Source organism: Ipomoea nil, unplaced genomic scaffold (assembly GCF_001879475.1).
Source record: "Ipomoea nil cultivar Tokyo-kokei standard unplaced genomic scaffold, Asagao_1.1 scaffold0519, whole genome shotgun sequence".
Taxonomy (NCBI): Eukaryota; Viridiplantae; Streptophyta; class Magnoliopsida; order Solanales; family Convolvulaceae; genus Ipomoea; species Ipomoea nil.
In genome coordinates, this window is record NW_017616947.1 from 1,491,428 (window position 1) to 1,563,516 (window position 72,089).

Below are 72,089 nucleotides of genomic sequence, written 5' to 3' on the forward strand. Positions count from 1 at the left end.
GTGACGGGTGGGGAGGGTGCTCGGGGGTTCACGGGTAGGGAAGAAAGAAGAAAGAGAGATTTGGGAATTTAGGAATTTTGGGGGAAAAATTGGGGAAAAGATGATTTAATTTGGGGATTTGGGGAAAGTGAAATTTTATGGTTTAAATGAGATTAAAAGTGAGTAAGTTCCAAGAAGGATAATTGGCTCAAGTGGTTTAGAGGTTGGGTTGGCAAAGAATAGGCCCGGGTTTGAGATTCAAGAGTTGTAATTAAACATTTTGCTTGGATTTTAGGCTACACAAGATAGGATTTTTGTATGGGTTTTCTATTCTCACATTCAAAGAATACTTGGAAAATTTAGAGGGTTCACAAAGGAAAGGTTGCGAGAATTTCCAAGTACAAGGATTGTAGAATCATTACAAGCATGGTTCATGTAGAAGATAAGTAACTAATTTCACCACGGAGCTTACCCACAAAACTAGGGAGATAATCTATCAAGAAAGCTTACTCTTAACTCCAAAGAATCATTATCAACAAAATGTGACAAGGATAGCCAAGTAACTCAAGTAGACAACGAGGAACACAAGACGACACTCAAGATAACAAGGAACAAGATGCTCACAAAAGATAAGGGTAGACTAGGAAGGAATTACCTGCTAGCTCCTCCTCTACCAAACCCTTGGACTCGGCTTGCGAACGCCCCATCAAAAAGACTCTCCATGATGGCCTGGCCCCCGCTTCTCCGCCGCTCGAGCTACCTCCTGCTGCCCCTCCGGCTCCAGGGGGTGACGGCAGCACTCTTTGATTGGCCTAATGAGGGCACTCAGCAACCTTGTGGCCCCTATCTCCGCATCGGAATCTTGGAGACAACTCTTGAAGTCTTGGTAAAGCTTCAACTTGGCTTGGAAGAAAAGCTACACACCTTTTTAGAGAGAAGGTGGAGCTAGAATTTGGAAAGTGTAAGGAAAGAAATGAGGGTGTTCTTACTAGGTTAGGTTACAATACTAACACAAGGTGAAATGTCAAGAATACCCTTACTAACATGAAGGGGTGTAAGGAAACAAGGGAACTCCTTACAAAGCTCAAGGTACAACTTTGACTTTGGGGTTGACTAGTCAATTACTAGTCCCCAACTATAGAATTTCAGGAATTTAAGGAATTAAATTACAAATTGGAATAGGATTAATTACTTAATTAATCCCTTAATCGAATTTGGATTTCGAGGTGTCACAGTTAATGCCAACCTACTTATCACCAATTGGTTTTAAGTACAATATGACAACTAGATAGCTAAAGAACTATGTGGTTAAGCGTGCTTAACTTACAGCAGTCACAGGATGGGTAACCCCCTAGGAAGTTTTGTTTAACCGAATTGTGACTATTCAAGGTACTATTTGGACTATACAAATGTTCAGAAGAAATAAACCTAAGCTTAAAATACAAAAGGAATTAGGACTAAAATTCATATCATTTGGTATCACCAAAATCTAAAAACAAAATATTGCTAACAATCCCAATCATAATTCTTCATTTTCCTCATCTTCATTTTTCATCATTTTCCTCTTCTTTGATCTATGTGTTCGTTTGCCTTATTTATCGTGATTTCATTCACTTTTTTGGGTGGTCCAATGGTAAAGTGGAAATTGAAGATAAATTTATTTTGGGATTTGATAGATTTGGAGTTTTCAATTTTTTTTTTTTTTTTTTGTGGGGGTTAAGGATTTCAGTGGTTAATGAATTGTTTGTGTTTTGCGGTGAGTTGGATGTATTTTTTATGTGGGAGGTCGCAGTTGAAAATGGGTGCAAGTGCAAGGATAACTGCACATGCAACCCTTGCAATTGCGAGTGATGCTAAATCCAGTGGTAAGAAAGCATAAAGCAGAGACGAGTCTAGGATTAATTTGCATTGAAAAAAAATCTTAAAATTATTCCAAAGACTTTGTTATATATGTAGTTCGTGCGGTGAAATATTAAGGATTAATTATGTGGTTTGGTCAGTTTCCATGATCTACGTTGTAATAAGACAAGTGGATCGTAGTATGTATGTAGTGGTGTCGTCTTTGCTTTGTAACAACTTAATGGGGAATCTCCTTTGTTATCTTATTTTGTAAAGTTTTCTCTTATTTTTGGAGATGGTTCTCAGCATAACAAACTGAATATTCGTTTCAATCCAAACAGTTTTCATAATATTAGATCAAATGCAAATTCTTCTCCAGGTAAAAAATGCGCACAGTTGCTGACCATAGATATAGTCTAAATCAACAGCCCAGATGGAAGATTATTTAAAAAATACACGGTGGCATTATTGTAATTTTGAGTAAGTAAGTCATAATGTCTTTGTATCCAAGTGTACATTTTTCTTCTTCGAGTGCACATATTTCCTTCTTCAAGTGCATATTTCTCTTCTTCGAGTGCACATGTTTCCTTCTTCAAGTGCATATTTCTCTTCTTCGAGTGCCTCTGTTTTGTTTCAGTACATAGTTTCTCCTTTGAGTGCAAAAATTTGGCCTTTTAAGTGCACGTTTTGTAACCTTCAAGTGCATGTTTTCCTTTCTAAGAGTGCACAATTAATTTTATTCGAATTTTTTCTTTAAGTGTTTTTTTTCCTTACCTTCTAGTGATCCTCTTTATGCCTTCAAGTGCTCAATTCCATGCCTACAAGTGCATGTGTGTCTTATTGTTGTGTAAAAAAAAAAAAAAAGTAGTTAGCATTGATCCATTGAACCTTTTTTTTTTCTTCTACTGCATATTTTTAGCTTCAAGTGCACGTTTTGTAGCCTTCAGATGCATGTTTTCCTTTCTAAGAGTGCACAATTAATTTCCTTTGAATTTTCCCTTTTAGTGTCTTTTTTTTTTCTCCCTTTCCTTCTAGTGATCCTCTTTATGCCTTGAAGTGCTCAATTTCATGCGTACAAGTGTACGTGTGTCTTACTATGGTGTAAAAAAAAAAAAAAAAATACTTAGCATTCCACTGAACCTTTTTTTATTTTTTCCTTCTAGTGCATGTTTTTAGTCTTCAAGTGCACACTTTGTAGCCTTCAAGTGCATGTTTGCCTTCGAGTGCAGATTTTTTGAATTCAAGTCCACATTTTTATGCCTTCAAGTTTTTTTTTTTTTTTTTGCCTTCAAGTGCATAATTATGGGCCAATATTTGTTATATCTTTTGCATTCTTTTGAATAACATATAACTAAATTTCTAATGAAATTTGTGAGATTTACAAATGATTTGTATGGGTAATTGCTTTAATAACAATTAAGCTAAATAACTTTCTTTTTTGGTACCATCAATTGCATCAATTGCACTTCTATTTGCCTTTGAGTGCAGAATTTTTGCCTTCAAGTGCATATTTTTATACCTTCAAGTGCATAATTTTGAGCTTTCAAGTGCACATTTCGTATAGAATTTCTTTTAAAAGAGTAATTGATTATGGTTATCCGCATTTTCGCACCGGAAGTTGCCTTCGCACTTGATCCTAAACATACATACATACATACATACATACATACATACATATATATATATATATATATATATATATATATATATATATATATATATATATATATATATATATATAGACACACACACACAAAGTTATAATATTATTACTCTTTATTATTATTCTTTGGTATTATTACTCTTTATTACTATTCTTCACGAGATAAAGGCCTGTAGACAAACCTGCAATTCAACACGTTATCAGCACGCTCAATACACCCTAGTGAAGGGTAATTTTATAAGCTTTATTTATGCCTAAATCACATATGTTTATGATGTTTTTTGAATATGTGAATTTTGATAATATGAGTATATGCTTCCTGGTAGTATACATATTTGCAACAATAGCATATATTTCTGTTTTTCTTTTCTTTGGTATGCCGTATGCATATATGTATATGTTTTCTAATTAAATTTTTTGAAATACACAGAAATGATTTTTATTAAAAAAAAAACTAGTATTTCGAAACAATGGACCAAAAATATTGATTCGTGAATAGATCTGGGTATTTCAAAATTTTAACCAAAATTTAAAAAAAAAAATTCTATGCATATGTATATCTTGACGGCCTATTTGGAAACAATGAATTACTATATTCCAATGGCTGAAACTAAAAATATGACTCCATATTAATTTTGCTTCTAATCCCAATTATTAGAAGTATAATTTACTTGTTTATTTGCATACATATAATTTACATACGTATAATTTATTTTCTGGTGGAAGAATGACCAAAGCTTTGCACCTGAAGTGGGACAATAATGTACATGATATGGTTATTGCATGATTGATACATAGATTACTGATAACATGATTCATAAATCTGCGTACATAAGATTCCTTTGCCCCTGATAATTCTACAGCAATGCCTCCTAATAATTCTAATAAGGTTGTCTTTGGCTAATAATTCGTTTGTTGTTGGTATCCTGAGGGTTTACCTGATACCTTACATGGTGGTAGCACGGCTAATTTGCACGGTAAATTGCAAACACAACATATCGAAGGCACATTGCTAGGTACCCATTTTATTATTATGTTTTTGAACATACACTATTTGTTGAACTTACACTTGATGGCGTCAAACTGTTAGTTCTTTGATAAATGTCATGAATATTGAGAGGTATCTCACGCCTTATACATGAAACTATATATAGGCTGATTTTCAAATGTAGCTTTGCCCGGAAGGCGAACCTTTAGCACTAATTATTTGATAATCGCACTACAACAACTTATATGGTCCTAGTTCAAAAGTCTATTTATTGTGACTTTAAGGTGTCTAAAAGAATGAGCTTCACACATAGTAATCATTGCCTGAAAAATTCTGATCGGCGCAGTTTGAAAGCAAAATTCATGAAAAATACTTGTTGAACTCCTTTTGGCATGAATTTTTTTCTGGAGAACCTAGACTTGTGGTATTTGATGTATGTAAAAAAAATTTGTTAAAAATATGCTTTGGTTGTTCCAGAAAAATTTTAAAGTTTTGGCAGTGTGCTGCCAGTTATTTTTCTGTCTGGCGCAGTGTTGGGGAAAAATTTTGAGAAAAATACTTCTAGACCTTGGATTGGCCTAAGAATTTTTGTTCACAATCTAGACTCGATGTAATTCTTATCTAGTAAATTTTGTGTAAAAATGAGTTACCGTCTTCCCCAGACCATGCAATCCAGGTTAAAAATCTAAAAAATTTCTGCCGGTTTCAGCTTGTATATCTTGCTATTTTGTGTTGTTTTGATGCTTTTATGAAATTATGAGATAAAATGAGAGCTTGCTTGGAAAAATGTTGTTTTTTACTTCCCGAAATAGGAATGAATGAGCCCGGCAGCAAACATGTGCTCGTTATCCTTCGGCACAGGGTACTTCTCTCATTTTATATTCTAATTTATGAATTAATAGAATGTCTCTTGTCATGTCATGCCTTGTGTGTACAAAACATGCTACTCTTTGTTTAAAATGGATGTGCATGACTCAATTGAGTTTTTGGTGTCCAAGACATAAGGGACAATAATATCACATATTGAATATGCTTCTCCTTTTTTGACAAAATTTAACATATAATCTCTTGATTGGGCTCATATAAGAGAATTTGTTGTCTCTCTTGTTCGCAATTAATTATTTGCTATAGGCCACTGAAAACATGATTTTGTTAGGTTGCACCTGTTGTTGCTAAACCTTAACTTGTTCTTATTATAACAATTACATGATATGAGCCTGAATGTTGTGATACAACTCACACCCTACGTTTAAAAAAAAAATTATAGCTTCAATTTTTAGACATAGCATTGCCCAGAAGGCGACAAGTCATAGCACTAATTAGAATATAACAGCACTAGGACAATCTCCTAATGAAAATTGACTTGGTATTTTTTTTTATTTTTTTCTTGAAAACCAACTTCAAAACCATTATATTAAACCAAATCCGTAAGAAAATGAGGGGGAACATCCTCCCAACTCATTGGACCAGCCTGAGAGCCAATCGCTTTAGCTAGGGCATGGGCGGCCTGGTTTGCTGATCTAGGAATATACTGAAAAACGCAACACGCTGAATCACTAGCAATTAATTTACAGTCATATATAATAGATCATGTATAGGTTCTATCCTCGTTCCTACTGTTTAAAGCTTGAATTAGATTAAGACAATCTGATTGTACCCGTAACTCCAACACACCTCTTCCTTTCGTCCAACTGACTTGGTATTTTTTTAGAAGTCAATTGATTATTTGTCCAAGTTCAAGCTTATTTATGGTGCTAGTCTTTATTTTAGAAATCTTTTTACATGAGTCCCGGACATTCAAATAACTCTCAAATCTGAGTATCCAAACAAAATAATAGTGCATATTTTCAATATAAATTTTCCCAAAAGATAAACACTAAGAGCACTAATTTTTATTTGTCACCTTTTTGGTCTAAACCCTCGGTTATGAATATTCGATCGGAAAAGATTCATAGAGCCTAAGTTAATCTCTAGAGGATAGCCTATGATCAATAATAAATTATTGCAATCTATTAATGCATAGAAGGGGCATGATCTGAGCAGTTAATTCTCGTGTGTCATCCAGAATTATTTGACAATTCAGAATTTACTTCTTGAAGTTTACTTCTCTGTTTTTACTTTTCCGGATGGGTTTTACTTCCTGGATGTTACCTTTTGGATGGTATATGAATCCATTGTACTCCAGTAGAAGTACATAACTAAAATTATTTTAAATACTGTGGGCCTCATTGTCATCTATGATAGTCACATTATACTCCAGTAGTAGTACATGGCAAAATTATGCTAAGTGTTTTGAATGTTACGTTGTTTTTTCTTTAAAAGACATCAAAAACTTAATTTTTGTGGGAATATACTCTTTGAGTTTTAAATCTTTCCTACTTGACAATTGTTTGGTCATTGGGCTATTTTTTTTAATGAGGTATGAAAGACTATGAATATGGATTGATCTTTGAGTGACTAATGACTCATGACTCGTAAATGAAGTCTGCAACTTCTATTTTTAATGTTATGCTACTATGCAAAAATGCTATGTGCTTAACTGCCAAAAGTGAGTCACATCATGTTTGTTTGCCTGAAGCAAACAAATTGTTAATATTTGATAATATTTCACCATCTATATTTTTTTTTGGCGTTTAATCTTCATAAAATTGTCGAATGTTCCACTCATTTTTGTTCAATGTGTATGCTTGCACGATCTGATTTTATATGTCACTTGTGGTAAATTTCGTATACATTTGAGTACTTTTTATGTTGGGATAATCTTTACATTTTAGAGACCCATTTTTTAATTATGGCATGGGCAAGTGGTTCACTTAGCGCAAACATAATGAGTCAGATATTGAAATTTCTTACCCATGAGTAAATTATAAAGCATGTGTGAAGGAGAAATTACCAAATTATCTATTTTTTTTTTGGGATATTTGTATTAATCCAAATCTGACTCACTGCATATCGTAATTATTCCCCCATACACATAGTACGTGGTAGAATTAAACATTTCCAGATCTGCGTTTCTAGTCTTAGTATGTAGTCCATTTTATTGTACCACCACCTCACGTGTATCTCTATGGGCTATAAATCTCCGTCTGTTGTTTAAATACCTAGAGCCTATTATAGGGGATCAATAGATACACTGACTACATACATGCATCATGAAGATCATTTCACGACATTAGGGGAGATGAGCCCAAATTTAATGAAATGCCGAGAAGTTCCATGCAATGGAAAAATTTTCATTAGTTAAGAAATCCATGTACTAGTTAGATGGAACTGGAAGTTCAGAAAATAATCTATTTGCGATATTAGCAAATAATCTGCCAAATACATCTATTGATCATACTTATCATGAAAGTGACTAGGTCCCATGTACATTCCTCAACTTGGACCAAATAAATCTACCGATACTCTTTGACGTCAAAAGTATAGGAGATCCATTGGTGTAAGAGATAAGAATCATTATACTAGATCTAGTAAATAAACATTGTCACTCTTGGAAAAGCTTGAATAATTTTGTCCTAGAGATGTTCATCTAGATGACGAGAAACCGTAATCAATTCATAGGTGCACCAAACAAACATAATACTATGGATGCGGGACAACCAGATGTGATCGGAATAGTTTTGGGAAATGTCTAGAATCTGGTTGGCTTAAATATTGCCATGAATAATTATAAATATGGGAGAGATTTATGAAAGTATTATAGTTGTCGACAGCATAATTGCCTTTACAAATTGCTCCGCTATATGATAATATGGATCCAGAGTTAGGCATCGGAATTGAAGTGCCATGACTATTTAACGTATAGAGGAGCAATTAAGGCAAAGCTCGACTCGCTAAAATGAATAATTCTCTTTATAACAATACACCGTAGAGTGTTAACCCCGAAGGTTACAAATAGGTGTGTGCATGGTAGAGAAATAAGAATAACGAAGTGATATGATATGAAGCGAGTTTGTAGCCTTATGGGTTCACATAGATACCCTTGATTGATTCTAATCAAATAAACTCTCTCACGATAAATGACATTAAGTTCCGCTACATAACATTATTGGCAGAATAATAAACTAATGGGGTGTATTCAATCATGACTTTTGTAGAGTTACTCTTAAAATGATAGATTTTAATAAACTTTGATTGACTTTCATAGAGTCGTTCAAAACTTTTTAAAACTTTATAAGACTCTATAAAAGTCTATATAAAAAACATTCATAGACTTTTATAACTTTTTATTTAAAAAGTCTACAAAAGTCATTGAAATTCTAAATTGAATACATCCTTACAAACTTTCAATGATTTTGATTCTTATCATTTACAATTTTCTTACAAAACATTTATAATATATCATAAAATTCTTCATATTATATAGTTCTTCACCCACATTAACATTCTCAACAATATTATTTTTATCCATAGTATGTTGAGACTTATATGCTAATTACTTTTATATATACATATATATATATATATATATATATATATATATATATATATATATATATATATATATATATATATATATACATCAAAAAAATTATTTCATTAGAATTTCATAACAATATTGAACAATAAAATTTATATTTATATACAATAAAAGACTTTATCAAATAAAATATTTAAAAATATAATTACAAGTTGCATAAAATAAAAAAAATTAATATTAATAATATATATAAAATTATACTTGATATATTGCTAGGCATCACGCAAAGAACTATTATTTGCAATAGCAATTTGAGATTGCAAACAACAACAAGGTGCAACTGTTTGCAACCCCAAATTGTTGTTGTGAACAGTAATTCGCTATTCGTAGTAACCTATTGTTAAAAAAAAGGAAAAATATATATTACGAATATAAACATAAAAAGAATAAAAATCAAAATATATAAGTATTTATATGAATATTATGAAACATATACTAAAATTTGATGATGAAAAATTTGATGTGTTCATGTATTTAGGGAGAATTAGAGAAAGTTAGGGATAAAAAATTCATAGAAAAAAATAAAAATCAATATAAACAAGCAATAATTAAGTAAAAATAATATTATTTCGAATTTTTAGGAGATAGAAAAATTGGTAAAGTTTAGGTATGAGGAAAATATAGGATAATGAAGAAAAAAATAGGTTTATTGAATTTAGATAGGTTTATAGAGTTTAAATATGGAGAAAAAATAGAGTTTAAATAGAGAGAAAAGACATTTAAAGTTGTTAGAAAGAAAATTTAAAATCTGGGGGTTGATGGTTGGATTTCAACTATTTATATTTGAGAAGGAAAAATCTACAAAAGTCTTAAAATTAGAAAGGCTGCAAAAGTTCATAACTTTTTGAATACCACATGACTTTTAAAGACTCTTTAAAAGTCTTAATCGAATACCACACGACTTTTAAAGACTCTTTAAAAATCTTGATTGAATACCACTTGACTTCTAAAGACTCTCTAAAAGTTTGAATTGAATACATCCAAACTTTTAAAGTTCATAAAAAGTCTTTAAAACTCTATGAAAGTCATGATTGAATGCACCCCCTTAAGATATGCAAAAGTCCCCGAAGGATTTTAAGTTCTCAAGTGAAAATCGCATCATTAAAATATTAAGGTCTTTATATGACCTGAAATAGTTAATAATTGGCTGAGTATTTTCCTCTCGAAGAAGAAATATGTATTTATGTGTCATTATGTACTCTTTAAAGAGTTGCGAATGGAGTTATTATACTCATGAAGAAGGAATAATATGTATCATTATGTGCTCAATAAAGAGTTGATAATGAACTTATTTATTTATTATCTCAGTCAATATTGATAGTGTAAACATCAATGAAATCTATAAAGAGCTTGATGATATCAGTTCATGTCTAAAGACGGAGATTTTTTTTAATAAAAGCTTGGGAAAGCTAAGTATTATCTCGACTTGAAGATCGAGTTTTTTCTTGAAGAATTTTTATACACCAGTTAGCCAATATATGATTTTGATTGGATACTTAGACAAGCCAATATATAATGGGCTACTTGGGTACTGGCTATTATTTTTGTATCCCCATAATACCAAGTTCCAAAACTGGTTGTGCTATATTTACCCCTATTGTCCAACAAAGGGACAATAAAGATTGTGTTGCACAAATGATAAAAGGAGATATAATGAAATCCTTTTTGACTAGATATTATGATGTCAATATTATACCCACGTGAGCTCCAAAAGAGTCATGAGATTATTATAGAGTATATTTATTCCATTGACAGTTGTACATGTGTATTTACAAAATTCCCCTATACATTTTGGAAATTTAATGTATGGAACTTAAAGGTTGTTATCTTGAGGGGGAGCATCATTTTGCATGAATCAATCCTGAAGATTGGGTCTTGAAGACTAATAGTTGTACTCTTTTCCTTAGTTAAGTTTTTCCCAACAGGGTTTTTCCTTAAATCTAAGGTTTTTAATGAAGCAACTAATCTAAAACAAGAATACACATACATCATGCACTCTTTTCCTCAACTAGTTTTTTCCCACTGAACTTTCTAGTGAGGTTTTTAACGAGGCACATTGCAGCTGCCCGCCTAGAAGAGCCACTCGCTTTCTAGTGTTGAAACACAAGATAACCACGCCGCCCGCCTGCTGGCTGGACGAATCGAAGTTATCTTCCGGTCAACTGTCCACCTAGTCAAGTGCAAAAAACACAGTAGAATCACGCAACGCACGCCGCTGGTGTGCTTCGAAGTCTAACTAGAAAAAGATCTGTCTATTACTTTGAGAAAAGAATCGTTGGTTTTACCGACGAACTACGTGGGAAATGGACCTTCTTTCTTTGATTTTTAGCAAGATTTTTGGAAAGTAAAAATGAAGTATGAAGTGGCAACGGGGAAAAGTTGCAAAATAATTGCTTAAGTAGACAAACCCCAAAATCCTGAAGATTATGTCGATTATGCCTTAAAGGCTTATGGTTGTACTCTTTTGCCGTTAACTAAGTTTTTCCCACTGGATTTTCTTAGTGTAAGGTTTTTAATGAGACAACTAATGTAACACATGGTTATCCATATATCATATACTCTTTTCTTGACTAGGTTTTTCCCATAGGGATTTTCTAGCGAGTTTTTAACGAGGCATGATTAGGACAAAATAATGTCCAAGGGGAGTGTTGTAAAACCTTATGTGGACATCATTCTGTCTTTATATTGATGATATGATTCTTAATACTGTAGGATTTCTAATAATGTAAGAGTCCTAAAGGCTATTATGATAGAGATTATATATACCATTGTAATACTGTACCGAGATTGATGATGATAATAAGAATGACTTTTCTCTGTTCTTTATTCTTCTTCTTCCTGCTATTATTACTCTTTATTACTGTTCTTCACGAGCTAACGGCCTGCAGACAAACCTGCAATTCAACACTAATATAATTGTCTTACTTACATTTTCCTTTTGAAAAATCATACAAATTTACACTAATTCAAATTGGTTGAAAATATTGATTTGTGACAGTGAAAGTAACAAAACAACTTCAACAACAAACGTTGTATACAATGAAGTTTTTTCAAATTTTGTAAAAATTTGACCTTATTTTATTATCATATTTTAATATTATAATTGTTATTAAATTTCTTGTCTTTTTTACTTTCTAACACAAATTTATAAAAGTAATAATGAAATTTCTCATGTTTTGATTCCAAGTATTTTTTGAAAGAGAAGTTTAATTCATTAAATCGGAATCAAGAATGTTAACAAGGAAGGCAGGTGGTTCATCCAACCACTCACCGCAACGTGACACAGAAAAGGCCTCCCTAGCAACAGTGTGGGCAGCACAATTCGCAGATCGCTTAACATGACAGAACCTCACATCTTCAATCTCATATGCCAAGTTCTTTACATCATCCACTAAATAACCAAAAACTGAAATAAATGAAACTGAAGTAATAGCATTAAAAACAATCAGACAATCTGTTACCACATCCACAGCACCCAAACCAGTGCCCTTTGGCCAACTCAACGCCTCCTGAATAGAAAGCACCTCTGCTTTCCTAACCGTACACAACCCGGGCACTTTGACATTCTTTGCAGCTAGGAAATTACCACCATCATCCCGCAAGACCCAGCCGAACCCCATAGCATTATCCTCCTCCCTTAACGCAGCATCAGTATTAAGCTTAAGCCTCCCATGCGCTGGCCTTGTCCAAGCAGCCACGGCGTGTGTCCATGTGACCAGCACCAACTTGCAGCTTTTCGTTAGCATCTCCCCAACATTCCAAAAATGCCAAAGCCCTATGCAACATAGTAGATAAGTCATAATCAATGCCCTTCCACACTCTCTCATTCCTACTGCACCACACACCCCAACAAGCCATAACAAACTTAGACTTTGCAATTAAATCTAATGTGCCCAAAGCCCAAAAGAACCAGTCACCCAGATGATTACCATCATAGTTACTCACATGCGGCATCCCCAACATGTTCCAAAGCCGAACTGCCTTCCCACACTGAACAAAAAGATGCATGGCCAACTCCTGCACCTGCCTGCACATATGGCAATCCACCAAGCATGCAACATTCTTAGTCATCAAAATATCACGTGTAGGAAGATAGAGGGACGCTAACTGCCAACAAAAATTCTTCACCTTAGGAGGGACATGCAGGCTCCAAATACTTGCCCATGGGCGGTCACTCGCAGCCACCTTTGTAAGCTGCTTATAGCATGACTTGACCAAATACGCACCCTTCTGCTCCCATTGCCAAAACCACTTATCACGAGGCTTCCGAATACTGACAGGAATATTCAAAATTAATTTAGCATCGCGAGCATTAAAAATATCCTTTACACAATCCACATCCCAACTTGTACCATGCAAATCCATCAGGGAAGCCACCGGTGCCTCATAAACTGTCTGGTGCAACTCCGTTTCCACAAACGGATTATCATCCACTGGTAGCCAAGGATCCCTGCTAATAATAGTCCCATTGCCATCGCCTATGACCCTTCTACAGCCCTCCTTCAAGCAGCCTTTAACCTCTAGCATACCCCGCCAAATGTAGGATGGGTTGCTCCCTTCCCTGGCATCAAAAAAGTCACAATCCGGGTAATAGCGAGCCTTAAACACACGAGCCACTAGGCTTGTGGGATTGGAAATTGGCCTCCATGCCTGCTTCCCTAGAAGAGCTTTGTTCATCTCATGTAGACAACGAAAGCCCATTCCACCACATGCTTTAGGCCTTGACAGACCCTCCCATGATCGCCACCTTATTCCACGGCCATTTCCCACACCACCAGTCCACCAGTATTGGTTCATAATTATCTATATTTCCCGACATAGGCCCAAGGGAAGCAAAAACACCATCATAGCATATGCTGGCATTGCCTGCAAAACATTTTTCAAAAGAACCTCCCTCCCAGCTCTTGACAAGAACTTTGCATTCCAAGAACGAACCTTGGTGAGTATACGATCCTTCAGAAACCCCAGAATAGCCTTTTTCCTCCTCCCCACTAGGGATGGCAAACCCAAATACTTCCCACTCGTTTCACCCTCCTCCACTCCCAGAATATCAACTACCTCATTCCTTCTATTATGTGGCACATTTGCACTAAAACATGCAGCAGATTTATCATAATTAATATGCTGGCCAGAAGCCCTGGCATAAGTGTCCAGCACATACCTCATTTGGACGCTTTCCTCCTCATTTGCCCGTAGAAACAGGAGGGAGTCATCTGCAAAGAGAATATGAGAGACAGAAGGTGCACCCCTAGCTACCGAAACCCCATGCAATCGGCCCGCAGACATGCTCCTTTCAATCATAGCACTCAACCCCTCGGCCACAAAGAGGAACAAATACGGGGAAAGCGAGTCCCCCTGACGAAGTCCCCTTCCTGGAATAATCGGTCTCAGATGCCGCTGATCATGTAAGATATGGTACTGAACTAAGGTTACCGTTTCAAGCAAAATATCAACCCAACGAATACCAAACCCCATCTTGAGCAACACTGCCCGAAGAAACTCCCACTCCACCCGATCATAGACTTTGGACATGTCAAGCTTCAACGCAACGACCCCCTCATGTCCCTGGGTCTTACGTTTCAAAAAGTGGTGGACCTCGTAGGCAAGCATGATATTGTAAGTTATTAAGCGCCCCGGGACAAAGGCACTTTGAGCACACGAAATCAACTTCTGCAGCAAGGGTTTTATACGATTTGCACATACCTTTGCCGCTATCTTATAAATAACGTTACACAAAGCTATCGGGCGTAGATCCTTCATAGTTTCCGGCCTAGTCTTCTTTGGAATCAAAACAACGAGAGTATCATTAGCCCTTTGCGGGAGCTTGGCCGTTTCCAGGAAACCCCTGCAAAAAGCCGTTACCTCCCCCCCTCCCCCCCCTCCCCCCCGCAATGTCCCAGAAATATTGGAAAAACCCCGGTCCGAAACCATCTGGACCCGAGGACTTGTCAAGATGCATCTGAAACACCGCAGCACGAACCTCCTCCATACTCAGCGGGCGCAGCAGCATAGCATTATCATGCTCAATTACCTTCTCAGTTATTGCATCAACTACCTCCTGCATCTCTCCATAATCCGGGGTAAACAGTCCAGTATAATAATTTAGCATAACATTGTCTAACCCCTCCGCATCCTCCACCCAGTTCCCATTTTCATCCTGGAGTCGTCTAATAGTATTTCGTCGGCGTCTAGCTTTCACAGAATTGTGAAAAAACTTGCTATTGACATCCCCACCTTGGTACCAAAACTCCTTAGCCCGCTGTTTCCAGAAATAATGTTGTTGCTCCAACAAAAAGAGCAATTCCCTCTCCACTGCATCATACTCTCGCATCCCATGCTCATCACGACGCCCTCTCAACCAAACCAAGCGTTGCTTATTATGCTCTATCTTCCGCTGAAAATCTCTATTATAATTCCGCCCTCATCTCTTTATGTCAAGAGCACAAGCCTCCACCCTTGCTAACGTATCCAGACCCACCGTTCTGTCCCAACTCTGGGTAACAATTTCCCTATACGTTTCTTCCCGCAGCCACATATTATCAAAACAAAACCTGGCCCGCTTCCGAACTCGTGGGAGAGTAACCGGCGTAAGAAACAGGGGTAGATGATCACTGTATGGTGGTACCAGAGAAAGTGCCTGAGCACCCTGAAACAGATTTAACCAATCCTCACTTGCCAATATACGGTCCAACTTCTCCTCAATCATTCCACCCGTACCCCGCGACTTGACCCAAGTGAACTGGGGTTCCTCAAACGGAACATCCTGCAAATCACAGTCAGCAATAGCCTCTCTAAAACCATTTATCAACCAAGGTGGATGGGGGGCCCGACCAACCTTCTCAGACTGATCTAAGAGATCATTAAAATCCCCCATCACCAACCACGGTAGAGAAGACCGAGATGACAAGGTACGCAACAGCTACCACGCCTCCCGCCTACGGTGTATCTCCGGGTACCCATAAAATCCAGTAAAACGCCAGGAGGGACTACCAACATCCAACCGTATCTCACTATCAATATGATTTGCAGAATAACCCGTAACTCTCAAATCCACATTATTCATCCATAACAACGCTAAACCCCCCCCCCCCCCCTCCGACCATCCGCCTCCACTGTAAAGACACAATCAAACCCCAGTTGCACTCTAACATCCTCCATACGCTGCTTATCAACAAAGGTCTCAATCAAGTAAACCACACTCGGCCTCTTAGTGCGAACAAGGTCCGCTAAAACACGAACTGCCGTCAGGTTGCCAAGCCCCCGGCAATTATAGGAAATCAGACTCATAATTCTCAGCGTGCTTGCTCCGCAAGTCCCGCCCCAAATCCGTTTTTTGACATAGCCACTTCGCAGTCCATTTCCCCTCGACCCTCACTCACCTCGGCTCGAACCTCCTCCACCCTCCGTCTCTTCTGCTCCCCTACAACAACCCCCGGCACAACACATGCAACCCCAGCAACACAATTCGGCCTCCCACTGCCCAGTCCCAAATCACCCCCACTGCCCATCACCTTCCCGTCTGTACTACTGGAAACCGCATCAACCCCCATAACAGGTGATCTCCACAACCTTCGCTCTGCTGCAGTCTCTGGGGGAATCCAACTTCTATTCGTCGTTGGCGGACCCCGGCGAGAAGAAGCTCGTAACCAGGCCCCGTATGGCTTCTCGGCCTTCGGATCAGTGCGATCCAACGCAAGCCTGCAATGTCTATCCCCATGCCCAACCAACCCACATAAGAAACAAAAGGTCGGCAAACGTTCATACTGAAAATCAATGACAGCCCAATTCCCGGCATCCCGCTTAAGCTTCATCTGCTTCTTGAGAGGCTTGGAAATGTCCAGCGACACCCGAACACGATAATACGTCCTCATGGACCCATCAAAATTTCTCTCATCAGATTGCACCACAATCCCCAGGAACGAGCCGATAGCCTTGACTACTGACTCCGAACGAAATCCAACCGACAATGCATGTATCTGAACCCAGAATTCCGCATGATCCAACTGAACAGCCTCCGGATCCTCCCTTGGTCCCAGCCTTTTTAGAACTAACAAACTTTGCTCATACGCCCAAGGGCCTTCGCTTAGAATGCGCTGGAGATCGACTTCATGATAGAAACGAAAAAGAAACCTCCGTGGTTGAAGCTCTCGCATGTTTACACCCATAGCCGCCTGCCACACACCTGCCATGGTGTCTTGAAAGTAGGCAAACCGGACAGCCCGGTTCGTGAGCAACCTGCCAACCGCATAGTACCCCTCCTCCTCCGCTTCGTGTTCACCAGGTTCAAACGGGACTTGTACAGCAAGCTCTTCATCATCCACATCCACCAAAGTCAGACTAGCACGCTGATCAATAACCTCCTGAGCAGCCATACGTTACGATCGTATTCAAGCGCAGGGATATCGTAAGTCGTCGACACCGAGCCACGGCGGAAAGATGTTGAAACCCTAAAAAACTCGCGAAAACGGCGAGAGAATCCTATTCCAAGTATTTTTAATTCCAGACTATTGCCTAACTTTTTTCCTTTGTATACAATGAAGTTTTTTCAAATTTTGTAAAAATTTGACCTTATTATATTATCATGTTTCAATATTACAAGTGTTATTAAATTTATTATCTTTTTTACTTTCTAACACAAATTTACCAAAATAGTAATGAAATTTCTCATGTTTTGTTTCCATATTATTGCCTAATGTTCTCCCTTTTTTTTATATCTGACTGGAGGGGGAAACCCAAAAACGCCTACTACAAGTTATCAACATTATTATGCACATTCCTCCACCTGGGAATGCAAGACAGATCGTCTTCCAAGGCACCTCTAGCCAGAACCGGGGGCTCGGAGTATATGTGAATTCCCACCGGGAGATTGTTAGAGAGTTTAGCTAAACAATCTGCTGTGCGGTTTTGCTCCCGAAGTACTGCTACCACCTACCAGATTTCAATCCTGGTAAGTTCTTTTTTGCAGGCCTCTAGGATGTTGTGTGCCGTGATGCGTGGCGACCTGCCTCCAAGCATATACTCTACCACTTCGTGCGAATCAGTCTCAAAAATAGCCTTGGAAAAACCTCTGTCTATGGTCAATTGGATCCCTTTAAGGAGGGCCCAAGCCTCCGCTTCTAGTGGTGAGCAGCTCCCAATAGAGTAAGAAAATCCTGTGCACCATTGTCCCTCATGATTCCTGATCACTCCCCCGCTACTAGCTCTGTTTGCCTGTGAAACCGAACCGTCGACATTGACCTTGACATAATCTTCAGGTGGTTTTTCCCAACAGAGGAGTTTCCATGAAGAGGCATCGTGAGCATTACTGGTTTTACTGTCTTTGGAGAAAGCTAGATTGACTTCTTCGACTTGAGCCTGTATCCACTTTGCTTTGAATTGGAGTGACTTGGTTGTACCTTCAAAAACATATTCGTTCCTCCACTTCCATAGCCACCAACATGTAACGGCAAAGAGGGTGGCGGGATTGTGGGGGGTTCGGCCTCTTCCTTCATTCGAGATGCCTTTTTCTAGCCAGACTTGAAACGATAGGGAGGCATTTCTATCATACTCGGTTCCTAGAACATTATTCCATAACATATTCGCTACGGGACATTTTCGAAGAACATGCTCCGTGTCTTCGATCGAGACCCTGCACAGCGGGCACTTATCGTCTTCTGAGAAACCACGCTTGAATCTATTGCTATTGGTCATGATTTTCTCGTGGACCGCAAGCCACAAGAAAGTACGAATGCGGTTCGGCACCTTGAGTCTCCATATGCTATTCCATTTCGCCACCTCGACTGTTCCAGCTGCATTTGTAGACAGATCATAAGCAGAGGCCACAGAAAAACTCCCGGACACTTCATTATTCCAACCAATTAGATCGCTTAACTCCGGGCTGTCTAGAATAATACACGCCGCCAACTTATCGCATATCTCTTGAGGTAACACTGGTTCGAGTCAGTTCCAATCCCAACTTGCCTCCCCATCCCAATACTGGGCCACCGATTTATTCAGATCATCTACCGCTACCTGATTCGTTACGCACTCGGCGAGTGGTCTGTCCAACAACCAGTGGTCACGCCAAAATGAAGTACTTCGGCCATTTCTCACATGCTTCTTGGTGCCTTTCTGCAAAATAGGGACCGCCTTGAGTATGCCTCTCCATGCGTTGGACATGTTTCCCTTCGGTTTCCAAGATGAGAAATCAGTTGAAGAGATATTATATTTTGCTTTAAAAATCTGCGACCAAAGGCTTTCTTCCTCCTGTATGAGTCTCCATCCAAGCTTAGCAAGGAATGCATGGTTCATATGTTCTAATATCTTGATGCCTAGGCCTCCTCGTGATTTGCTTTGTGTGAGTATGTCCCAGTTCACAAGATGACATTTGCGTTCCCCTGCTTTGCTGCCCCAGATGAAGTCTCTGATCAACCTCTCTATACTATTGACAACTCCGGTTGGTAGCAAAACAGATTGCATTGTATAGTACGTGATGGAAGATAGAACAGACTGGGCTAGCGTGTGCCTTCCAGCCAGTGAAAGCGTTTTGGATTTCCATCCAGCCAACCGGTCTTGAATTCTCTCTATGATCCCAGAAAAGGATTCAGCTTTTATTCTACCGTGTAATGAAGGGACGCCTAAGTATTTCCCCATGTCAGAAACACTGGTCACACCTGCTGTTTCCTCTATCCTTTGCTGAGTTGCTGCATCCACGTTCTTTGAGAAGAATATTGAAGACTTGTTGAGGCTGATTCTTTGACCGGAGCATGCACAAAATCGATCCAAACATCTTCTCATTTCCACGGCTTGTTCTACTGTTGCTTCCCCAAATAGTATTAGATCGTCTGCAAAAAACAAATGGGAAACATTAGGAGCATTTCTTGAGGCTTTTATACCTTTCCAGCGGCCTTCTAGGACCGATTCCTGGATTATATGACTTAAATCTTTCCATACACAAAGGACAAATAGTAGTGGAGATATTGAGTCTCCTTGTCTTATCCCTCTCCCTGGCCTGAACCATTCTGTTCTTTGGCCATTCCAAATTAAGGATAAGCGGGAGGATGACACGCAGCTCATGATATTCCTTTTCCAATCTTGGTTAAGCCCGATTGCTTGAAGCGTATCTTCAATAAAACCCCAATCAAGTCTATCGTAGGCCTTTTCTAGGTCTACTTTCATAACGAACCACCCAGAGCTGCCTCTCTTGTTCTTCAAAGAGTTGAGTATTTCTTGATAAATCAGGACATTGTCCACAATTTGCCTTCCTGGCACAAAGCTCGACTGGTGAGGACCGACGAGCTTCTTTGATATATTCTTTAGTCTAAGGGTCATCATTTTGGTTAGGAGCTTATATGACACATTACATAGGCCAATCGGTCTCAGTTGTTTCACGTTCTCCGGGTTTGACACCTTGGGGATCAATGAAATCAGCGTGTCGTTGCAGCCCGAGGGTAAGGTGCCATCTGCAAAGAATTTTGAGACAAAGTCAGTTAGTGTGTCTCCTAAAACTGTCCAGGCCTTCTGGTAAAATCCGGCAGTGTATCCATCTGGTCCGGGCGCCTTGGCTGGTGACATCATGAACAATGCAAGTTTTACATCTTCTTTGGTAATCGACGCATATACTTGAGCCCAATCCAGACTATTTACATGGGGAAAGTTGATAGTGGGGTTATGATAGTTCTCAGTCAAGTGTTCCGCTGCAAACAGATTGACAAAGTATGTGCGAACATGTTGGGTAATCAAGTCTTCCGAAGCAAGCAAGTTACCCAACTCATCTTTGAGTGTCGTGATCCTTGTAATCTTCTTTTTCACCGAGGTCGCAGCGTGATAAAATCTTGTATTCCGATCCCCGGATGTGATCCAGTCCTCTTTAGACCGTTGAAACCAAAGGAGTTCCTCCTGGTGTAAAGTTTCTTCTAGCTCCATTCTTAACTTCTTGTCTAATTTCGCAAGCGCCGGATTGAAACTTACAGATAGTCTTCTTTGGATTCCCTCCAGCCTTGCCATAATGCGCTTCTTCCTATAAAAAATTTTACTAAACGTCGATTTATTCCATTCGGACAGAGCTTTTGACAAGGTCTGTTTATTCGTCTCCAGGTCCATATTGCTATTCCATACCGATTTCACCAGATTTCCAAAGCTAGCATGCGTTGCCCATGCTAGGTTGAATCAAAAATAGCTAGGATTGTTGACAGAGATGGCCGGGCTCCTTGATATAAGTAAAGGAGCGTGGTCCGAATTGATGATTGGTAGATGCTAGCTTGACTGTTATGTCAGGGAAGTTTATCTTCCATGCTATGTTGCCCATTGCTCGATCCAGCCTAGCTCCCCTAAAAGCTTCCGAATCGAGGCCCCTTCTCCAAGTAAATTTAGCTCCTTCAAAGCCTAAGTCCACCAAGCCTTCCCTGGCGATCCAGTGATTGAACGCTGCACATCTACTGGAGGAGAATCCTTCTTTGTTGCTAACTTCATCTTGGAAGGTGACTGAGTTGAAGTCCCCAGCCACAAGCCATGGCCAGTTGTGATCCGGGAAATTGTCTGTTAGATCCGTGAACAGGAAGCTCCTAAGATGATAAGAGGGGCTGCCATACACAACGGAGAAGTTCCAGGCTGTACCCGCTGCATCCTCAACCTGCAAGGAAACAAACTGTGGGTGAGTCTAGTAAACAGCTATATTCATACAAAGTTTCCACATGATCCAAATGCCTCCAGAGAACCCCACGGCCTCCACTCTTACCCACTCATCAAACCCAAAATTAGAACAAATTTTATTTGCTTGATTTCCCGAGACTTTCGGTTCAAGCAGACACACAATATCCGGTTTATGTAACCGTAGAAAAGTGTTCAAGGTGCGCCTAAAAGAATTGGAGGCCGCACCTTGGCAATTCCAGACTAAAATAGACATAAATATGACACAAAGTAAAGGAATGCGCTTAGGAGCGCAGATGGCCAGGGGCCGCAGGACCACAAAGGTCATCATTGACTAAATTCTCCATCATCGCAGTATCTAGGGGTTCAACTGGCACGGGGGGAAATTGAGGGGGTCCGGGGGGTTTTCTTTGAAGGTATTCTCAAAGACTGCCGTTAGTGGTGAGGCCTGCTGGTGATCCGAATGGCACACCACCGTTGACACAATATCTTTCCCTTTGTTTGATCCCCTGACTACGGTGTGCTCGGATTCGGCTGCTGCCCGGTTGGGTGTGCCACTTCTGGGCTCCCGAGTTCCAGTTGCATTTTGCCTATTAGCCTGGGATCGTCTGGGAGTGATGGTAACTCTTCTCTGCTGACTAGCCACCACCATTCTTCGTTGTGGATTCTGGGTTCTCTGTTGCCTGAGATTGGTCCTAATATTTTGGAGTGGCGTATTATGGACTAGTGGTGTTCCACCCTCCGGTTGGGACGGTAGCTCTTGGCCTCTGCTCTGCTGTGATGGTTGCCCATTATTCCGAACAGGGTGATTCTGGGATGTACTGGCACTAAACACCATCCGCGGGGGTGCGGACTCTCGATGATGTCCTTCCATCTGCTCCTGGTGAGAATCTTTGTCAAGAATTGGTTCCTCTTCATCTAACCCATCCAACGGTCCGAACCTTGAATGTGTTGCAGTGCCAGGGGGCGTAATTTGGTTGGTGCTCACCGGGACTTGCTGCCTATCTCTGGGCTGGCTACCTGTATAGCGATTATTGTTCCTACCATTATTGCGTCTGTCTCTCCGCGTCACCAACATCCACGACCCATATTTCTCTGGTGGTTTAGGAATAGGGATCACAGTCTGCTCTGCCGTGGTTGCGTGTCCCCCATCTTCCATAGCTTGACCTTCCTCCATCTCCTTGCCACATGAGTCTTGCCGATGCCCATAAATGCCACATTTAAAACACACGAGATGTATACCTTCGTACTCTATAGGCCAATCCACCCCGTGCAATACGAACTTTGAGACCAGCGGCTTCATAATATCCACCTCTACACACACTCTGGCGAATTTGCCTTTTGAAGCTGCGCTTGTGGTGGTGTCAATTTTGACCGGCCGGCCAATTGACTTCCCCATTTTCTTCAGAAAGTCATCATTGAAGTACTCCATCGGTATAGCTGGGAACCGAATCCACGCAAAAACCTTGCTTGTCTTCCTATTTCTTGTGTCAAACTTCGGCTCCCACTCCTGGACCGTGATATAGTGGTCAAGGACCATCCAAGGTCCACCAAGCTTCACATTTTCATAATCCTTTGCAGAATAAAACTTCGCGATGTAGTAATCATTACTGAGGGCGATTAATTCAAAACCAGACTCCGTTTTCCACATTCTTGATAATCTTTGAAATAGGTAAGAATAGCTTACTGTTCTGCCCAATAGGTGGAGGATAAGCGATCGACACCATGGGCGACGTAGACGTTGTTTTTCCTCCTTCGTCACTCTGATTACCGGAAATCCTTCGGCGCTGAACTCATTCTCCCCGCCTTCGTCATCCGAGGCTTCTTCTTTCGGGATATCCGAATAGCTTGCCTGACTGGGTCTAGATCGGCCCCATGCAACATGCGGTGTGGTACCAGGGGTTCCCCACTGGTTGGAGCCCGATGACCTTGCTACCTCCGCCATCGGAGTACCTCGGGGTTCTGCTTCCAGTGTGGGCGAGGCCAGCGCGTCCACTTCTACCCGTCCCCTCTTAGCTCTCCTAGTGCTTCTTTCAAGTAGATCCTGGTCCTCCGATGACCGGTGAGTCACCGACGGGCAAGGTTCATCAGTCGTATTCATCGGAGAGTTCTCCATTACCGTTCTTGACTTTCTTGGAGCATACGCTCAGCCGTTCATATTAAAATGTAATTTTTAATGTTCTCCCTTTGAAACATATTTATTTTACATTAATTACCTAAATCATATATGGGAACAAAAAAATTATAAATCAGGTGATTTAATTCTAATTTTTTTCACAGTTTAATGCCTTTTAAAAAAAAAAAATCCCTTTTCCCATATTTATTTTAGTACCAATATAATTTCTTAAATCATGTAATTCTTAAAAGATAATTGCAGACAACCGAGTCATATATTATTCAATTAATTGGTGATACTTTTACACTAATCTTATAATCAAATAAATATACACTTTCATGTATTAGAATTGTTTATAATTTTCTTTAATTTTATTATATAAATATATAATAAAAAAATTTATCCGCGCATCACACAGGTAATTTACTAATATGTATTGTACAAAGAATACATGGGAGAGAATAAAGTAATAGACCTAGTCCATAGGAACATAAAAATAGACCTAGTCTAAATCAACACAAATATAATACTACTTAAGAGACTAGTTAAATTCCACTAATGTATAGTGCGCAAATCATATAAGACAGGTAAACTATACTAAGATGTGACGGGCTCGATTGAAAAGATATTGGCAAGAATTAAATTTGTGATTTTAAGTACGAGAATCACGATTCACCCACTTGTTTCCACATATAATATAATCCCATTATATTAGTTATATGAATGAATGTTTGTCTGGTTGCACCGGCGGGAATAGACAATTTACGTGCACTATTTATGGTGCGGCCGATTGGAGTATACAAGTATATAACAAAGACAACCTGCAAACGTCTCTCAACTCTCATTGTTTTAATCGAAATCAGCCTAGAGACAAATCACATTGTATTATGGAAAATTCTACTACAAGCATTTCACAAAAACTATGTCTTGATACACACAGTAGTGACAAACACCATAGAAATTCCCTATCTCAAAGATATAGACAACTTATTTATGTATAGTATGTTATCATAATATGCATGTATTTTTAGTACAAGGTTTCAACTATACAAACTTAAACACTTAAATATGTAATCTTTAACAACTAAATATGAAAATCTAATAAATTTTATAAAATCAACGAAAAAGTTAAATTTTAAATCTAAACCGTAAATGTTAGACTTTACGGTTTAGTTGAATTGTTTATTTTATTTGATTTAGTAATTCACTTTTTACTATATAGGGTCTAACATTTACAGTTTAGATTTAAAAATTAACTTTTTCATTGATTTTTAAAAAAAAAAATCTAACCAGATCCATCAAATATTTACAAATTTAAGGCTAAGATTGAATTCTTATTTCTCCCCTATAATACTGTTTTCCCAAGATCCTTAGCATATATATATTAGTGTATCTATTAGTCTATTAATATAATTACTATTACAATATATATTACCATGTATTAATTACGTAGTTCCTTATTAAGTAAATATATATGTATAATAACTATAGATATTAATTACTATATATATTATTATGTATAAATTAATTACTATATACACAGATACGGAGTAGATATTAATTAATTAAAATATGTAATTATATATAAATTAGTATGGTGAATTACTCAGGATTGTCATCACAGTGAAGTGAGATAGAAGAATACACAGTGATGAATTACTACCATTGCATGACTGTTGTGCTCTGTCTCTCAATAATACGCAGCTGCGATGCTGGAGACGGCAGTTTTGCAGAATGCATGTCTGTTAAGAATTCATCATCGCGTCTTCACTCCCCTACCGCTTCTTCATATTCATCACTACTTCAATCTGCTCAACAGAATCCCAGATGGTTAAACTCCACTTCTGCACCCAGGCCTCGGTTCATAGTTACACCAACCACTTTGGCCGAGATTCAAGCGGCTGTTGTTTGCAGCAGAAAGCATGGGATGCAAGTCAGGATGAAAAGTGGGGGTCATGACTATGAAGGCCTGTCATATCTCTGCTACCATTCCCCATTTGTAGTCATTGATCTTGATGATTTCCGGTCAGTTAGCGTGGATTTGGAAGGTGAGACTGCGTGGGTTCAGAGTGGCGCCACAGTCGGGGAGCTCTACTATACCATTGCTAAGGAAAGCGGTGGCAGTCTTGGGTTTTCAGCAGGGTTGTACCCCAGTGTGGGTGTTGGTGGGCACTTTAGTGGAGGTGGGATTGGCACTATGATGAGGAAACATGGGCTTGCAGCTGACAATGTGGTTGATGCTGAGTTGGTGGATGTGAATGGCAGGATTCTTGACAGAAAAACAATGGGAGAGGATCTTTTCTGGGCTATTAGAGGTGGTGGAGGGGCTAGCTTTGGGGTGATTGCGGCCTGGAAAGTTAGGCTGGTTAGGGTTCCGCCCCTCGTGACTGTTTTTTCCATTACCTTGAGTCCAGAACAAGGAATAAAACTCGTCCACAGATGGCAATTCATTGCAGCTAAGCTGCCCAAAGATCTGTTCATAAGAATCCTCATTCAGAAACTAGATGGTGAGAGCCCAGTACAAGTGGTATTTGAGTCACTCTTCCTAGGAAGAAAAAAGGAGCTCATCCCATTGATGAACCAGAGATTTCCCGAGTTAAAGCTCGGAGCAGAAGATTGTACTGAACTGAGTTGGATCGAATCTGTGATGTTCTTTACAGGGTATAGAAAAGGAGAACCATTGGAAGTACTGTTGGATAGAATAACACAATATAAGATGAGTTTCAAGGGAAAATCAGATTTTGTTGAGAAGCCTATGCCAGAGATAGCATTTAAGGGGATTTTGGACAAGTTTTTGGACCGTAAGTTGGTTTTCGTGATAATGGATCCTTTTGGAGGGAAAATGGAAGAAATTTCTGAGGATGAAATTGCTTTTCCCCATAGAAAAGGAAACCTATACAACATACAATACCTGGTGAAATGGGGAGAAGACAGAGAAGGAGAAGCTTCCATACGGTGGATCCGAACGCTCCACGACTTCATGAGGCCCTATGTATCATCTTCTCCAAGGGCTGCCTATGTCAATTACAGGGACCTTGACCTGGGAATCAACCAACACCAAAACACAAGCTATTCACATGCTGCAATTTGGGGTATAAAATACTTCAAAGGTAACTTCAAAAGATTAGCAAAGGTTAAGGGTCAGGTTGATCCAGGTAACTATTTCAGAAATGAACAAAGCATCCCTCCCATGGATTTTAAATCCACATCTCAAATGTATGTGTAAGAGAAGTTTCATTTACTAACATAATAGTACCTACATTTGTAGCATCATATGCAGACTAGAATTTCATTTACAGCTATCTTTTAAAAGGTTAACGGTACCAATATCAAATGCAGCCTAACGTACCAAAAAGGCTGGTTCAAGCATATAATTCCAAAATTGGGATTACTTAACAATAGAAATGAGGGAGGGATATTCATAGATTACAATTTCTATATTTCAGGGAAAAAAAAAAGGTACCTTTGAATATCCCATCATAGTTCAAGAATGAAAGCACAGGCAGGACTAACCAAAGCAGGTTGATAAAAAAAATTCCTACTTTGACAACTTGTGCATGGAAACTTGATGTCCGTCTAAATACAAAACACAAGGAAAGAAACCAATACATCCCTCTCCCATACATTCTACTGATCATTGCACAATAGGGATGTGTCCAGTTTGGTGACTTTTACTTGAAGAAACCAAATTCCTGAAAGACGATTGGTGTTCATTGCTCAACAGTGAAAACCACTTCCTTAAGCAATTGGCAGAATCATATTGACTTCCAAATTCAGAAATTTCAGTATTGCTTTCCACAACCTCCTCGAAGTTGAGAGAAATGAGGCCAAGTAAAGCAGTTCCAATGGAAAACTGGACGTCAAGACCAACTGTTTTAGAATCACACTGGCAGAGTAATGCCAAGAACCATGTTCTCAAGCTCTGAACCCCAATGTCTTCATATCCATTAGCAGAAACCCCAAACCTGTAAAGCAAATAATAGTCACAACAAATGTTTAACAGCATGTAGTTTACAAAAATAATAATAATAATTGCATAAGACCAAACAAATGTTTGCAGAAATATCATCTTTCTCATGGATTACCAAAAGGAGATCAGACGAACATGCATGCTGTTATGAGTTATCCACCACCTTGATATGTTTTAACTAAGGCCCTGTTTGGTAAATGGCTGTTAGCTGATTGGGTTAATTAGAGGGTATAATTAGTTGATAACATTAACTGATTGTAGAAAGGTGTTTGGTAAATTAGCTGTTAGCTGATAGCTGTTTGGTATAATTTCTTTCCTCAAAAAGCTAATTGAAAAAATTGCTTTGAGTAGCTTTTTGAATTTTAGCATTTTGGAGTACAAAAAGCTAATTAACCAAACACTTATATTGATTTTTAAACCAAGTCAAACAACTAATAGTGGTCAAATAAGCTAAAATTGGACTATAGGCTAACTATTTTACCAAACAGGGCTTAAGTCCTTCATATTTCAAAAATAAAAAATTTAAAATGAAGAACACAGGGAAGGTTGTTATCCTTTTCTGGTATGTATGAAATACTTGGTCGTTCAGGTCTTGACCATCTGTCTGTACAGATGAATGGTCAATAATAGAATACCAATATACCATGTTTTAAAATTTAAATGTTAAAGCCCCAACTAAATGTTGCATCCATTGCCAAGTCAAGAACGAAAAAGAGATTAAACCAATGAATAGAAAATATCCTCCAATTCTGAAATACTCCATACCTTCCAAGTTGTGCGAGAAGAATAACAATGGCAGCAGGAACATGCTCCAGTAAACATGATTCCAACATTTTGAACACTGGGCAAACAATGCTCTCAACAGTCCAATCCCAGCTCTGCAAGAAATATGCAATGCAAGTAGCTCCATTAAATGAACTACAAGGAAAACAAGTATAGCAACTTCCTATGAGATTTTCTATATACAACTGTGTTATGTCCTTTATCATATCCCTTGATCATTTTAAATTACTATAGAGTATTAGAAACAGAAAATATAAATGAAAAAAAAATTTTTTAAAAATATGGAAGGAAAGAGCTTGGCCTCTGACATGTACTAAAAAGTTCATAATTTTATAATTTTGTTACAGTATATTCAGATAATTTACATTCACTCATGTTGTACCCTAAATCTTCAACTATATCCTTAAGGATCATAAACCCCAAATGATCAACCTCCATATAGTCAAAGTACTATGTGTTCCCTCCTATATATGAAACTACATTTTGCTCTCTTATTCTTCCCCCATGTCTAACCTTGAGGGAAGAATAGAGATGCAGAGATTTGGAGAGAAGACTAGAAAGGTATCCTCAGTACTTTGCAGACCCACCCTAGGACACAGATAGCAGATTATTAGGGAGTTGAGTCAGGTGATAAGTGAGTGGTGTTTTTAAAACCTGTCCTGACCTGAACCTGTGACAAGTGGAATTTTTTAAACCCACCCGAAAACTGTCACCAAGAAAAATCCCTAGCCCCTTTGGTCCATGTTCCTGCAGGTTGGGTCAAATTGCCACCTACCCTCCAGACAGATTGTTTGGAAAATGTATGCATAACCTTCTAGATTTTTCCAAACAACATACCTTGTAGAGTAAAAAGATCTATTTAACTCTTCATTGAAACAGCAATTGAAATAATTAAGAGTGATGAATTTCAGAAGCATACCATGAAACAGGCTACAAGCTCAATTAGTGCAAGGACATCAACTAAGCAGCACACATTGCCATCAGTAACAGTGTGCGATATGACCACCTCTCTGTGAGCAGAAATGTCCATAGTTTTCTCTGTATCATACTGCTCTCCAGCTGTTGATGGATGGATTGTGTCAACCAAATCCTTTTCCCTTACACTAGACCAGGCACAGTTCTGAAGATTGTCTAGGAGCATTGTTGCGATGACATCCATCGAAAATGTATCTTCAGAAAATGGGCACTTGCCGTCTGACCATATATTGGACAGACCCTCAGGCAAAGATGGGAAACATGAATTCGGTTCGAGAGGATTAAGCTTCTCAAGAACCATAACAAGGGATCTCACCACAGCCATTACAAAGCTATACTCCTTGATGCTAAAGCACTCAGGCCCACACAAATAGGCAAAGATATGAAGAATTGTTAGTGCAAATGAAGTGTCAGATCTAGACATCCTCAGAATGTTGCACGAAGCCTCACAAATGAAACCAATATGGTCAACTGCAGCACATAATGATGCTAACAAAATGCCCCCAACTACTAGCAAGTTTACAGAAGCTGCTTGACTAAACAAACTTACACTATTACCATTCACAAAAAAGTTGATCCTTGAATTGTTTGAAGGCTTTGAACCAGAGCATACACCATCAAATACCAGGACTTTTTTATGTAAAATGAAGTCCTCTAATAGAGCAAGCAGTTCATACAAATTGCATGATTTGAAAAAAATTATTCCAGTGTTCTCATCAGAAAGCTCTGCAGATTTAAAGAAGTCATGATAAGTTGATCAATATTAAAATTATTAAAAATGGAAAATATTCCAGGTATTAAACATGATATTTCCACATAAAAGAAGGATAGGACCAAAAACCTGCATATATGTGCTTAGCAAAAGATGCAATAAACAGGACTGAGTCTCTATCCCAACCATTTCTGATGTCCCTTGGTGCCATTTCAGAAATGTAGTGCAGCACAAGTGACAAGAACACGGAGGCCTTCTCTCTGAAGAAAGTAAAAATGGAGAAAATATTAACTCCTTTCTCCATTCTTATATTTTAGACAATCTTACAAGTTACAAAAGCACCAAAGACTCAAATACTCAATCTCATGTAACAAAGGATAATATGAAAAGAAAATTCATTGATAGGCCAACAAGCAACAAAATTCATGCTAAATCAGTGAGGAACAAAAGATGATAATAAAACTTGATTCAAGCATAAAGATAATTCTACCAAAAGCACCAAATTCTCAATCCCAAGAACATAATGTGGAAAGAAAATTCATTAATATGGCCAATGAGCAATGAAACTCATGTTACATGAGGACCAAGAAGCACTTATATAACTTTATTCAAGCACATTTGAAAAAATGCAGAGGAAATATGGCAAAAACATTATCCAAATTTATTCACAAGAAAAACCATTAACATGAAACAGCTATTCACAATGTTCACACTTAATTGTATACAAGTTGATTACAAATCAATGACTAATAAAACAAGAAACACCAAGAAGGTTGGTGCTCAACAGATTGACAGAACAGACAGCAGTCATCATCCATCAATCCATCATGACGCATTTTGGTGGCGTGAGAACAATGATATGCACCCATGACCATCATAAATAAGTTATTAATACACTCAGTATACTAATTGGGCTAACAACTATTCTATTTTCAAGACAATCATAGACAATTCATTTGCAAATCCCACTCCAACACTTCAATACAAACTGCAGGTTACTTGTCACAAACATTGCAAGAAACATATGGGGAATGCGATGTACCACAAATAGCAGAGAAGCTGAAGTCCCAAGAAAGCTTACACACAACCCAGACATTAATAATAACAGAATCTCAGATAATGAAGAAAAGAAAATTATTTTTAAAGGGTAGTATGATTGAAAGAAATAAAACATAAGCTGCTTACTTATTAGCTGAAAGATCTTGAGCATTAGAAATGAAGATGAGAATATTCCTAACAAACAAATTTGAAGAAGAAACCATTGGACACTGAACTATAAAGTTGTTGGCTGCAGAGTATACCCTGGAAATGCCTTCGTCTTTGTCATTATTTGAAAACACAACATAACATTTTGGAATACTATGACTTGAAGGAATGTCTCTGCTTCCACCTGAAATCTTCGATCTCTCATTTGCACAGGCTGATGTATCAGGCATACCCAATGATTCACCTGAAGAATTAGATGTATTAACATGGGTAATTTGAGAGTGATCAAGCCTATTACCATTTAAGCCAGATGTATCAGCATGATCGCTAATCTCTTGTAATGATGAATTTGAAGCCCCTAAGGTGTCAAGCTTTGCCGTATTTGAATCAATTTCCACGTCAAGGACATCAAAATGTTCTAATGGAGCGAGGTTCTCCTTCATATGCGCAAATTCCTTAAGTGAAGTTTTATCTGATAAGAGATAAGATTTACTCACTACAAGTGCATCGCTGCTTTGACACTCAATCTCTGGAAGTGTAGGTGACAAAGGCATTTCAACTGCTAAACGATAAGATTCTTCATCTACAGTATTATCCAAATCAAGAAGCTTCATGTAGTCATTTCCAATCACTAACTCAAAATCTCCAAGAGCATCACTCCTATCCTTCCAACCATGAGCAGTTTCACTACGATGTTGGACAGATGAAGTTGATTTTTTGTGGATGTCAGAACCTTCAATACCTAACATTTTGAGGTTCGCATTTTCCCTATTTGCTACATTTAAATGACACTTATTCTGTTCCTCAAAAGAAGCCTTTCTCTTCTTGTAAGATCTAGCATGCAGATTGCAAATATTCCCTTGCACATCGGGAAGCAAACACCTTTCAACGTTTGCAGATTTATCAGTTTGACTTTCTAACACAGTATGCAGGAGAGGTAATTTCTCAGAATGCAAACTTTCAATAGACCTCTTCCTTTTCTTTTGATGTAGTCCTCTCCTCTCAGTAGCAAAACCACTAATAGGACTTTTGGCACTAGTTTCTGTTATTGTTGCAAGATTCTCATTACACTTTTCTTTTGAATCACAAGATAACCTCAATATGGCTGCTGGAAGGTTTGATTTCTCTTCTGCAAATTTAGCTGATGTGGTGCCAGAAGTAGGTCTTTCCTGTGAGCCCACCAATGGTCTATCAGAAAAAGATGTCGAACTGGAATTTATGGCAGAACTCTGTAATACTTTTCTATTGAAGCCTTTAAGCAACGGCTCCAATTTAGAATTAATACCTGAAACATTTCTAGTGCCATTTCCTCCAGATATAGCAAGCAAAGATGCACTACCTTCCATATTTTCTCTGAATGAATCAGTTTCACCAGCAGCAGCCACTCGAGCAAGCCCATCTTTGAGAAGAGAATGCATCTGATATGGTTCAACACCAAATTGTTGGTTTTTCAAGTTTACCTGCAGAGTAGAAAATTATCAAAACAAGACCACCTGAATGAGATTGCACACTCTATTCAACTACGGAAAGAAACACTATGAATTACATCTAACAAGATTAGAGAGGAGAAAACAAGCTTAATACAAGTCTATAGGTAAGTCAAACACCTATCAGTGGGAATTTTAGGTCAGAGTACAATAATAAAAGCCTACCACCCAAGCAAATTGATCAAAATAAGCATTCCAACTAAAATGAGCTTTAGGTAGTAACAAGCATAAGAAAAACCAACCTTTTCCAGGTCATGAATACCTTCACCTCGGCAAACGAAATACTTATCCAACAAATTCAAGCGCTTTGAAAACTGAGAAAATTCTTGTTTTAAGCATAGTAGTTCTTCTTGTAGTAAACAATTACGAGCTTTTTCAAGCTCTGTGGCTTCTTCAGAGTGCTTTACTATCATCTTTTCCAACTTCAATTGCTTCTTCAAGAATTTCATTTTAGCTGTTTGGTATTTGAAACTCCTATCATGCGAATGAAGAGGAGATTCAGCAAATGATCTTGAGGAAATAAGGACGTGGATTTCCTTTTGTAGCTCCTCTAGCCTTTGCTTGTTATTTTTAAGCTCACGTGATAACTGATCAGCACGGCACTTTTCTTCTGCAGCCTTTTTCTTGTATGCCTCAACTTTTTTCTTATCTTCTAGTTTTTTCATCTCTAACTGAGCAAGTTTTTCTTCTACTTCTCTCTCCTTATCAGGTAGCTTATCAACTAATTTTCTAGATGACTTAAGTTCAACTATCTCCTTCTTTAAAATTTCAATCCTTTGCCTATGCTGGTCCAACTGCTTTGACAAATCATCAGCTCGGCGTTTCTCATCCATGGCAATCTTTAAGTTTGTATCAGCAAGCTTTGTTTGCTCTACAGCTTTAGATATTGATGAGTCTGCCGATTTTCTATCTTCCATTCTGTTTTGTACTTCCGTCTCCAGCTTCTTTTTCATCTCTACCAATTTTGATGTCTCGGAAGCCAACTTCAATTTTACTTCATTAGCATCCTTCATCGCAGTCTCCAACCTAAGCCTATTTTCCTCAGCCTTTTTTCTTTCAATATCAACAAGCCTCCTTTCTTCATCTGCCCTATTTTTCTCAGATTTCAATTTTTTCCTTAAATCATCAGCTTTTTTCCTCTCTGCCTCAGCTTTCTTTTTCTCTGAATCAGCTCTAGTTCTCTCATTCTCAAGAAGCTCCTTAAGCCGGCTAACCTCTGCATCCTTTTCTGAGAGAACTTCCCGAAGTTGTACCATTTCTCTCTCCAAATCTTGACTGGCTGGACCTGGATTCTGCTGCAATGAAAGAATATTGGACCTTAAAGAGCCAACTTCACTCTCTAAGGAGGCCCTCAGAGCTGATTCTTTTGCTTTTTCTTCACTCCAATTGTCTGCTCTGACTTTCTCACTCTCATAAGCTGAAATAAACAAAAAGTTATTAACAGAACCATTGAGGATAGATAAACTGAACAGCATAAGCACAAAATCTTGTGAATTATAGGAATAGCACATAAGAGTTGCCAAGAGGTCCCATCATGCAGGTCTATGGAAGGAGGGCAAGCACAACCTTACCTCTATTTCTCAAAGTGGTGGTTTCAAGTGCTGAGCCCATAACTTTCAGTAGGAATGAGCCTAACTACTACGCCAAGCCCAATCTTAGAAACAAAAGGTCTGTTGTTAAATAGAGGACTCATACAGCACTATAACTAATATATTTTCATTAATTCTACATTAATGAAAAAGAAATGGGAATTGAAAATTTTCAGACATCAGTTTTCCATTGCTAAAATCATATACACTCCCTAAGTTGTAGTCGCGAAATTCAGAGTAAACATTGATGTTTCTAAGTAATAGCTAAATTATTTCATAAACTCTATCTCAACCAAAAGGATTTTTCCACTCCTGCAATTATATATTCTCCCAGGAATAGTCTGCAAGTTGAGTACAAAATCCTAATATTTCTAACTTCCCATTAAAAATTAATGAAATAAGAATCAGACAAGTTTATTCATACACAAGCTTAACGATTTGGAAATTTAAACAAAAATAAATAAATATCAGTTCAGCAGTACCCTTCTTGAGAGTGAGATTCTCGGATTGTATCTTGGTAATTTGTTGCTCAAAGATGGATAGGCCCTTGCGAAGAGCATTGCGGCCATCTTCGAGCTTCGAATACCTCTCCTTCAACTTGGCGTACTTTTCCTTCCACTGCAGAAAACACGTAAATTTCTGTAAGATAAAATTTAATAAACAAAAATAAAAATAAAAATTGCAAGATGAAAAAGCAAACTTACGGCAATACAGCAGGAGCTGGATAGCTCTTCTTTAACCATCGCATCCTCCTCCGCCATCTCCGCTTCAACCAAGAACGAGAGAGAGGGAAAAAGGCGCCTAAAGCCCTAAGCCCTAACCCCTTTTGGATTTTTTTCTTTTTATTTTTATTTTAGTAGAAAATAAAAGGAAAATGTAGGCAGTATTTTCTTTCTGTAAATGCTTACTGAACCGCCATTACAGGTAAGTAATTTCTTCAGGGAATCTGTGGAATCATGGGGTAAAGGAAAAGCCGGTTCACTTCCTAAATTATTGGCAAAAATAATTTAAAGTTAAAATTCAGAAATATCAGGATTTATTAAAAAAAAATATCAATTAAATAAGGAAAGGAAAAAGATAAAAAATCAGTCTCTAACTCCTATTCTGAGTCCTATTCTGAATACAACGGGGTTCAAAGAGGGGCTTTAATCACCTTCCATCGAGAAGAGTCACAAAGGTGCTACAAGATGCTTGGCACAAGGTTCAAGAACTTAATCACTATAAAGTATAAGTAGAATCTTATATTGTTCTAGTTCGCATATGAATAGTATGAAATGTAGTTTTCAATAAATAGATTGAAGATCAAAAATCTATTGTGTCAAAGTGTCTCTCACCTTTGTACTTTAAATTGTGCTTATACTGAATTAGGGTTTTCTTCTAATGCATATATAGAATTGCCTCGCATAAAACGACATTCAAGAACTCCTTGATGCATATACATAGATGCAATCAAAATGGCAAGAACTTATCAGAATTAATAGCAATATCGTGCAGAAAAATCGAATATTGGAAAGTGAAAGGGAAAGAAAAAAGCAACTACATGAAGAAACCAGAGAAAAACTACGAAAATCTCAGGAAAAAGAAATAGAATTGACGAAAGAAATAGAACAACTAAAAAGGGGAAATCCAAGAATAGAGACCTTGAGACCATCTCCAACCTGACGTCAAACACCAAATTGGCAAAAGAAATGGACGCAGAATTGCTCCAAAGAACACCGTATTGCGGAAAAAATTTGGCGTTTCATGAATAGTGCGGTTTCATGAAACGCCATTTTTGGCGTAGTATTTTATTTCCTATTTTGCCTCTACTTTTATTAGTATGATCCCCGTGCGATGCACGGACTATGTTATGTTATGATAATAAGAATTTTTAGTGTTGTACACGTGTGTTGCACAGAAAATTTTTTGTTATTATGAATTTAAATTAAAAAATGAAAAAATATTAAAATGGACAATATATAATAATATAGTTGGATGCTTATATATTTGGTCAAATATCTAGTTACATAACGTACAATATTTAAATTTAAATTTTATATGGTTAATATAATCTCTAATCATGTACATATTTACATAAATTTATAGAAAAAATTTACATAATTAAGTAGATTTATTCATAATTGTAATTCATATATATTATAATTCTAAAAATATGAATAATAACTAAGAGAATTATACTTAGAAATTAATTTAAAAAATGTAAATTTTAAATTTTGTATGGGTAAATTTAAACTCTAATCAGACACATTTTCTTATATGATTATATAATACATTCTATATACACATAATATTTATTAATATGTATAATGTATATAGAAAAATTCTATAATATAATTTCACTAATTATAATTTATATTGATAGAGTTATAATTTAAAAGTTATATTTAGAAATTTAAAAAATAGCATTTAAATTTTGTATGTTTAGTATAGTGCATAAGTGTATATATGTATGTATTTACACAATTTATAAATGTTTATATTTTGTTAATTTGATAATTTCATTTCCTTAATTATATTTCATATTTTATTAATTATAATTTAATTAATGAAATTGTCACAAATATATTCACAGAAAAAATATTATATTTCTGAATTCCTCACCGTCACATTCTTACTCTCTCTAGAAAAAGGCAAAGTAGGATGAGAAAAAACATAGAAACTTGAATAGCATATACAAACCTCGAAGTCAACATACTAACTATAAGTTTCAGAAAATCCTACAAAATTATCAAAATCACCATCGTTATCATAATAATTTCATGAAAAAATGTAAATGGAGATTAACATAAAATTACTATAATATTTTCTACGTATTTAGGGGCAATTTAATTTTTCAATTTTAAGTTAAAGTTTGATTTTTTTTTTCAGGAGCTTTTTTCCCAGAAATAGATATGTTTAAAATTTTTTTATTTATCTATTTTAAATAGAGTTCGTGCCTTTAGCTGCTTCAATTTAAAATTCGATTTTGCTCGGTTTTGGTGAATTTTTCATTGAAGTCTAGACTTCAATAGAAATTTCAAAGATAAAGTTGAAGATAAAAGGTCAAAAATATCAATTTCACTGTGAAATTGATGATTTTTTACTTTTTATCTTCAACTTTGTCTCTGAAATCTCGCTAGATGAGGATTTTTGTTTATATAATTTTATATTAATTGTAGTTAGCTTATTCAGTTATTTTGACCTTTAAATTTCTTTTATCTTTGGACAAATCTGGCTACTTCATATTGATTCACAATTTTTTTTTTAAAAAAAGGTAAATAATACTTGGTAGTTCAGATCCGTGACTTAGTCCTTGATCTCTATCCTTAACTTCTGTGTTTTTGGTGTTGAAACCATGGTTCTGTTTCGTTCTTCGTATACATCTTGTAATGATCTCATAGGAATAAAGAGAAGAAGAAGAAAAAAAATGAATCACTTCCCGATTTAGCAAAGCGCTTCGTTGCCTATGAGGAGAAGAGGATTTAATTTCCGATAAGAAAAACATCAGCCCTTCTTTACCGCCGGAAAATTACAAAATCAGCTTTGTAGCCAATGTTACCAGGGTCTCCATCAACGCCCAATCCGTTGGATCCAGCGGCACTAAAAACACTTCAAGCAACAATTGCAAATAATAATAATAATAATAACAATAATAATAATAATAATAATAATAATAATAATAATAATAATAATAATAATAATAATAATAATAATAATAATAATATAATAATAATAATAATAGTAATAATAATAATAATAATAATAATAATAATAATAATAATAATAATAATAATAATAATAATAATCATCATCATCTTGAAAGGTGTAAAAAAAATACTTACGTTTTCATGAGTGTAACACCAAGATATGATTCCACATAGAAGACGGGAAGAAGAGGGAAACAGTGCAAAATGAAAAGTTATGATTTTCAAACTCACCAATCCATTGTATTTATAGGTAGAAAATATGAGAATTATGAATTTGTATAATTTTTTAAAAAGGGGAAAGTGTAATTATGAAATCTTATTAATTAATTGGTTTTAATTAATTTCCAATCAAATTATAGTATATTTATTTTGAAGGAATTATAGTATATTTATTAGTGTTGTAACATATGTAACGTACATATATATATATACTAGTCTTTTTTATGCGCGATGCGCAAAAACATATGCCCAACATTTATAATTTTAAAAATAACTAATAGATTTTTACTAATTAAAATCTAAGTGAAATAAAATTTATTTATTATATTAATCCAATATATAATGAATATATAATGTTGTACAAATATTGTTATTATTAAAAAATATAAGAAAAGATATGATGGATGCATGTGTATGGTAAAAGTAATGGAAAAGATAACGGAAGTTATAATGGTAAAGGTATTTTTGTCCAAAAAATTGTATAGTACAACTCTAAAAGCACAATGTACAAAATGGTTAGCATTGAAAACATGGACATAAATGAGGGATATAACTTTTATTGAGACTTATTATGTTTTTAGATATATATATATATATATATATATATATATATATATATATATATATATATATTAGGGCACGATAATATATTTAATTTAATATTTAATATTTAATATAATAATAATATAATAATAATAATGATGTAATAGAAGTAAAATTATATTAGGAAGTAATGATTTAATATAAAACTTTATCAATAAATGTGAACATAATAAATGCATTTATATTGCTAGTCTCATTTGACCAATTATTATTATTATTATTATTATTATTATTATTATTATTATTACTATTACTATTACTATTACTATTACTATTACTATTACTATTACTATTACTATTACTATTACTATTACTATATTATTACCATCAGGATGGATGACTCGAGAGAAAGTCACATACAATTGTCTGTGATTAAAAATCAATTTTTTTAGCAATAACTCAAAGTGAGTTAGTGCTTGGCATTGGTTTTTGTTAATAGTCATAGCATATGCAAGCATCAATGGGAATTGTTTACGTTGGAACTTGAAGGGCAATTTCGTATCAGAAAGAGTGAGAAACATTCGGGGGAAAAGAACTTTGGTTCCTTCATGTGTCCCATTAACTATTCTTGCTTCGACAATGTGATATGTCAATCTTGTGATAATGAGCCGCGTCGCGTTACAAAGACCAAGAGAGTGGTCTATGTTCCACAATAACATAACAGGTGCACCGACCATTAATGTCAATGAATGATTACGAAGAACCGACAATCTCAAACTATTTAAGAATTCAGGAGTGTGTACTTCTGATAGATTTTCACTGTCTGATTCTGTCTTATATAAAGAATCACAACTTAAATATGTTCGTCCTTTTGCAGTATTCATGTCGCACATGTACTGATTAATTTGATCAACTACATCTAAAGTCAGTGAGAGGATCGCTCGACCTTCTAGCTGTGAGTCTGTGACTCGTCAAGCATGTCATAGTTGCTATGTGATCATGTCCACACTTCAACAAAAATCATGCCGGAATATCGATCTCAAATGAACCGCGTTTACAACCCCTTCAATCTCATCTCCGATGTCTGCAATCCATTTTGAAAACCAATCAACCGTCTATCTATCTTCCTCTCAAACTAAGGTTCGTAGTCTCAAGTTCTTGGTGAGTCTTAATACCTTGTAATTTGTCCACATTTATGAAGAATTAATAGTTGCTACGACGATTACTGGTCTTGTTGCTTTTGGAATAACAAGTACGATCTGTCTAAAATCGTCGCCTAAAACTACTATCTTTTCACCAAAAGTCTTTTTAGCACTAGGTGAACCTCAATAGGTCTCTCATGGTTTTGTCCAAAGCCTCAAAACAGTGTTTGCGCGTCATCAATGTTTCATCCCATATTATCAATTTGATCTTTATTATAAGCTCAGCAAGGTCAATGCATTGCGATATATTGCACGTGGAATCTTCGATCAAAGAGAGTGGTATAGCAAATCTGGAATGCACATTCCTGCATCCCAGCAAGAGCAAAGATGCTATTCCACTAGAAGTAACATTCAGAACAATATCATCACGACTCTTTATCTTTGACGATAACGTTCTCCACACGAACGTCTTGCCTATTCCTCTGTAACCATACACAAAGAACAATCCAGCTCCATTGGAATCAATATCATTCATCACAGAGTTGTAAGCATTCTTTTGCTTGTCGGTCAATTGTGTTACCAATGTTTCATGCTATGTCTTCAACGATTCCTTGTCATACGCCAACTCTTCGGTTATCAACATGTTTTAACTCAAACACATGCTAGTTTCGTCTGTTATTGGAATTTCTGGAAAGTCCTTCAAGCTTTTCCCTCACAAATATAAAAACTTCTCCAACTCCGCCAAAGCAAACTGCTCAAGGGGAAAAAAAAAAAACAAATTAGTTTATTTATAAATAAAATGAAAAGCAAATAACAAAGTCGAATAAATAGATTGAAGTAAACTAAATACCATTGATTCAATATTGAGTAGTGACGGAAAAATAGTAATATAAATTTTAATATTGTTCTATTTTTAATATTAAATTGATTGCACAATATAATATTTGTTTTTATAATTTATATAATTGTATATCAATTCGAATATTCTTAAAATTTTAGTATTTTCACATGTGCATTGCACGAAATTGATTTGTAATAATATTTTAAGAATATTTGAATTGATATACAATTATATAAATTATAACAACAAATATTATATTGTGCAATTGATGAAATGGGTTAGATCGATTATGTTTTTTTTTTTTTTAATGTTATCCTTGTTTGAATTCAAGCAAAAAATTGGCCAATTACTGGATAAAAAATTTTATTATATATTTAGATAATAAAATTAAAGATGATATTATAAACAATTCAAATATTTGGAAATGTACATTTATTTTATTATAAGATTAGTGCAAAAATATCACTCAATTAATTGAATAATATATGACTCGTTTGTCTGCAATTATCTTAAAAAATTGATATGTAATATGATTTTTGTAATTATATTATTACTAAAATAAATAGGAGAAAAAGGGATAAATAATTTAATTGTAATTTTTATAAAAATAAATCCGACGATCCATGTTTAAATTAATTACCATAATAATTATTAGTCAATTATATTAATATATGTGCAATTATACTTTTATATCTTAAGTGCATTCTTTTTCACCATATCGTCTTCACTTTTTTTTTTCCTGATCTACATGTACAAATCTACATCTACATCTACAATTCTAATAAGAACCAATAATGTTAGGCCCTTAACTGGAACAAAAAAATGTCGGTAGTATTGTTTCTTAAAATGAATGGCTTATATTATTTTGATTTAAGTATTTTTTAATGATTTTTCTTATTTACCCTCTATTATATTATTTTCTTCCGTTAAATAACCTAAACTTCGTTAGTATAAACTTTAGTAACGGAATATTCCGTTAAATATTTATTATTTTTAACTTACTCATTAATTTCTATAAGAAAGGTCTTAGGTTCGAACCACATCCCAATTAGAGTTGGAATAATTGCTAAACATATACTACTAATATGTTAAAATGTATTAAAAAAATATATAATATAAAATTTAACATAAACTTTGGTAAAATAATTAGTCCGACTAAATACATAACATTCAAAGTTAAGCATCAAAGATTATAAATCAAGAACTTCAAAAATCATTTGATTTTTATGCATTAAAAAAAAAAACAAATTTAGGTTAAGTTTTTTTTTTTTTTTTTTTTTTTTTAATTAATCTTCTTTTGATTATTTAGATCCGAACAAAACTTAATATTCCAATTATACTTTTGCATTATTGGTATGATTTAGGCCGTTATGGTTTGAATATTATATATATATATATATATATATATATATATATATATATATATATTTATTTATTTATTTATTTATAATGGTACAATTGTACATTACTTTACAAATATTATACTATTATTTTTTTATCAAGACAAAATTGTTCTTATATCATTGTCAGACCTGCGCGACTTAACTATAAAGTTGTTGATCATAAATACAATTACACCTAGACTCTAAAATGGTAGGACCATTTTCTAAAGAATTGACAATGTTGATGATGAGATATAGACCCACGAAGGCCCACGGCCCAAGAAGAGAGGGAAGGAAAGAAAGATAGGTCCAAGAGAGGAAGAGCCCAAAAGACGGGCGTGAACATGGCAAAGGAGTCGGCGCGAGTCTCAGGTCGGCACGAGGCCCCAGTCGACGCGAGTGGGGGGTCAACCGAGCGGGTAGCCGTTAGCATTGAAGATGTCTCTTTAAAACTCGGTCAAACGAGCCGTTGGGAAGCCCAGTAACGACAGTTAAACGGTCCCAAAGTAGTTAATGAGCCTATTTATGGACTCTAAAACGGTAAGATCATTTTCCAAGTGCACATGACACACTACCAATATAAAATAAAATAAAAAATAAAAAGGACATGTGTACTGAAGACAAAGACAATGACAATGCTACCAAAAATAGATCTAATAAGAAGAATTAGAGAAACTACCCAAAAAATAATTAAGAAGAATTAGAGGAATTTAAACAAAAAATAGTATTTATTTAGACTATCGCTTTTAGACTAAGTATTTAGATTAGCGTTATTACAATGTTGCAAAAATTTATTTTAGTGACATTATAATCAATCTCTCATATATTATCTTGCATTTATATACTTTAAATTATCGATTTAAATAAACGAATTCAATATTTATTTATCTATGCATGAACGTCTCATATATAATATTCCATTGATATACTTTGAAATACTTATTTAAAAATAATCATTGGGCATTATATCATTTCGGCAAAGCGCGTAAAAAAAACTAATCCTCTATATATGAATGAATTAATTGTAATTACTATATTAAAAAAAATTCAACGATTCATGTTTAATTCTAATTATACTAATACCCTTGTAATTATTAGCTTAATTATTATAATAATTATTAACCAATTATAATAATATTTGTGCAATTCATTATTTAATTACCATAATAATTATTAAGTAATTATACTAATATTATGCAATATATATATATATATATATATATATATATATATATATATATATATATATATATATATATATATATATATATATATATATCATTAGTACAAAAACAGTCATTCGCGTCCAAAGTTAAGGCTAATTCGCGTCCAAAGTTCGTGAACTTTGGACGCGTATAGTGTTTAGTTATTTTTTTAAAAAAAATACTATACGCGTCCAAAGTTTCTGAAGTTTGGACGTGTATAGTAAAAAAAATTTAAAAAAATATTTTTTTTTTATAAAACTACCAATATTTTCCTGTACATCCCAGCATAACTACCAAATAATATATTTCAACATTAATCAATTTAAGATGTATACTACACACCAATTCTATCAACTAAAACACACCAATCTAAAATTTCAATTCTAATAACATTTTACTACAAATAAACTACAAATTCTAAATGTTAACAATTAAAATAAACTACTTAAGATGTAATATTGTGATAACCTTTATCAACCACATAGGATTGTGCTTAGGATAGTGGTATCCTAAGTCTTGCATTCATCCCAGTGGGTATATTAGTAACAAAGGGATTGCACGTGTGCCAACTTTTCTGATAGCTTCACCTGTCAAAAAGAAATAACAAGGAAAAATGAACTAGATGAGGCTCATAATGCACTGCACTGATAAGGAAATTAAAGTCCAAACTAATGTTCAAAGAAGCCCTAGGCATTAGTGACAAGGTGAAATTGCATCTCATGTGTGTGTGTATTTTATTTATATAACCTAAATTAGAGTAAGGTATAAGAAAAATTAGAATCTCAATGCAAAATTCAATCAATTATTAGTAGTTTTGACTAGATTAGAAATTTTTTATGCTCATTCAAATATTTCACCATAATTCTATTAATCCCCTAATAATTATTTTTATAGCAATCCACCAGCACCTATAACTCAACTAAGCTATGAAATAAAATTACAAGCATTACTTAGGGTTCTCAGCTAAATCAAGCCATATGACAGTTACAAGCAATATAAACAACGAAATCCACAATGAAGACTCACAATTTTTCCAAGAGAACGCATCCGCAGACCTCTGCTATGCATGAAATCAGTAAGTGTCCGACCATCAATTGGTGATAGTTCCAAAGAACCAAAATCAGCAAACTGTATCGCATTAACAAATATAAATTATAAGTTCTAGAACCTCAGAAAAGTTCACCAATATAAACTAGATATATATTAGCAGTTTAGGAAGGGCAACTTCGTCGTAGTACTTCTGTGATAGATCAATCAGCTCCTGTAATGACTATCATGAAAAAGAAAAATGTTAGGAAATAGAATGCAACTGAAGGTATTGAATTTCCTGAGATTATGTACATTTGCTACCTTAAGGTGGAGTCCAGTCTCCGACTCTTTTAGTTGGTTAAAAGCAGCATCAGACAACAAAGTCTGTAGTATGATTTGATTTTCATCATGGGAGTTTTTTCCGATTCCTCACTAATGCCATATGCAGCAGACTTGGGGTTATCAGACTGGAGTTCCATATTGTACCCATCTAAACGACAACAAGCATTGGCTCATAATAAATGCTCCAAATGGATAGAGTACTTTTCATCATGCCCAATGAGTATAGTATAGTTATGATTATTACAAAATCATTATTATTTGCAAGTCAATCCACAAAGTGGACCAAATTTTTGCATCATGACAAGAAAGAGCTAGGGTGCTAAGGGTTTATCAATCATCATGAACTTATGTTTGATTTGTTCCCAGAACCAAGGGAATAAGGCATTCGGGTTCAGTTGCTTGTGTAGATTCATCAATGAGCACCTATAAACATGATTAAGAAAAATATATCACAAACAACATAAAAACATAACCACTGGTTCACACAACCTGCTGAGCATTAAGGAAAGAAAAATATGAGCAATACAATATAATACTACCTAATAAAATGAGCAAAATAACAATATAATAAGTGGTGATTGAAATGAAAAAATAAAATAGGAATCAATACAACGTTATGACGACAGATTTGGTGAAGAAATCAACAAACTGAGAATCATATCATGAGAGTGCAGTGCTTCATGAACTGCATATCAATCGAAACAATCTCTCCCACACAACATCGCAATCAAAATTCAATTCTTATTAGGAGAAGACTGCTCCAGAGGACATACATACAAGAAATCAAGTATTCAAGCTTGTATTATACTAACATTTAATTATGAATGAATTCCAGCAGAGGTTCTTTATTTTTTTGTGATAATTCCAAATTATTGTTTTTGCTATTTAACATCCAGACTATCATATCTTAAACACTTTTAGTTTGACTTTTCTGACTAACATTATATCCAATTTTCTATGTAGCAAAGAAAATTATAAAATTATATCCAAATTTCCAATAGCAAATTAGCAACTGTGAAAAAAGTTCAAACAGCTAGCTACTAAATAAGTAAATAAACAATAAATACCTTGTTCATCTTTGAGTTACTAAATAAGTAAATAAACAATAAATACCTTGTATCATTGGATAGATGCAGAAGACTTTGTCATATTTTCCCCAGCAACTTCTAAAGCACCATATGTTTGTGTGTGATGAGATCTGAAGAACAAACCACCACTTGATCCCAATGACTAACCAAAATACAGAGATTATTCATTCATGAATGGCTATGCATATTAGATAGTGTACATATATCAAGCTAAGCAAGAGAATAAAACCACACTTGCTTTTTCCATGTACTGTTCAGTTAATACCTTTATGTTGAGGGTCAGAGTAGATGCATTAGCAACACGAGGAAAAATGCCATATATTCTGCCAGTAATCCAAGCATAGATGACCTGAAAATATATCTTTCATCCTCTACTTCCTGAAACATAAGCTATTTGAAATGGAATCCAAGAGCAAGGGCAGAGAGGATGAGGAAGAGAGAAAAAAGACAAACAGTTTAACAAATTAAGATTTCCATAAAGAAATCATCAACACAATTAAAATTCAGAAATTGAAACTGGTAAAGAAGACTCCTAAGTTATGCAAGCATACCAAAAATAAAGGATTAACAATAACTTGACAATTTTACATTGAGTATATAAACAATTCACACGCACTCACGCCTAGACTCTACTACTAAAATGGTACTCCTAAACATGGCTTTCACTGGCCTATGCTAAACATGCTCAAACCATCTTAATTTATTCTGTTATTCAATTCTCCCTCAGTTACCTCTAATTAGTCCCACTTGTAACTTACTTTGAATGTATTCACTTCTTAGTATAATCCTTTCTTGTATTCCTGTAGATCTGAATTAGCAATCCCATTTCTAGAATGACCAACTTAAAACTATTTTGAGATTTGAAATGCCTCCATTTGTATTTCTTAAGTGAATAACCTAATCCTTACTTTTATAGAGGCCCTTTGCTTTCAAGAATGTGCAGCAATCATTTCAGTAACTTGGATAGTTGTATGAGAAAGCAAGTTGTGCAAGAGAAGCTATAGACTAATTGATATCCTAACACTACAGTATCATCAGATCAGAAGTTATAGAAGACTGTAGTCAAATACTTAAGCAAGTAACCTCACTACTACAGAAAACGGATTTAACGTCTACATTATAACGTCGGTTTTTAGAAAATCAGACGTTAAATATTTAAAATTATTTTTTATTTTTTTAAAAAATACATATGACGTCGGTTATTTGGTATGGCCGATGCCGTATATCAAATAAAAAAATAAATAAAAAATAAATACGAGATACGACATCGGCGTATTATAACGCCGACGCCGTATCTCAAATAATATATATATAAATAAATAAATAAATAAATAAATAAATATATATATATATATATATATATATATATATATATATATATATATATATATATATATATATATATATATATATGGTATACGGCGTCGGCGACGTATACCGCCGACGCCGTATACTCGAATTAAAATTAATAAATAAAAAATAAATAGGAGATACGACGTCGGCGAATTAATCTCCGACGCCGTATCTCCAATAATAAAAAAAATAATAATAAATATGGTATACGGCGTCGGCGACGTATAACGCCGACGTCGTATACTCGAATTTAAAAAAAAAATAGGAGATACGACGTCGGAGAATTAATCTCCGACGCCGTATCTCCAATAATTAAAAAAAAATAAATTAAAATGGTATACGGCGTCGGCGACGTATAACGCCGACGCCGTATACTCGAATTTAAAAAAAAATAAATAATAAATAGGAAATACGACGTCGGCGTATTATACAGCCGACGCCGTATCTCCATTAAAAAAATAATAATAATAAATATAATTATACGGCGTCGGATACGTAAAATAACCGACGCCGTATAAAATTGACTAATATACCTAGAACATTTCAGATCTGCTCTAACGCCGCCTCACTCACTCCAACGTCCTCCGAATGCCCTACGCCTCCGATGCTCTCCACCGCCGCCTAAGCCGGCCTCGGCCATTTCAGATATGCTCTAACGCCGCCTCACTCACTCCAACGTCCTCCGAACGCCCTACGCCTCCGATGCTCTCCACTGCCGCCTAAGCCGTCGTCCTCGGCCTCGCTCGCCGCCTCGCTACTGCTGCACGTCGACGCCGTCTGCTCCGGACGCCCTCACTCACTCATCTGCTCCAACGTCCTCCGAACGCCCTACGCCTCCAATGCTCTCCACCGCCGCCTAAGCCGTCGTCCTCGGCCTCGCTCGTCGCCTCGCTACTGCCGCACGTCGACGCCGCCGCAACAGTGCCTGCCTTGCCGCTCGCCGCCTCTCCTCGCGCTGGGTCGCCGGTCGTCGTCGTTGTGTAAGGTACGTGTATATATATATATATATATATATATATATATATATATATATATATATATATATATATATATATATATATATATATATATTATAAGTTAAAAATGGTTATGTATATATATTTTTTGAATTTCTAATTTTATATATTATTATTGTGTATATTTCGAAATTTTAGGAATAATTGTGTATATATATTTAATTTTATAAGTTAGTGGGTAAATTATGAATTGTTGTGTGTATATGTGGAATTTTATGAAATTTTGTTTATATATTATTGTGTATATCTTGAAATTTTAGGAATAATTGTGTATGAACATTAAGGAATAAGGTTTAGTTTATAGACATATAGAACAAATATTATGAATATAATACATTGCACTAGTTGATACTCAATATAAAATGACGTTGTTTTGGACCAAGGCCCACCATGCTAGGTGAATCTTGGTCCATAATTTGCCTTTTTCAAGTATATAACTTACCAAATAATTTAAGTGAACAAGCTAAGTGTGTATAATACTTGATGATGTTATTGAATATATTGCACTAGTTGATACTCAATATAAAATGACGTTGTTTTGGACCAAGGCCCACCATGCTAGGTGAATCTTAGTCCATAATTTGCCTTTTTCAAGTATATAACTTACCAAATAATTTAAGTGAACAAGCTAAGTGTGTATAATACATGATGATGTTATTGAATATATTGCACTAGTTGATACTCAATATAAAATGACGTTGTTTTGGACCAAGGCCCACCATGCTAGGTGAATCTTGGTCCATAATTTATCTTTTTCAAGTATATAACTTACCAAATAATTTAAGTGAACAAGCTAAGTGTGTATAAATTAAGTTAGACGTATATAAAGAAATTAAAACTCAATCTATTAATAATCCTTCAAATTTTGTTTTATTAGTTTTTGTGAATTATAAGGACTGTTGCTAAGTTCATATTCATAGATTTAATTTTTCAAATTTAATAATCAATTTAAATTGTTTAATTCTTTCTACATTATATAGTGTAGGAAAATGTTGTGAGAAAAATGTAATACTAATTGGCCGAAATGAATATAGTGTAGTTGTTGTAGTAGTTATAATTATATAAATTTGTTAAAATGTTGTTAACAAATGTTTAGCTAGGTTATTATTATTTTAGATTGGCTTGTGATGTGGTGAGCTGTCGTAGGCTCCCAAATTAAAACCTTACAAACGTAGTAGCGGGAGTAAGGATCGATCCCACGAGGAGTAACTAGTTTAACTTTTGTGCTCAAATTAAAGGTAGGGGGGTTTGGAATATATCGAGAATAAAGATAAAATAAAAGAGAATTTAAATAAACAAGAAATTTAATTGAACGAATAGAGCAATGAAAATAATATATCGAAAACACTTATAATAGGAAACCTTGGTTAGTAAAGATCCACCACCGGAATTCAACACTGATCATTGATTAATAAAGTAATTAATATGCAATTGAATATTTGTCGTGAAATTATTTCATTTCTGTTTTCCCTTAGTTGTAGGTAAATAAAGCACAAGCGGTTTAATTACCCCTAACTACTAAATAACCTAAGACAAGCGCTATAGATTTAATTTAATAGCAGCAATAGGAACTAGGAAAACCGACAAACTAAATAACACAAGCACAAGCGGTTGCATTTAATTTAGGAAAATATTCTTCCCGAGTCCAATTATCACTAAGCCGTCAATAATTAACCCAGTTGCTACTGAATATTAGAATAATTTGTAGCACAACATTATCTAATATAGCAAATAATTATATCAAATAAATAACTAGTAGGCCTCCCTAGCAATTAATTGACACAATTATTTCAAATAACTTAGAAGAATATTTAATACTCAAATACATAAAAATATATATAATAAAAATAAATAAATAACCTTACAGCGTAATGAACTCCGGGGCTTCAATTCACTAAACCAAACTAGAAGAAATTAGCCACGAATGGACATTGATAACAACCTTAAAGAATATTCGAGAGGGGAAGAATGAACATTTTACAATAGGAAACTCCTGCTATTTATAGCATTCTAAAAATAGGTCAAATGAATTTCCACCACCCAATTCCTAATTTCTTGCCTCACGTCCTGAAGACATCTTCCACTTCCGCTATAATTTTGCTCAACCTGTACAAAACAAATTGAGGGGAGGATATATTAGTACATAATGTTATATATATATTATATTATATATATAAGTGGACCTTTTATATCTTTATAATATATATATATATATATATATATATATATGTACTAGTACGTACTATATATTAATAGTATATTCTATATATTATATATTATATTATATATATGTGTTTAGTTTGTGCGTAATATATATATATACTATATATTATATATTATATATTATATTATATATAAAAAGAACTAATTATTAGATAATATTAAATAACCAATGCAAAATTATTATAAAGATGTACCTAAAATATGAGTGTAAAATGTGTCTATCATGATGGATAAAAGTTGGATGAAAGCTAATCGACTTAGTCAGGAATATGAAGATGGAGTTAGAAATTTTTTACAGTTTGCAAATAATAACCTTCCGAATAGTAATAAGAGGTTCTTCTGTCCTTGTACGAAATGTTGTAATCTGAAAAGGTTAGGTGAAGAAGACATATATGATGATCTAATCGTTAATGGGATTAATCCATATTATACACAATGGATTTGGCACGGTGAAAGCGATGTGGCTACAACATCTAACATGTATGTTGACAATGAAGATGATGAGTCTGAAGATTGGTTGGATGAAATGTTTCGCGATGTTGGAGAAGAGTTTACCAATCGGTCAAATGAGTTGGATGAATTATTGAATGATTCAAAACAACCTTTATGGACAGGGTGTAGTAAATATACCAGATTATCTGCTGTATTAAAATTATTCAACTTGAAAGCTGGGAATGGGTGGAGCGACAAGAGCTTTACTGCTTTACTTAAAATAGTCAATGATATGCTTCCAGATGGTAATGAACTTCCCAAGAGTACATATGATGCTAAAAAGATGTTGTGTCCCATGGGTATGGGATACAAAAAGATACATGCTTGCCCTAACGATTGCATATTGTTTAGGAATGATTACAAAGACTTGCATGCATGTCCAATATGCGGGGCATCTCGTTATAAAACAAGAGAGAGTGGTAAAGTACGTTTGAAAAGTCCACCAGCTAAAGTTTTGTGGTATCTCCCAATTCTTCCAAGATTTAAGCGCATGTTTGCAAATCCAAGCGATGCGAAGAACTTATCATGGCATGCAGATGAAAGAATTTCCGATGACAAGCTTCGACACCCGGCTGATTCTTCTCAATGGATAACATTTGATAATGCATTTCCTGAATTTGGCCACGAGTCGAAAAATCTTAGACTTGAACGTTGTACTGATGGTATTAACCCTCACGGGAACCTAAGTAGCAAGCATAGCTCGTGGCCAGTTATGTTGATAATTTATAATCTACCCCCGTGGTTGTGTATGAAACGCAAATACATATTATTAAGCTTGATGATTTCTGGGCCAAAACAACCAGGTAATGATATAGATGTTTTTTTGGCGCCTTTGATTGATGACTTGAAGCAATTATGGGATGAAGGTGGGTTAGTGTTTGACGCATATCGGAAGGAGACTTTTAAGTTGCATGAAATGCTTTTTTGCACAATCAATGACTTTCCAGCTTATGGAAACTTGTCTGGATATAGTGTCAAAGGTCATAAGGCATGCCCCATATGTGAAGATAATACTTGTTATCATCAACTGGTTCATGGTAGAAAGACTGTATACATGGGGCATCGGAGATTTCTTGATAAATTTCACCCTTATAGAAAATTAAAAAAGGCATTCAATGGGGTTCAAGACTATACAGATGCTCCACAACCATTAACAGGGAATCAAGTTTATGAACGAGTTGAATGCATCAATGTTACTTTTGGTAAGACTCTAAAGCTTCAATCTCAAAGAGGTAAGAGGTCAAAAGAGATACCTACAAATGAGAAGAGTCCGTGGAAAAAGAAATCTATATTTTTTGATCTTCCATATTAGAAGACACTAGATGTGAGACATAGTATTGATGTGATGCATGTGGAGAAAAATGTATGTGATAGTCTTGTTGGAACTCTTTTAGACATTAAAGGTAAGACTAAAGATGGACTCAATGCTAGATTGGATTTGGTTGAAATGTGTATACGACCTACATTAGCTCCACGTTGCGGGGATAAGAGAACATATTTGCCTCCAGCTGCTCATACTTTATCAAGAAAGGAGAAAATAAGTTTTTGTGAGTGTTTACGTGGAGTAAAGGTACCACAATGGTATTCATCAAATATCAGTAGACTTGTTAATATGCAAGATTTAAAGTTGGTGGGGTTGAAGTATCATGATTGTCATGTCTTAATGCAACAACTATTGCCAGTGGCTGTTAGAGGCATATTGCCTAAAAAGTTGAGATATACCATCATAAGACTTTGTTTCTTTTTCAATGCAATATGTGAGAAAGTTGTTGATCCAGACAAATTAGATGAATTGCAAAATGACATTATTGTTACACTGTGTCAGCTAGAGATGTACTTTCCACCTTCATTTTTTGATATCATGGTTCATTTGCTTGTGCATTTGGTGAGAGAGATCAAACATTGTGGTCCAGCTTATTTAAGGTGGATGTACCCATTTGAACGGTACATGAAAGTATTAAAAGGTTATGTTAGGAACCGATATAGGCCGGAAGCATCTATAGTTGAAAGCTATGTTGCAGAGGAGGTTACTGAGTTTTGTACAGAATATTTGGCAGGGGTAGAGGCTATTGGTGTTTCTACTAATCGACATGAAGGAAGAATTGCTGGGAAGGGTACTCGAGGAGTCAAAGTGAAGACTATGTGTTAGGAATAAAGTGTAATGGTTTTGATATGCCAAATTTGTATTTGTAGATCCCCCAATTTTATTTATAGGTCTAGTAGAGTCTTAGACCATGATCGGGAAATTATTTAAATTGGAAAAGAGAAAAACAGAGGAAGATGCATGAAAATAGAAGAAGAAGATATAAAGCCGAAAATCAAGAATTTGTCTGGAGAAAATGACAAATTGAAGAAGAAGATGAATGATATGAAATCACGTCAATGCTACTCAAAGAAGATATCCCAGAAGAATTTTCGTGAAGAAAATTAATATTGGAAGAATGCATGAAATTGACTTGGAGATCAAGCATCTATGGAAAGAAAGGAGTACATAAAAAAAGATTGGAGATTTAATCAATAGTTGTACGGACGAATTGGATGATGCTTGATATATTATGCGAAATGGCTCAAGTTTGAAACTCACCATCAAAAATTTTACAAGGTAAAATTTGAGAAGCCAAATTAAATTAATCTGATGGAGTTGGGCGCTAGTTTAAGCTTTGGGCGCCGATTACAAGTGGAAAAGCCAATTCAAAGGAATTGGGAGTCGATTTCGAAGCAATTGAAATTGGGAGCTAGTTCGAAGCAATTGAAATTGGGAGCAAGTTTGAGGGAAAATTGAAATCAATTGAAATTGGGAGCAATTGAAATTGGGAGCAAGTTTCACATGAGAATCAATTCAAGATGGGAGCCAATGTAGAATTGAAATTGGGAGCCAATTGAGGTTGTAGTATGAGATGCAATTTCAAGATGGGAGCCAATGTAGAATTGAAATTGGGAGCCAATTGAGGTTGTAGTATGGGATGCAATTTCAAGATGGGAGCCAATGTAGAATTGAAATTGGGAGCCAATTGAGGTTGTAGTATGGGATGCAATTTCAAGATGGGAGCCAATGTAGAATTGAAATTGGGAGCGAATTGAGGTTGTAGTATGGGATGCAATTTCAAAGTTGGGGACCGATTCAAAGAAGACATGGAGATCAAATTGAATTGAGAAGAAATTCAATACCAGGAGAAGTCTGGGAGCGAATTTCGAAGTCAAAGAAATTCAATACCAGGAGAAGTCTGGGAGTCAATTTCGAAGTCAAAGTCAACAATTCAAATTGGGAAGCAATTGAAAGCACCAGGAGCAATTTGGGAGTCAATTGCAAGTCAAAGTCAATTGGGAGCCAATTACAATGGAGAAATTCAAATTGGGTGCCAATTACAAGCCAATTGAAATTGGGTGTCAATTACAAAGGAGAAATTCAAATTGGGTGGAAGTTCAAAGCCAATTTGAAGTCTGAGAACACCCAGACGTGAGAATGAAGAAGATGAAGATGAACTTACAGTGAAAATATTCTCACAAGGAAAAATACTAGTTTAACTAGTATGGGATTAAATCAATGAATATTTTTGAATCCCAAAGATACAAAGACCACTCCAGAGCTAATCAGAGAAGCCGTTCTACACCCAGATATTCCCACTCAACGTAAAACCAGAGGAAATATCAGATGAAGTTTGAGAACCCATTTACATGGAGATGAAGCTCTAACAACGGCTAGCTTATCCTTTCTAACATCTTTGCAGAAGATAAGATAAGATCTCTGACAAAAAGATACAAGATTTCAAAAATGGGAGCGTCTCTTTCCAACGGACAGATTCTCATTACCAGCTATAAAATGATGAAGATATGAAGACTTGAAGATGGGGAACTCACGAACAAGAGAGCAGAAAATTCGAAACTCTTCAAGGAGATCGAATAGAGCAATTAAGCTTGAAAGAGCATAGAGCAAAAATCTCATTTGGTACAGAGCATACCAAAAATCTTCAAGTGAGAAGTGAGAAAAGAAAAAGAACTCAGAGAGCTTCAAAAGAGAAATATTCTGAGAGTTCTTAAACAGAGCAAAGCAGAGCAAAAATATCAAGTGCTTTACTTGATATATTCAAAGAGAGAAAACACTCAGAGCTATAAAGAGAAATCTTTTCAGAGTGTTTATCTTCATCAAAGAGACATGCGCATCATTGAAGATCATCTACAGAGTCTCAGAAGTTGGAAGCAAGACAACACTTGTTTTGGAGCAAATCAAGAGAAGGGAGGAAAGTAGCACGGAGCTGTGAAATCCTGGATTGTCACACGGAGCTGTGAGATCCGAAGCAGTAGTGTCGGAGGCAATGGGCGTGATTAGTGCGGGCTTGGTGATCAAAGCACTAGATCACGGGATACGTTTCTACCGGAGTGTAGAAGACGGGGGGAAAGTAACGCGGAGTCGTGAAATCCTGGGATAGTAGCGCGGCGACGTGAAACCCGAAGCAACAGTGTGGTGTCACTGGGCGTGATTAGTGCGGGCTTTGTGATCAAAGCACTAGATCACGGAAATTCATTGTATCTTGGAACCAAGAAGTGGTAGATATAGTGAATTGCTCTTGGAGATAAGAGCAAGTGGAGTAGGAGGATTACACCACCTCGCGAACCACTATAATTGTCTTGTGTTCTTTACTGTTTTCTTTACTTACCGCTCTTTACATATTCGCTCTACACGAGATATACTGCTCATACAATCTCACACACACTTTATGTTTATTTATTTCCGCTATGCACCATACTCAAACAATCTAGTTAAGAGTTTTGGTTTATCTCTGGCTTAGCAATTGTTGTGCCATGCGAAAAAGTTTGAAAGTCTATTCACCCCCCCTCCCCCCCCCCCCCCCTCTAGACTTTCACCTTACCTCTTTTGGGACCAACAATTGGTATCAGAGCGGGTGCCTATCCGAGTCAGAATTTGTCTCTAACTGATACCAACAATTGGTATCAGAGCCTGTAGCCTATTTGAGTCAGTTTGTACCAACCTTTGGTATTTAAACACGTTGCCCAACTGGGTGAACTGTTTTTGACTGCTAGGCTGATCCATTCTAAAAAGTGTGTGAATTGGATTAATCTTTCATATCTCTCGTGATGATGATGAAGAAAGATTTAGCTCAAAATCTATTATTCTCACTTGATAAATTTGATGATTGGAAAGTTCGTATGCAGGTACACTTATCGGCCTTACACGATGAAATGTGGGAAGTTATTTCCACTGGCCCTATAGAAATATTAAAAATCAATACGGCGTTTGTTATATCCCCGGATGCTCCACAGTACGTACAAAAGCCAAAATCGGAATGGACATCGGACAATAGAACGCGGAATAATCTTGACAATATTGTCAAGGATATTCTATTCAAAGCCGTAGATGATACAATATTTCCGAAGATCCGAAAGTGTGCCACTGCCAAAGAAATATGGGAAACTCTCGTCAAGATTGGCAAAGGAGATGAACAAGAAAAAGACAATAAGCTCACAATCGCCATGAAGAAGTTAGAAGATTTCAAAATGCTCTCAAATGAAAGTGTTGCAGACATGGAAGCTCAAATGATCAAAGTTCTTGGAGAGATTAGTGATCTTGGCAAAAATATTAGCCAAAAAGAAATTAATCTCAAAATTCTACGAGGCTTACCATCTGCATGGGATATGAAGGTTACGGCTATGCGCGATCACCGAGATCTAAGAATGTTGTCAACAGAAAAATTATTTAGTGATCTAAAAGAATATGAGTTCGAAATGAAGGCCAAAGATGATGATGTTCATGAAGCTCGAAATGCTGCTCTAATGGCCGAACAACCGTCAACCTCCAGGTCAGTAGAAAATAATATTGATTTTATGACTGACGAACAATTTGCTCTTTTTGTCAAAAAGTTTAGAAGGTTTATGCGAAAAGGAGACAACAAAAATTTTGCTCGTGGAAAATTCATCTATCGCATAACACAAGAAGAAAAAGTCGAAGAAAATAAGGATTTGTGCTACAATTGCCGCAAACCCGGACATTTTAAAATAAATTGTCCATATCCGATCGTTAGCAAGTATCAAGGCAAAAATGTTGAATCTACGCCGAACAAATCCGAAAGCAAAAGGTTCAAGCGCGACAAAAGAAAAGCTCTCGTTAGCAACGAACCAAACGAAAATGATGATTCGGAGGATTCATCATCAAGCGATGAAAGTTCATGTTCGGATGATGATACGGCGCTAATATGCAAGTCAATTGAGTTGAGTACAAGTGAAGATTGTTTTATGGCTCTTGACGCAGAGGAAGAAGAGGATGTTTGGTACATCGATAGTGGTTGCTCACGCCACATGACTAGAAATAAATCATATCAAGTAAATTTCAAAGAAATCGATGGACCAAAAGTTATATTCGGAGGAAATCAAAATTATGGAATTACAAAAGGAGTTGGCACGATCAAGAAAAATGGTTTGAAGATTGAAGATGTTTCTTTCGTTGAAGGCTTAAAATTTAATTTGTTGAGCACTAGTCAATTTTGTGATAAAGGCTATCTTGTAGAATTTTCTAAAGATAATTGCCTAATCAAAAATGAGCTCACAAATGAGATTGTTCTATCTGGAAAAAGGCGAAAGAACATGTATATTGTTGATTGGAGCACAAGCAAAGATTCAGTGTGCTTACTGGCCAGAAATGCAATTGAAGCTAATTGGGAATGACACAAAAAGCTCAACCATTTAAACTTCAAGACTATCAATCAGCTTGCAAAGAAAAATCTAGTAGAAGGCTTGCCAGATATTATCTTCAAGAAGGACCAAGTGTGTGATGCATGCCAACGCGGAAAGCAAATCAAATCATCATTCAGATCAAAGACACACGAGTCAACGTCAAGACCGCTAAGCTTACTACATATGGACTTATTTGGACCGGTTGATCCAATAAGTGTAAGTGGTAAGAAATATACTCTCGTTGTTGTTGATGATTTTTCCAGGTACACTTGGACCGTGTTTCTCAAGAAGAAAAATGAAGTTGAGCAAGTTCTACCGAAGCTGTTGAAGCAACTACAAAATGAGAAAGAATTGCAAATATCAAAAATAGGAACGGATCGCGGAATCGAGTTCGTGAATGGAGTTATACAAGCTTTTTGCAATTCACATTGAATTTCTCATCAATTATCTGCCGCAAGAACACCGCAACAAAACGGTGTTGCCGAAAGAAGAAACCGGACGCTCAAAGAAGCCGCACGAGTGATGATTAGTGCTGCCGGTCTCCCGAAACGATATTGGGCGGAAGCTATCAACACTGCTTGTTACACGCAAAATCGAAGCATGATCCATAAGCAGTACAAGAAGACGCCATATGAGCTATATAAAGGGAGAAAACCAAATATTGGTTATTTTCATATTTTTGGATGCAAATGTTTTATTCATATTAATGATAAATTGCATCTAAAAGATTTTGATGAGCGTGCAGATGAAGGAATTTTTCTAGGATATTCAGCTACCAGCAAGGCATTCAGAGTTTTGAATAAAAGATCAATGGTGGTTGAAAAATCCATACACGTGGTATTTGATGAAAAATCACAGATCAAAAATGATGCACTGGACGAAGAAATTGCACAAAATGGTAACAAGTGTCATATTGATTTTTGTGATACTAATGATACGTGTGAAGATGATGTTTTGCAGGGAATGGATGAGTTGGAAATTAATTCTCTAGAAAATCTCATCCCTCATCTAGAAGAAGTTGGACATTCCTTAAATAATAATTTTGGGAGTGATGCCGCACGTGAGAATGAGGATGCAGTACAAGTTGGTGATCCAATTAGTGATCAAGTTACTGGTGAAGTTGGTGGTCAATTACAAAATGAATTAAACGTGGAAATTCGAACCAACTCTCCCAGTACACAACAAATGGATCCACCCAGTACCATGCACCCATTTCAACCAGATTTAAGATGGCTCAAAAATCACCCTCCAGAATTAATTATTGGGAATATCCATGAAGGCGTGAAAACAAGATCATCTACCATGGAAGCATTGTTCACGTGTTATCTATCTCAGATTGAACCAAAAGAAATTGACGAAGCTCTCAATGATCCGGATTGGATAAATGCTATGCAAGAGGAGCTCGATCAATTCAAAAGAAATGATGTTTGGGAACTTGTTCCAAGACCGGCGAACCACAATGTTGTAGGAACCAAATGGGTCTTCCGGAACAAAGCAAACGAAGAAGGCGTGATTGTTAGGAATAAAGCAAGGCTCGTTGCAAAAGGATACTCTCAAGAAGAAGGAATAGATTTTGATGAAACTTTTGCACCGGTGGCTCGACTTGAAGCAATCAGAATTTTCCTAGCCTACGCCGCACACAAAGATTTCACCGTTTATCAAATGGACGTGAAAAGCGCATTCTTGAATGGTCTACTCGAAGAAGAAGTTTATGTCGAACAACCCCCAGGTTTTGAGGTAAAAGGCGAAGGTGATAAAGTCTACAAACTTAAAAAGGCATTGTATGGGTTGAAACAAGCACCTAGAGCTTGGTATGATACTTTGTCAATGTTCTTAATAAGCTGTGGATTCACCAAAGGCCTTGTTGACAAAACTCTATTTAGAATTCAAGATGGTGATCATATTTTATTAGTGCAAATATATGTTGATGATATTATTTTTGGAAGCACTAACAATTCTTTGTGTGAGAAATTTTCGAAGCTTATGCAGAATAAATTCGAAATGAGCATGATGGGTGAATTGAATTACTTCTTGGGCTTACAAGTCAAACAACTGAAAGAAGGAGTATTCATCAATCAAGCAAAGTACACCCGCGACTTGATAAAGAAGTTTGGCCTTGATGAAAAATCATCGATCAAAATTCCAATGAGCACATCAATAAGGCTAGACAAAGATGAAGATGGAAAGGATGTCGATCAAACAAAATATAGAGGAATGATTGGTTCTCTTCTATATCTTACTGCAAGCAGGCCGGACATTTCTTATGCTGTGGGCGTGTGTGCAAGATTCCAAGCAAATCCAAAAGAAAGCCACCTCACCGCAACAAAGAAGATCATACGATATTTGAAAGACACAATCAATGTTGGATTATGGTATCCAAAAGGTACAGATTTTACTCTAACAGGTTTTTCAGATGCGGATTTTGCAGGTTGCAAAATAGACAGAAAAAGCACTTCCGGGACATGCCAGTTCTTGGGGGGAAGGCTTGTTTCTTGGTTCAGCAAAAAGCAAAATTCCATCGCAACTAGTACCGCCGAGGCCGAATATATTGCTGCAGGAAGTTGTTGTGCGCAAATTTTGTGGATGAAGCAACAATTGAAGGATTACGGAGTTAATTGTGATGACGTTAGTATTTATTGTGATAATACTAGTGCAATCGCTATCACTCACAATCCGGTGCTTCACTCAAGAACCAAACATATCGACATTCGACATCATTTTATAAGGGATCACGTTGAAAAGAAAAATCTGAAGATCGAATATATCCCTACGGAAAACCAAGTTGCTGATATTCTCACGAAGCCTTTATGCGAAACGAGATTTTCTACCTTAAGACACGAGTTGGGAATGATCGAAATGAGCTAAGTATCACTGGACTTTTTTTTTTTTTTTTTTTTGAAAGTTACTGGCTCTATTACATTGTAGTATCTGTTCATATACTTTCTCAACCTATTGAAACACAAAGAACCAATAACGCCTCCACTGAGGCTTGAACTCGTAATCTTCCAAATGGAAGTCCAACCCGAATACCATTAGACCACATGGTCCTGGTGCAGTATCACTGGACTTAATCTCTCTATTTAAATTGATACTTGTGCTCAAAATAAATTGTTCTACATGAATAAATTGTTTAACGTACTTGCATGTATGTTTTTATTCGAAATTTTTATGTAATAAAATTGCAATATGTGTTAGGAATTTAATTGTGTATTTGCATGTGTTATTTAACGTGAAATCATATGCCATGCAAATTAATTTGATAAAATTTGTAATTCGTGATTTATTTGATGTTTTGTTTAAAATTGCATGTTTTAATGTGTTAATCAGTTTTTGAGTATGTGTTCATGTTTCTGTAAATTAACTAACTTGTTTGCATGAACAATTTGCTCTAAAAAGTGATTTACCATGTTTGTTTAATAATATATATGTGTTATGTGAAAAATGTGATTTAAAGTGTTAATTGTATATGTGTTTCGTGTATATGCAGTATATGTGATATAATTTGCCATAAAATGTTTTGGAAATCTAGAAGTTAGTATTTTTGTTAGTTTCTAAATTTTTTTTTGGAATCTGATTAATGTGCTTTTTATATAAAGTTGTTTCTAATTATAATTTAGGAATATGTGTGTTAATTTTGACAGTTTCCAAAATGTGTTTAATTTTTGATTGGAAATTACCATGTATGAGTTTAATATAATTGGTATGTGTGATTAATTATTTGTGGAGTAATTTTTGCTACTAACGAGATGTTTGCGTGTTATTATGTTTGTGATACACGAATTTGAGAAGGAAATCAGGAGATAAAGGAGGAAAATTAGAGTTTATTTGGGCATCAAACCTCCACCCATAAACTCCTACCCTTTCTAAACCTCCACCCAACCTAAACCTCCCCCCATAATCCTCTCCTAAACCAAATCTTTCCAAACAAGATTTACCCCCTCTCTCAATTGACACCCACATCTCGCCTGTCAGAAAACTACTCTCTTAATCGATCCCCATAAACAAATCTCAAGGAGATCAGAACCCAAATCCTTCCTAAGTGTCTCTTCAAATCTCCACCCTCTACACCTTACGTGCATTGGGTATTTCTAAAGAGGTGTGAGCATTAAATGCTATTGTCTGCTCATGATGACATTTTCTCTTTCCTCGTAACACTCTCTATCAGATAACTCATCTACCCTAAACTCACCCAATCGACACACCTCAACCAAAGGGTACAATTGAGAAGTCTCATCTCTCTCTCTTAAATTCGAAAAACCCCTTCGAGTCATCCTCCTCATATAAACCCCTCACTTATATCTCAAAAAAACTCTTTCAAGACCTTCAAAATATCAGAAAACTCTCTCTCAAATTATCTCTCCTCGATCAATCGATCTGATCATCATGGCTCAATCTGGAAGAAAGCAAATTGATCCTATTTTCGCCCTCTCGCAACAAGTGACGAATGGGATGGTACTCAATCCTGAGTTTTTCAAACTAGGTTCTACCAACAACGACACGGCCGAGAAAATTCTTCAAGCTTTAAAAGACTGTGGACTGTTTGATTTCTTCACCTACAACTACTTTGGAACCTTTGAATAAGATGTAGCCGAATTTTATCTACATGCAGTCGTGGAAAAGGACTCGATTAAATCTAAAGTTGGAGGATCAGAAGTTTCGATCACTGAAGATGACATACACAAGTGCTTCAACTTTCCTGAATCTCAGATAATGCCAAAATCTCACAACTATGTTGTTCAAAACTTTTGGACCGAGATTCGTGGCCCTACGACTCCAATTTTCTCTGATGTATCCGCTCATAAGAATGTATTGAAGTTTGAATATGAGATGTTGGTGGATATGATTTACAAGATTCTTGAACACAAACTGGGAAGTACTGAAGATTTGACCGCCTCAACAGTATGCCTGATGGACGGAATCATGAAAGGAATAAAATTCAAATGGGCAAAATTTATCTACAGGAAGGTGGTTATTTTTGTTCATACTGCCAAACCAATGAAGAAACCCGCTGTAGTGGATCGATTCTATCAAAATGTTGGATATGGTCTCATCATTGGAGAACTGCTAAGGAAGAAGACAATTCCAATGAGAAAACACAAAAATATTGGAATTTACAGAGCTCTCTTCAGAAAATTCAGTCCTAATTTTGGAAAAAGGTCAAGCCAGAGAAGAGGACAAGAAGGTGGGAGTTCTACAAGTTCAAAAACACCTCAGAGTTCCAGACCGAGAAACAGCAAAGCAATCTCAACCTCGAGTAATCAAATGGGATCAAGCAATCGATCAGGAAGAGATCAAGAAGCCATCAGTACGGCTATGGCAGTTGTTCCGATCAAATATGCCGAACCAAACTTGTTGGCCGAAGGAGTTGACGATACTACAAGAATGGAATTTGCAGGAGTTGATGTGCAAATTTCGAATGATCTACAAAGAAGACTCTCGAGTCAATCTGCAGCCGAAGGAAGTGCAGGACCTATAGTTTTTGACTCTTCTCTCATTCAAGATGATCCGGAGCTATTGAAAGAATTGATAATGGTGCAAACTTGGAGAGAATGGAAACTTGAAAGATATCATTCTTTCATGTCAAAAATCACCCCAGATTTGATACGGAGTGAAGATTTTTCCTTGGAATGGTGCGGAACGAACGTAATGCTAGATGCACTCAACATGGATTTAAATCAGGTTTATCACATGAAGCTACACGAGAAGGTAGCAAGACAAAAAAGAAAAACACCAATAAAGGGAGGCAGTACGGCTCAAGACCGTTTAGCCGAACAAGAACGACAGAATGAAATTTCACTTCAGTTAGCTCTGCAAATGTCAGTTTATGACACACATCATTATCCAGGTAACACATCTCTTGTGGATAATGAAATTTTTGATGAAAGAACTGAAGGGACGACACTCATTGATGTACCAATCATAAGCACTGAAAATCATATGGACATACCTGTGAAAGTCCATGATGCTTCTTTATTAATATATGATTTGACCCCCACAACAACTAATGTGAATCTGGAGTGCAATGAACAACTTGTGGGATCCAAAGTGTCAGTACAACAAGTGTCAGAAGAAAGAAGAAGAGATATACCAGTGGAAGTAGCAGTAGAAGTTGCTACTGAGAGTAGACTGCAAATCACAGAGGATTTATCCAGTGTATTGCCGGTACACCATACCGAGTCTACCATGCCTACCATGGACCCTGTTCTAGAAAATGAAGAATTATTTGCAGACAATTACACGAGAACAGAAGTCCTAGAAGAACAAGTTGGTGATCTCAATCAAGAAGCCGAATCACCTGAAGAAGAAGGAATGCAACTTATTGATACAGTTGTTCTCACAGATCCGAATAGAAGTCCATTCGGATCCCCTCAAAATTTTGTGCAGATGAATGATCAAGATGATGGCATATTTTCATCCTTATTTGCCAAAGTAGCCGAATCCAGTGATGTTGTTTGTCAAACAATTGGAGAAAAGTTGGTTGAACAAAATCAAAAGATGGATCAACAACACAAGAATACACGAGTCAATCTGAAGGAATTAATGGAGCATCAAAATATTTTGAAGACTCAGATTGACAAAGCAGAAAGAATTTTGAAAGGAGAATTGACAAAAGGCTTACTTGAAGTGATTCAGCTCATGAAGAAGGAACGAGAAGCAGCTGAAAAGATTAACAACGAACGTCACTTGAGACAGATCAAAGCAATTCAAGACCAAGAAAGCCAAATAAACAAACTTGAAGCTGAACTCGCAGTTACAACAAACAAGCTTGACAACGTGCAAACCGTTTCCATTGAAACACACAACAGTGTTGAAACTGTGAAGGCAAACCAAGACCGAGATTTTAAGACCCTTGCATTTTTGGTTGATAACGCCAAAAGGGGGGAAGAAATTCTCAGTCACTTGGCTTTGCAACAACAAGAATTTATTCTTGGAAGTCAACAACAGCCAGTAGTGTCTACTCAAGGTAGAGGCCGAAGCCGCGGACAATCCTCACAAGGACCATCTTAGATTGATTTTGCTCAGTTCGCGAATCCTAGTCTTGGTACGAGTACATCGAAGGTTGCTGAACAGCGTGGCTGGTTTGAATGCTCTAAGGGTACCGCCACTCAGACAACAATATGGACTAAGGAAAATTTACCAAGCATGATCAAGAAATGGCCTGCAGCCGATCAAGCCCAATGGATCTCAGAAAAGAATAAAGAAGAAGAAGACAAAAGGAAAAGAACCGAGATGTGGTATGAACTAAGAGATTTCACTGGGAATATGGGCATGAATCTTGGAGAAGAAAGAAGCTTTGAAGAATGTGTCTTATGGTGGGAAAACGGAGTTCTTCCGGGCAACAATATCAAAGAAGCTTATGGACACTATATGGCCGGACAGCTTACAAAGAAATTTCAGAATGCAAAGTTCAAAGATGATTTCTTCAAGCTCAGAGAACATGTCAAGGAAATTTTGAAGAAAGACTCTGGTGTGAAGAAACCCAGAAGGTAATCTGAAAATTCTCTTAAGCTGATATTTTCTCTATTTTCGAACCTTTGTTGCGTTTTTCTCTATAAATTCGAAATATATCAATAATAATTTCCCATGGTCTATTTTGAGTCTTTAATTTTATTTGTTTTATGTAATTAGACTTTCGTGAATTAAAAGACAAGAAATATGTCAAACGCACGACAAAATTAAAAATTGATGATGATCAAAATAAAAATAATTCAAGATGCGTTTAGGAGCTTGTCTAAAAAAAATTTAATTCACAAATTTCTTTTGACTGTGTCTAGAAAACCATTTGTTAAACTCATCTTGGCTTTGTCAAATAAAATTAAGCAAAAAGATTATTTTTCAAAGACTTAAAGCCAATGACTGAGTATAGGTTTTGGCATTATCAAAAGGGGGGAAATTGTTAGGAATAAAGTGTAATGTAATGGTTTTGATATGCCAAATTTGTATTTGTAGATCCCCCAATTTTGTTTATAGGTCTAGTAGAGTCTTAGACCATGATCGGGAAATTATTTAAATTGGAAAAGAGAAAAACAGAGGAAGATGCATGAAAATAGAAGAAGAAGATATAAAACCGAAAATCAAGAATTTGTCTGGAGAAAATGACAAATTGAAGAAGAAGATGAATGATATGAAATCACGTCAATGCTACTCAAAGAAGATATCCGAGAAGAATTTTCGTGAAGAAAATTAATATTGGAAGAATGCATGAAATTGACTTGGAGATCAAGCATCTATGGAAAGAAAGGAGTACATCAAAGAAGATTAGAGATTTAATCAGTAGCTGTACGGACGAAGTGGATGATGCTTGATATATTATGTGAAATGGCTCAGGTTTAAAACTCACCATCAATAATTTTTGTAAAATTTGAGAAGCCAAATTAAATTAATCTGATGGAGTTGGGCACTAGTTTAAGCTTTGGGCGCCGATTACAAGTGGAAATTGGGAAGCAATTTCACTTGGGTGGCAATTGAGATGCAATTGCACTTGGGAGCCGAAGCAATTTCACTTGGGTGGCAATTGAGATGCAATTGCACTTGGGAGCCGATTTCATAGCAATTGAAAGCAATTGAAATTGGGAGCAAGTTTCAGGGAAAATTGAAATCAATTGACATTGGGAGCAAGTTTCACATGAGAATCAATTCAAGATAATTGAAATCAATTGAAATTGGGAGCAAGTTTCACATGAGAAATTGAAATTGGAGCAAATGTAGAATTGGAATTGGGAGCGAATTGAGGTTGTAGTATGGGATGCAATTTCAAAGTTGGGGACCGATTCAAAGAAGACATGGAGATCAAATTGAATTGAGAAGAAATTCAATACCAGGAGAAGTCTGGGAGCCAATTTCGAAGTCAAAGTCAACAATTCAAATTGGGAAGCAATTGAAAGCACCAGGAGCAATTTGGGAGCCAATTGCAAGTTAAAGTCAATTGGGAGCCAATTACAATGGAGAAATTCAAATTGGGTGCCAATTACAAGCCAATTGAAATTGAGTGTCAATTACAAAGGAGAAATTCAAATTGGGTGGAAGTTCAAAGCCAATTTGAAGTCTGAGAACACCCAGACGTGAGAATGAAGAAGATGAAGATGAACTTACAGTGAAAATATTCTCACAAGGAAAAATACTAGTTTAACTAGTATGGGATTAAATCAATGAATATTTTTGAATCCCAAAGATACAAAGACCACTCCAGAGCTAATCAGAGAAGCCGTTCTACACCCAGATATTCCCACTCAACGTAAAACCAGATGAAATATCAGATGAAGTTTGAGAACCCATTTACATGGAGATGAAGCTCTAACAACGACTAGCTTATCCTTTCTAACATCTTTGCAGAAGATAAGATAAGATCTCTGACAAAAAGATACAAGATTTCAAAAATGGGAGCGTCTCTTTCCAACGGACAGATTCTCATTACCAGCTATAAAATGATGAAGATATGAAGACTTGAAGATGGGGAACTCACGAACAAGAGAGCAGAAAATTCGAAACTCTTCAAGGAGATCGAATAGAGCAATTAAGCTTGAAAGAGCATAGAGCAAAAATCTCATTTGGTACAGAGCAAAAAGCCGACGCCGTATATATATATATATATATATATATATATATATATATATATATATATATATATATATATATATATATATATATATATATATATACGGCGTCGGCTTTTACCTAAAACCCGACGCCGTATGTTACATACGACATCGGTTGTTTAACCGACGTTGTATCATTTACTTACGACGTCTCTAAAGTCGACGTCGAAAGATAACCGATGTTAAATGGGGTATTTTAACCGACGTTAAAACCGTTTTCTGTAGTAGTGCTTCTAGAAGTAATGGTCTATACTTTACCTTTAGCTCATTTACCAATCTCAGATTTTCTTCAAGATCACCTTTTCTGCGGGCCAATTCATTTGACGCAGAAGCTATAGCATTTGTTTCTCATCTAAGGCCTCACTTAATCTACTCCGAGACTTTGTAGGACTTCTGACCTCACTTTGATATCTCTTTAATCAAGTTTCTTTTATCAGCAAACAAAAATAATAAAGACTAACATTCTCTAAATGCAATCATGACATCAATCCCAAAGGAAATCAAGGGGCTATTGTCCCATGCATTACCAAGTCAAGCGGCGGAGACCGGAGGCGTCAGCAGCGCCGAGCTTGGGTGGCAGCCGGCGGCGAGCGGATGAAGATCGGAGCGATGGAGAGCGACAGTGCGGTGGACGATGAAGCAGCGACAGTGTAAATAGAGATCGAGCGGTGAACGGCTGATGGACGGCGATGATGGCTGTTGGAGAGCGACGGACGGCAGATTGATCGGAGAGGATGAAGATCGGAGTGGATGAAGGGTTTACGCGTGAGATCTAATCGATATGCGATTCTATTATTCTAGGGTTTTATGGATTAAAAAAATAATTCGCGTCCAAAGTTAGTCACTTTGGACGCGAGTGATGAATGGGATTCTATTATTTGCGTCCAAAGTTAGCCACTTTGGACGCGAGTGATGAATGTGATTCTATTATTTGCGTCCAAAGTACAGAGCTTTGGACGCAAATAATATTTAATAAAAAATAAAAATAAAAATTTATTTATATAGTGGCATTTTAATTACAAAAATGCCACCGCACTACACTTTAGGCGTCCAAAGTTCTAACTTTGGACGCGAATTAATCAATTTTATTGATGTTTTTTGTACTAGTGTGTGTGTGTGTGTGTGTATATATATATATATATATATATATATATATATATATATATATATATATATATATATATATTTATATATATATATAGCACTCGGGTGCGAACGGCTCACCCAGGCGTGAAATAGGAATGGATTCTGTTCGTCCACGTGTCCAGATCTAATGGATGAGAAACACTGATTTTTTAAAAAAACGCGGTGGCATTTTCGTAAATAATTGAACATCGAAGTGCAAGTAAAATGTATTACAAGTGCATGTAAAATGTATTATAGGTGCAAGTAAAAATTTACACTGAGCATCAATACTTAGTTGCACTTATAGTTCTAAGTAGTTGCACCGATAGTTCTAAGTAGTTGCACACATAGGTATAAGTAGTTGCATCTAGGTGTATGAATGTTTGCGAGTGGTTTTTAGGAGTACTACTACCCGCTGAACTCAGATCAATGAATGTTAACAAGACAAAATTACATGCACTTATAGGTGAAAGTAGGTGCACATATAGTTATAAGTATTTGCACCTATAGTTATAAATAGTTGCACATATAGTTATAAGCACACCCAGGTGCATGAATGGTTGCGGAAAGTGAATGCTAACAAGGCAAAATTACATGCACTTATAGGTGAAAATAGGTGCACTTATAAGAGATTTTACTTGCACTTCGATGTTCAATTATTTACGAAAATGCCACCGCGTTTTTTTTTAAGTTATTAGATCTGGACACGTGTCACGCGCTGATTCATTCGCATTTCCTTCCTAGGCACTTATTTGCACCTGAGTGCGTCCATATATATATATATATATATATATATATATATATATATATATATATATATATATATATATTATTTATTTTTTATTTTTTATCTTTTATAATCATTAAATGACCATAATAATTAAACGGAAAAATATGAATGATAATTTATTTTATTCTCATAGTATTATACCTTAAATATATAAAATTAATTGTAATAATTATATTAAAAAAATTCTAGCAGCCTATGTTTATTTGCAATTATACTTTTATTAAAGTAATTATTAACTTAATTATCATAATAATTATTTCTCAAAAATACTATCTATGCAATTAATTCATTTGTACAACTAGTATTTGCGCCCGTGCGATGCACGGAATGGATTTGTTGTAATATATTAAAACTATTTGGATCGATATATAATTATGTAAATTAGAACATTAAATATTATATAGTGCAAGTGAAGATACAATTTGGATCATTGATGTGTTTTGATGTTATCATTGTTTGAATTTAAGCAAATAATTGTTCAAATTAATAGTTAATGTGTTTGTACACGCATGCAATGCTGTAACTTTGGAGATTTTATTTATCATTGTTTAGTATTTTTTTTTTATAAATTAGGCAAATGTGTTCGTTCTCTAGCAACTCAGTTATATGAATGAATTTCTATCTTAATTCATTTGTATAAAAGATTTTTTTTGGTATATATATATATATATATATATATATATATATATATATATATATATATATATATATATATATTTACACATTATTGAAACATCTTTGTAGATGACATTGGTTAGTAACACAATGTTGTCCATCATCGTCTAGAGCTAACACCTTCAATCGACCAGGATGGGTGACTCAGGTGAAAATATATAATGGTAGAATATTAGTCAATTAGCGATCTTTTTATATTTTAAGTAAATTAGTAATATCAGATTCATTTTCAGCCAATTATTCTTTTTTTATTTTTAGTCAATTAGAATATCATATGTAGTGATATTTTTACCTAATTTATGTTCCATTTTTAATTGACGATGTATAATATTATTATTGAAATATTTCCGTTTCATTTTTTAATTTACCTTTACTATTGTTTAAAATATGCATTTACTATTTATGATGTAGAATATTATTATTGAAATATTTCCGTTCAATTTTAGTTTCCCTCCCATTTTTAATTAAAATGCAATGATCTAACCATTTTTTTTTCATATTAGTCAATTATGGATCATTTTTTATTTGCAGTCAACTATTAATATTTATTTCCTTTTATATTTTCAGTCAATTAGTAATATCATATTTATTTTCAGCCAATTATTTCTTTTTTTTTTAGTCAATTAGTCAATTAAAATATCATATGCAATGATATTTTTATCCAATTTTTGTTTCATTTTAATTGATGATGTACAATATTGTTATTGAAATATTTTCGTTTCATTTTTAATTTACTTTTACTATTGTTTAAAATATGCATTTACTATTAATGATGTAGAATATTATTATTAAAATATTTCATTTTCATTTTTAATTTACATTTACTTGATTATGTAGAATATTATTATTGAGATATTTCCATTCTATTGTTTAAAATTGTGAAAGATTTATGACATAATTGTAATTTGATGTATTATAATGTGTAATATTATAGTGAAAAATTTTAAATGCAATGATCAGACCATTTTCTTTTCTATTTTAATCAATTATGGATCATTTTTTTTAGACATTTATTAATATTCATTTCCCTTTTCAATTAACCTAATTTTTGTTCCTTTTGCTATCTTTAATTTTCTGTCAATTATTAATATTCATTTATTTTTCCAATTTACCTAATTTTCATTCCATTTTTAATTGATGATGTAGAATATTATTGTGAAATATTTTTGTTCTTCTTTTTTTAAAAAAAATTTCCAACCTTTTTTTTTTTAATTTACCTGTATTATTTACTATTGTTTGGGCGGGAAATCAAGTAAATAAGGAAGGAGGTTTTTGTTTTTAGTAATAGTATAGATTGATAATCTTTTTATATTTTCCTATTTAACTTATTATTATTAGTATTAATCAGTGAATTTCGTTTCTTTTTCCATTTTTAGTGAATTAAGGATCCTTTTTTATTTTTCTATTTTACTGCTAACTTTTAATTTTATTAGGACTATTAAGACTCTATTATCCATATTAGACTAGGACTATATTATTCGTGTTAGACTAGGATTCTATCTAGCATCTCTATATATTCGCTCCCTGTACTCTCAGACATTATTATTGAATACAACACAATTATATTCTCATCTGGTATCAGTTAGCCAGGGTTTTTTCTTTTCCAACATCCATGTTCCTCACTTCGTAGCAGTAGCCGATGGCATCAAACCAAGATAAACCGTATCAGAAGCGTTCCGATCAACGACGTGACGTTGATGATCCGTGTCAAATTTGTAAAGGTTTCGGTCACACGGGAGCCAATTGTGTTTGGCGTTATGATGATCCGTGTCAAATTTGTAACCGTTTTGGTCACACGGGAGCCAATTGTTTTTGGCGCTATGATGATCCGTGTCAAATTTGTAACCGTTTTGGTCACACGGGAGCCAACTGTTTTTGGCGTTATTCAGGGGCTCCGGGTTTTCAGGCTAATGTGGTCGTCTCTGGTGATAATGGTGATTTCAACGGTCCTCATCAGTGGTTCCCTAACACTGGTGCTACAAATCATGCTACGCCTGATTCTTCTTTGATGACTTCTGCGACAAGTTATGATGGCCTGGAGACTCTGCGAGTCGGCAATGGTACAAGTTTGCCTATTGTTAATGTTGGTTCTGCTTCGTTAGCCACTGATTCTATGTCTTTTAAGTTACATGATGTTTTGCATGTCCCTGGTCTCTCCTTCTTCTCTATTATCTGTCCAGCGTTTTGCAAAGGACAATAATGTTTTCTTTGAGTTCCACCCTCTTTGTTTCTATGTGAAAG

General features: G+C 35.7%; 2 protein-coding genes across 3 annotated transcripts; one reads left to right on the top strand and one right to left on the bottom strand.

Annotated features, from left to right (window-relative positions):
• Positions 1 to 25,236: 25,236 nt before the first annotated feature.
• LOC109174117 (berberine bridge enzyme-like 22) lies at positions 25,237 to 26,939 on the top strand. The gene has a single exon (XM_019323411.1). It carries the CDS (start codon positions 25,344 to 25,346, stop codon positions 26,916 to 26,918), a length of 1,575 nt encoding a protein of 524 aa, XP_019178956.1. The 5' UTR covers positions 25,237 to 25,343; the 3' UTR covers positions 26,919 to 26,939.
• Positions 26,091 to 35,267, bottom strand: LOC109174116. Of its 2 annotated transcripts, XR_002053019.1 has the most exons (10): positions 35,119 to 35,267; positions 34,897 to 35,032; positions 33,068 to 34,242; positions 31,321 to 32,798; positions 30,262 to 30,392; positions 29,365 to 30,146; positions 28,428 to 28,540; positions 27,156 to 27,657; positions 26,604 to 26,732; positions 26,091 to 26,165 (listed from the first exon to the last, which is right to left on the bottom strand). XR_002053019.1 is itself a non-coding variant. In XM_019323410.1 (8 exons), the coding sequence occupies exons 1-8, from the start codon at positions 35,173 to 35,175 to the stop codon at positions 27,327 to 27,329; spliced, it is 4,203 nt and encodes a 1,400-aa protein (XP_019178955.1). In that variant the 5' UTR covers positions 35,176 to 35,267; the 3' UTR covers positions 27,051 to 27,326. The 2 variants fall into 2 exon arrangements, 1 of the variants encoding a protein (XP_019178955.1); XM_019323410.1 differs by lacking the exons at positions 26,091 to 26,165; positions 26,604 to 26,732 and having other exon boundaries at positions 27,051 to 27,657.
• Positions 35,268 to 72,089: the final 36,822 nt, after the last annotated feature.

Coding starts and splice junctions, on each gene's coding strand:
- LOC109174116 (XM_019323410.1), bottom strand. CDS start 35,175: ATGGCGGAGGAGGATGCGATGGTTAAAGAAGAGCTATCCAGCTCCTGC. Junction 34,243..34,896: donor GAATCTCACTCTCAAGAAGG/GTACTGCTGAAC, acceptor TGTTTATTTCAG/CTTATGAGAGTGAGAAAGTC. Junction 30,393..31,320: donor GCTCAAGATCTTTCAGCTAA/TAAGTAAGCAGC, acceptor TACTTTCTTCAG/AGAGAAGGCCTCCGTGTTCT.
- LOC109174117 (XM_019323411.1), top strand. CDS start 25,344: ATGAATTACTACCATTGCATGACTGTTGTGCTCTGTCTCTCAATAATA.